The sequence below is a fragment of the Solanum pennellii genome, chromosome 11 (assembly GCF_001406875.1).
Source record: "Solanum pennellii chromosome 11, SPENNV200".
NCBI lineage: Eukaryota > Viridiplantae > Streptophyta > Magnoliopsida > Solanales > Solanaceae > Solanum > Solanum pennellii.
The window spans coordinates 40,135,287-40,207,375 of record NC_028647.1 but is presented as its reverse complement, the minus strand read 5'-3'; positions in this window follow the sequence as shown (position 1 = coordinate 40,207,375).

Genomic DNA, 72,089 nt, shown 5'->3' with positions numbered 1-72,089 from the left:
CCCTCAAGCGTGTAAAATTTATCAAAAAAGTCTTGGGGGTCTTCATTCCCCTTACACCCAAAGAACATTGGAGGGTTCATCATTGTGAATTCCCTCAAGCGTGTAAAATTTATCAAAAAAGTCTTGGGGGTCTTCATTCCCCTTACACCCAAAGAACATTGGAGGGTTCATCATTGTGAATTCCCTCAAGCGTGTAAAATTTATCAAAAAAGTCTTGGGGGTCTTCATTCCCCTTACACCCAAAGAACATTGGAGGGTTCATCATTGTGAATTCCCTCAAGCGTGTAAAATTTATCAAAAAAGTCTTGGGGGTCTTCATTCCCCTTACACCCAAAGAACATTGGAGGGTTCATCATTGTGAATTCCCTCAAGCGTGTAAAATTTATCAAAAAAGTCTTGGGGGTCTTCATTCCCCTTACACCCAAAGAACATTGGAGGGTTCATCATTGTGAATTCCCTCAAGCGTGTAAAATTTATCAAAAAAGTCTTGGGGGTCTTCATTCCCCTTACACCCAAAGAACATTGGAGGGTTCATCATTGTGAATTCCCTCAAGCGTGTAAAATTTATCAAAAAAGTCTTGGGGGTCTTCATTCCCCTTACACCCAAAGAACATTGGAGGGTTCATCATTGTGAATTCCCTCAAGCGTGTAAAATTTATCAAAAAAGTCTTGGGGGTCTTCATTCCCCTTACACCCAAAGAACATTGGAGGGTTCATCATTGTGAATTCCCTCAAGCGTGTAAAATTTATCAAAAAAGTCTTGGGGGTCTTCATTCCCCTTACACCCAAAGAACATTGGAGGGTTCATCATTGTGAATTCCCTCAAGCGTGTAAAATTTATCAAAAAAGTCTTGGGGGTCTTCATTCCCCTTACACCCAAAGAACATTGGAGGGTTCATCATTGTGAATTCCCTCAAGCGTGTAAAATTTATCAAAAAAGTCTTGGGGGTCTTCATTCCCCTTACACCCAAAGAACATTGGAGGGTTCATCATTGTGAATTCCCTCAAGCGTGTAAAATTTATCAAAAAAGTCTTGGGGGTCTTCATTCCCCTTACACCCAAAGAACATTGGAGGGTTCATCATTGTGAATTCCCTCAAGCGTGTAAAATTTATCAAAAAAGTCTTGGGGGTCTTCATTCCCCTTACACCCAAAGAACATTGGAGGGTTCATCATTGTGAATTCCCTCAAGCGTGTAAAATTTATCAAAAAAGTCTTGGGGGTCTTCATTCCCCTTACACCCAAAGAACATTGGAGGGTTCATCATTGTGAATTCCCTCAAGCGTGTAAAATTTATCAAAAAAGTCTTGGGGGTCTTCATTCCCCTTACACCCAAAGAACATTGGAGGGTTCATCATTGTGAATTCCCTCAAGCGTGTAAAATTTATCAAAAAAGTCTTGGGGGTCTTCATTCCCCTTACACCCAAAGAACATTGGAGGGTTCATCATTGTGAATTCCCTCAAGCGTGTAAAATTTATCAAAAAAGTCTTGGGGGTCTTCATTCCCCTTACACCCAAAGAACATTGGAGGGTTCATCATTGTGAATTCCCTCAAGCGTGTAAAATTTATCAAAAAAGTCTTGGGGGTCTTCATTCCCCTTACACCCAAAGAACATTGGAGGGTTCATCATTGTGAATTCCCTCAAGCGTGTAAAATTTATCAAAAAAGTCTTGGGGGTCTTCATTCCCCTTACACCCAAAGAACATTGGAGGGTTCATCATTGTGAATTCCCTCAAGCGTGTAAAATTTATCAAAAAAGTCTTGGGGGTCTTCATTCACCTTACACCCAAAGAACATTGGAGTGTTCATCATTGTGAATTCCCTCAAGCGAGGAGCCATGGTACTAGAATTTTGGTTCATACGGGGTCCAACTTCCCCATTTTCTTGATCTATCATAGATTTAGCTTGAGTAGTTATGGCTTGAGCTTGAGTAGTCATGGCTTGAGCCAACTTGATAAAATTCGTCCTTATTTCTCCATCTGTCATATCCAGAGGATTGACCGGAGCTTGGTCACCTAGAGGAGCTTGTTCTTGAGGAGGAGCTGGGTTGTCTTGGGGAGGAACTCCCACTTTAGTTATATCTTTTTCAACTCTTCTTGAGGCTGCCCTTATAGTAGTCATAGCATATAACCACAAGAAAATAAATAGAAGAAAAGGACACATAGAGTTAAGACTCTTGAGGCACGACTTTAAGAATACCAAAGAGGTGAGAATTTCCTAAGTATCACATAGCATCTCATTCATAAGTGTGGAACGCTTCACAATTATGAACAAGACTCTACTTAGACGTGGTTTTGTGAGACATCATTCCTAATATTTTTTCAACTCTCATGCTCTTGTAACAAATTTGTCACGACAGGGAGCACCCCCTAAACGTAACCGACATCTCCGTCCCTGAAGAGGTCTTAGACTAGCCTTTAGCATACACATTTCATATCATAGGTAGAGAAATGCGGAAAAATTAAAACTTTACATATAAAGTTTACTTAGACTTCTCATTTAACAACATAGTCTATTATGCTCTCACACATAACCATATATTGGAGAATTACAAAATTTGGGACATAGCCCTTACACTATAACAATATGTCCCACATAGGACTTACAACAACGTACCAAAATATAAGAAATGAATCATTGTTAGATATAGTGAAATATTAAAGCTAGACTAGTGGCATCATCCTCGTACTTGAAGACTCACCAATAACTTGGGAACAAAATACAATTCTTCCTTGGTACTAGCCTTGAAGCTCTTCAATGGCCTGAACCTACATTATTGTAGAAATACATAGAATATGGGTTAGTACAAACCACATTTACTAAGTATGGAAACCTATGCAAGTAAATCCGTTGAAATCATGCACAAAGGGACATTTTGTTCAAAACCATGCTACATAAATTTGAAAGCCTTTATGTACACACAAAAGCATATAAAAGTCCATAACCATATAAACATTAAGGCATAGTCATACTCATGTAAATGAATAACATAGTAATATAGCAATAAGCAACATTTCATGTTTTAGAGTTCATATCATCAAAACATACAAGACCCTTACCTACAATCCCAAGGCAATTCAACTAGTGCAATGCTCATGTGAAGCCACAAAAGCCCCACATAAACTATGTCAACTAGTAAAAAAGACCCTAAGCAATGCCTTTATCTCATATAACATCATATCATGCATGGTCATTATCGTACATACCAAACTAGACCAATACCATGTTCACCAAATGAAACCAACATCATATAAGATCAACATCATAAAAATCCAACATTATGCATTTCATTCATAACATATGTACATAAGAACATCCTCCTAGGATTTTCCTCAAGGTCAACTTGTGCAATGCATAGGTAAAGTCTCATACCCTTACCTACACTAAGTAGAACCCCTTAAGTCACCCTAGTTAGTGTTCATTGTTATTACTTTCATTCATTCATTTTACTTTCAGGAACATTCTCCTTAACCGACAATAGACTATGTGAGCTAAACCTGGAATCTTGTGTCATGAAACCCTAAACCAAAACAATGTGCTCTACTTGCCAAGGTAGAACCAAATATGAACATAGTATTCTAGATGGATCCACTAGCTAGTCTTCCTATGGTGTCACATAGTTAAGGAACTAGAATATTAGTATTGGAAACCCTATTTATGCCCATTTGCATTGTAGTTTCAATCTCATGAGAACCATAGTGAACCTACCTTCCCTCATAGGGAAAGGACACCTCTTATATCCAGTTCACTCGGTGCTTAGCTAAAGTCCCTTTTTGAAATGTCTTTAAGTCATCCTTAACATTAGTTTACAATATAGGCCTTAGGGACTAAGTACTTGTATATCATTCTTATAACTCGTTAGGTATAGAAGAGAACTTCCTTTCATCATAATCAATAATTAGTGAGATCATCACATCATAACCATAATAATAAGGCATACAAGAGAATAACCTTCCACCTTGCATGATAAATACCCCCATTAAGATCTCACACTAGACATATTCATTACATTCCATCACATTCATCATGTAATTATCTTTATATTTTGATCAGATATTCATACTTCAATTGAACATCAACATCAAGGATAGACCATCATTACATCAATAAAGTGTTCACAACCTTTGAGAATCTTACCAATACCTTCCAAGAATATCCTTCACGACTTCACCACAATTCTACAATATTTATCCATCAATTCTACCATCTTCATCATATAATAATAAATTATACAAACTTATTCAATTACATCTTTCTTAATCACCAATCAACCTAATTCCTAACCTAGGGTTAGAAGGAAAGGGACAATCATTGATATTTTAGGGAATTTGGGTCAAACTCTATATTAATACAACAATCCACCATTTAACAATCATCATATATCAATGCTAATCAAAGCAATACAACATTAAACCAATTTAAAACATAACCCACGAAATTGGATGAAAACCATAATTTTAGACATTTTTGAAATCAAATCTTTGAAGAACCTCTTTGGGAAAGGAGTCCCAGGAGTAAATATCTTCAATACCTTGAGAATACTTCAAGAATAATAGCGGAAAACTGAATTCTTGAATCCCTTGGATGAAATTGTTCTTCTTCTACCATGGGGGTCTTTGGGGTAGTAAGAGAAAGTATAGAGAAGTGATAGCTAATTGGGTTTGGGAAATTTTGAGGTGTTAGGTTAGTTTAAAGACTTAGGGGAATTTTTTAGTCCTAATCTAACTAATTAAAACCGTCCCTAACCATTAATTAATTATTTAACAAATTAACTAATCACCCCTAACTAAACTAAAACTTGGCAAGAAGTGGGGTCTTAACGACAAGACCCCACTGACGAGTCGTCGATCCAACCATGGACCATCCTGGTCAGTCATGGTTTGGATCAGAGACTGGTTTCTGAAGCCTTTTGGTGATTTGTCTAAGTGTCAAAAAATGGTGCCAAACGATGGAGCGTCATTCAAACGCCGACTCTTCTTTTCCCTCGTGGTTGCAGACTGCCAATAGACAGTTTTGGAGGTCAAATGTTGGGTGCTCATCAAGTACCCTTAGGGTGGTCCTTGGGGAGTCGTACATGGATGTTTTGACCCTAAAAACACTCTAATATGTATTCTAAACCTTTTCACCAAATTTGTCTTTTATCTGATTTGTGAAACCCCTTGAAATGCAGCAAGTCACACTAGTTCATTTTCACAAATCTTCGGACTTTGTGGTCGTTTCTTGACGTTTTGATTCTAAAAGTTCCTAATTAATTTCATCAGCTTTGTTTAATCTTAGAAAAATGTTTTAAGGCATAATGCATCAAGTGAGGCTCTAGGCGAGATCATGGAACTTCCAGAGTGTTACATCACCATCTTCTATGACCCTTCAACTGTGTTGAGGATACGTGAGAGGAAGTCCTCAGACCTCTCACCTTCTGAATCGTTGGGATTCTGATACTCATGGGGAGGCACGTATTTCTCCTCATCTTTTTAATTCAGGTTACGGTCTCTATTTCACGATCTATATCTTTCCATCCTTCATCTCTACCCCAACCTTGATTTCCACCTTGTCTAAGGTATTTTGACTGATAACCACCGCCTTGGTTGGCTAGAAAGTTCACCTCCTTGTTATACAGAACTTCAAACTTCATTTCCCCGGACAAGTTCTCCAAACCTCCACAACATTGACACTATAGGCACCGATCCCCATAATGTTCTTTGATCGAATATCCAGTTGTGTCATAATCCTAGCCATGTTTTTGTCTCTCTCATTGTCATTTTCAATCTGCTCTTTTGATAGATGAAATATGACAGGAGAGTCCTAGTCCTCGCGAGTGTACCATGCCCTGTTGATGGTTTTCATGCCATCAAGAAGTTGAGCTGCTACTGCGTACGCTTATTGCATTAGGCCTTTTAGTGAGAGTTGGTTAATATCACCTTTGTTTACCGATTCTAAACTCTGGTAATAGTACTGAAGGAGCGCATTATCAGGACAATTTTGTGCAGAGTTTCTCAATTTAGGCTCTTAAAGCTTTGAATGTTATCCCTAATAGTCATTATCTTCGAGGGAGGGGAAAATCCCATATTGAATGTGGTAACCATCTCTTCCCATCAAGTGATTGAATTTCATGGTAATTTGGCTAACCATTTGCAAGCTTCCCCATCGAGGAAAATGGGAATAACAAGAGTCTAACTAACTCTTGAGAGATGTTTTTAAAAGAGAATGGACCATAAACATCTACAAAGTTTGGAAGATGCTCATGGGGATCCTCATGTGCCAATTCGGTGAAGAGTCCTTTTAATTGCTAGAGCTGCAACATGGTGCTCGTTATATGGAACATTGTATTCCCCTCAACTGGGGATAATAGAATGGCTCTAACACCTCCCACGATATGGGGCTCATTGACATTTGTCTCTTGGACATCGTTGAGGTTACCGATGTCATCTTTGTGGCCCACCTGGCTACTATTACATCCACTTACACTCATAGCTACTGCTTACAACACAAACACTTAAAACAAAAATAAAAATTAAGTAAACTACCACTAATAAGAATAAAAACCCTACTGAACTATATTCTCAAATGACACCACTCCCCAATAGAGAAGCCACTTTTTATGCTTATTGTGACCAACCACACTAACTTATGGAATGAGTGTCTACGATCGTTGATAGTTTGTTATCCCAACCAAGGGTTGCGGTCGTGTCCCAACGGAGCGGTTTTGACAAAATCTAGTTAAATTAGAATTTCATTTTAATTAATCGTAGCTAATGAAATTTGTGAATAAAAACATGTCATATGAAAGGGGCGACACAAAAGTGTCAAATATCAAACGGGAGTTTTGTCACAAGTAAAGTAAAAACGATAATAACGCAAAAGGGAATTAAGTATGGGAAAAGTTCTTGGGGTGTGACTGCAATACATGTTTGAGATAAATAGTTGGGTAGATGCTTTCGATAAAAAAATTTCAAGATAATAGTGACTAGGCTAAGCTTTACATGAAAATTAGTTCCAACTCACCAACTTACCTTATTTCAAAGGTGTTCCTCTCGGACACCCATTTACCGCATCAAGGCCAGCCTACGCCGTACCCCACACACTCTTGAGCTGAGTGTTAGTATATGGCACTAGGGCTCACCATCTCGGGCTAAACCTCATGTCGACCCACTCTTTTTGTCATTAGCCTAGCAGTCTTGGTTTCACGACCGACCTCTCGGGCAAGTCGAATACACCTGGGTGTATTTGTATTTGCAACTACAAACCTAATAAATTAAACCACAACCACTAGGTGAAATGTCACGACTCGCACTACACCCTAGAAGTTAGGGCATTCTTAGATCGTGGCATGGCGTACTTGACCTCTTGAAGGTCTTTTATAAGACCTTTTGTATCGTTCATCGCATATACATATATGAAAAGTAGTGCGGAATTATAAAAAATTTCACAAACATTTGAATAGTCTTTCAAAAACACCTTTGTATAAAATCCATAGGAAAAACTAAGTCTCATTTCATCAATCTTAGGCACAAGAGTACTTGGGACACGACCCATACAATAGAAATATAATACTACTAAGTCTATTACAATACTTCAATAAAAGGTATATAAAGTCCATTATGACCTCGAGTCAAATGAGGACATACTTCCACTTGCTTGAAAGATCCTATAATCCGAGCTCCACTCTCAAAAGCACCTTCACCTATGAATCAGTTTAGAGTTAGATAAAAGTACGTAATTAGTACAAACACATGTACTAAGTATGGCATAATGCATAAAATCATGAAAACGGACATTTATAGGAAATATGCATATTTTGATTAAAACATCATAGTATAAACATAATAACATTTAACACCTTAGAAATACATAAGATATCACTTAAGCAATTTATCACATTTTTGGAGAAACATTACAGTAACCCAAATCACTGTTACAGTGAATTCCTTCACTGTTACAGTGAAGTTATTCCACCTCACATTGAACACTATCTAGCATGTAATCTTCTCACTAAAAGCTATCCTAAGACATAATTAAGTAAGACAAAGAGAGACCGCTCCTACACCCTCTCTAGGCACACCGAAATAATCTTTAAGACCACCTATAATGAGACACACATACACTCACAATACACCAAACACATGAACTTGATATCCTCTTACTAAAGGTGGTTCTAAAGTTCACTTGAGCGAGTTGTGAAGTGACCGCTCATGCAATCCCTTCACACACACTTAAGAGATCATTTATATTACCTAGGATAAGATCATTCTCACTTAATACAATAACATACATATAATATGACATTCTCCTTCTAGAGATTATCAAAAGACTTACTCAAGTTAATAAAGAAGAGAATGTCTATACTTGACCTGTTCAAGATTACCTAAGTAATCCTTAAGACTACCTAAGTTTGGTTCATGTTTACATAGTGAACCAACTTTCCTAACAAGAGTCATTCTTAAGACTTATCTAGGTAAAATACGAAGTGACCATTCCTATGCCCCCTTGACACCTTAACTAGACAATCCTTAACTACTCTAGATAAGTACTTATTCATTTAACATGATTTCTAACATAAGTTTTTACATTCATTAGTTCATTTAAGAGACATTCATCACATAAAAACATTCAATTAATGGTCTTGGAGAAGACGTAGGTACTTTCACTAACATCTTCAAAGGCTATTGTGCAATGTCTAGATAGTTTCCCATACCACCACCTAAACTTCATAGAACTTTCTCAAATAGTATTAGGTATCCCATATGATGAGAATAGGCAATAACCGACATAGACCATGGTAGAAAATCATGGAATCCGGAGTTGTAACCTACTCTGATGGTGGGTGTTTGACTTGCCAATGGTAGAACTTGGACACATCCCATGTAGGCACATGGTTAATGAATATGAAGGGTTTCTTTGCACTCTAGCCTGATCCTTTAACTAGAACTACTTCCTTTACCATACTCACTCGGTGCTACCTTTTGTTCTTATAGAGTGATTCACATTAAAGAATCTCATGAAGAGGTTCCATATCTAGTTCACAACCCAATAACATTCACCCTACCAAAGAGGTCCCCTAGGGCTACCTCACAATAGCGACGAAGATAGCTTAATGACTTTCCTAAGGATGATATGATGTTGTTCCAGACAACTAACCTTAAGTCCATCATTCATAGAAGAAGGATACCATTACGACTTTTGTCTTCAAGGTTCATAACCTTACCACTAGGTTGAAGGTTCCATATAAAGGACCTTCTTAGCATCATTCAAGGTCTTATGTCATTCATACATACAAACTAAGACGCTTTAGCATCCTAACTCAAGACATCTCATATTCACAATCATACATGTATCAAGTAAGGGACACAAGTCTACCACACAAGACACAACATACTTCACATATAACATGTCACTTTAGAAGCACATAGACATAACCAACATCATCTTTAGGTCTCTGATACACTACTATAACATCGTAAATATAAAAATCATAGACTCATATATTCAAGTAGGAATAACCATGCATCAACTCTAAGACTACACACATAAACACATAGTCATAGTCTAACATGATTACTTAACAACATTAATAGAAGAACACATACTTTCAGATTAATCACATGTAGATATATACCATCTTAATTAACATAAATCACTACACAAATCATCATATAAATATCAAGTAGTTAAGTCCATAATCATCATAATACATAATGTAATGCCGACAAGACGTTATCATTTACAAATAAAGTACATATCACCACCACCATAAGTGGACCATACCAATAACAACATAATTCAAGAGCTACATTACATAAAATAAAGAGAATTAGGGAAGCGTACCACCAATCAATTCTCAACGCTTCAATCCATAGCTAAATCATCCAATTCAATACAAAAAGCCCTTACCCATGGCCATGATCAACAATTCAATACAAAAACCGTAATACTCAATGAACCTAGGTTAATTCAATATAGATTTATCAATATAAGAAAACATATAAATCAATTCAATACAATTCTTAAATCATTCAATATCCCATAGAAAACTACACTAAAATTCATAAACATTAAGACAATATCACTTAACCCATAAAGTAGTCAAAAACTAGGGTTCATGGATTTGATGGGTTCATAGGTTAATTGAGTTAAAATCATCTAATTACCATAAATATAATCAATTTATAATGATTCAAAACATTTAATGCAATAACCCATGGATGAATCATAAAATTGGACAAGTTCATCTTTTAGAAAACTTTAAAAATATCTTTGAATTTTGGGATTCTTGATGAATAGAGTTTCAAGGATCAAAAACCATACCTCAATGATGTTAATAAGAAAAATGATGAAGAATCACCACTCAAATATCCAATCCAAGCTCTTCCTTCAGTTTTGGCTTCAATGGAGTTCTAGAGAATTTCTTAGGGATTTTGGGTTTTGCTTTGAAAAAATGAATTCATCTTGGAATTTAGGACTTATAAGCCCAATTAAAATACCTAAAGTACCCCTAAGTAACTGCCCAAACTCTTATTTGATAGTTGGGTGAATTTACCAATTCACCCTTGCAACTTACATGAACTGCGAATTGCAGGCATAATCCACGCCTGGCCATCGATGGCCCATTCCTGTTGGTCCGTGGTTTGGGACTGAGGCTGGTACTTGGATGGACATCTTCCCCACGCCTAAGTCCTGACCAACTTCCACTAACAACGGGGCATCGACCAGCCTACTGGCCGTCGATTGCCTCAGTCGATTGGGGCTGGTCTTGACAGCTTTTGGTTCTAGGAAGGGTGTTTCCTCAAGGACCCTTGGTTGGTCCTTGGGGACTTTTACCCGGACGTTTACAACTCAATTATGTTTGTATACGATTTTAAGACCTCCCACATCAATTTCATCCAAAACAAACACGTAAATCTCAACAAAACATTACAAGACACACAAGGTCGTTTCAAGGCAAACCTTTCGAACGTCATGAACGTTCTTGGACGTTTGACCTCCAAACTTCATGAAACTTGACACACTGACTATAAAATCTATAATAACCCATATAAGGACCTCATAATCTCATGACACACATATAAAAATATCAAAACAGGTAAGGAACATATATGTGGCTTAGTCGTTGAACGTCTTAGTCGTCTCTTGACATTTCACTTCCAATTCACCTAATACTTTAGAAACTTCCTCATTAAAACATTATAAACCAATTTTGGACCTTATACTATCATGTAAAATATGTTAGGCTCTAGATTCACCTAAGTCATTTTCGAGGTATTACATGAAATCACCATTAAAATACATCTAACCTATCAGCAAGCAAGACCCAAGAATAATATCAATACATTTTTCTAAATTACACCCCAAGAATAGGGTTCTTAGACACACATCAAGCTATAAAAAATACACATAAATGATTATGAAATCAGATGTGTATAAATTAAATCTTAATATGAGCAAAGGAATAAGAATAGAGAAGACCCACTTCCAACTTGGGGAAGATGAAACCTTTCCTTCTTCAAGTCTCCCATAAAACCCTCTCCAAACATGAGAGAAAATACAAAAACTAAAGTTCAAAAAAGTGAAAATTAATAATAATGTTCTGGTCCTTTTCTATAAATAATACCTACAATTAGTATTTATATCTTTCATATTATGTGTTCTAGTGGACCATTCGGCGAGGTTAGTCGCTATCGCTGAATGACTCGATGATTCACCCTTCTTCTGGTTCATACCCTTTTGTGCTTTGCCTTCGGCATGTTGGTGTCCTGGATCATTTGGCACTATATCTCTACTTTGCGGAGTTGATCAGCGACACGCCGACTGCCCCTCTCATCTCTTTTTGATCCACTTCCTTCAGGGCTTCACTTACTGGAATAAAGGGAGGAGTGATTCCCTCCGATGATTTGCCAAGTGTGATTGTGAAGCTCAGTCTTTAGCTTTTGTGTTCTTTTCAGCCTTTTTGTTCTTTTTTGGGCGTAAGTGTCCATGCTTCCTTTAAAACTTCAAATACCTGAAACTTAAGATTTTTCAATCAAATAATGAGACAAAATAAGCATTTGAGATACTATTTCCATAAAAATAGAGCCCTAAATGAGTCCAATTTGTGGACTCATCATATATTCGTCGAGCTTGCTGAGATCGAGGGTAGTTGGGACAAACACTTGCCTTTGATAAAAGTTGCTTATAATAATACCTACTAATAGAGTATTGGAATGCCTTCCTATGAAGCCTTATACGGAAGAAAATGTTGGACCACTCTTGGTTGGAGTGAAGTTGGTGAAAAACTACTTATTGGTCCTGAAAATGTGCAATAAACAGAGGACAGGGTAACAATTATCAAATATTGTCTAAAGATTTATTCGGATAGGCAAAAGTCTTACGCTAATCTTAAAAAGTTTGATATTTAATATCAAGTTGGAGATAAAGTATTCTTAAAATTGTCTCCATGCAAAAGATTCTGAGATTTGGCCAAAAAGGAAAAATTAGTCCTTGATTTATTGAACCTTATGAGATACTTGAAAGGGTTGGACCAGTTGCATATAAATTGGTGTTTCCACCTGATTTAGACAATATTCACAATGTCTTCCATGTTTTTATGCTAAGATAATATCGTTCCAATCCATCTCATGTTATTAAAGTTTACTCTATTGAGGTTAATCCTAACCTGACGTATAATGAAGAATCCACCCTATTACAAGCTCAAGAAGTAAAGCAACTTAATAACAAGAGAATCCCCTCAGTAAAAGTACTTCAGAGAAAACACTCTCAGAAAGAAGCTACATGGGAGACAGAAGAAGACATGAGGACCCAGTATCCACACTTGTTCAAGGACTAGTGTAAGGTAAATTTTGAGACGAAAATTCCTTAAGGGAGAGAGATTTGTAACACCCTGAATTACTAACCAAGAGTCTCATGTTGAGTCAAAATTTCTTAATTACTACAATTTGTTTTAATCTCAATTGAAATGTTGTGATATTTGTAAACTTACTTAACGTAAATTGTGATCGTAATTTAAGGGATTGTATTAGGGTATTCATCTAAAATTATAATTATAATTATGTATAACTTGAAATGAAGGTGATAAATATACATATAGGTATATATCTATGCATTTTGGGAAGTATATTTTTATTTGGGCAGCCACCTTTAATTGACATACGTATGTGTGATAAGCCTCTCTTGAGACTATATTTTGACACCTCATGTAGTGAAATTCGTTTCACCTTATGTCTAAGAACCTTAGATATTTTTTAACCAAGTTTTCATCAAATTCACAAGAGAAAACTTGGTCCTTTTGGCAGGAATTCGAGACACACATTTCTCTTTAGCAAGTGCTGAAAAATATATTTCTATGTTGGGTAATGTTTGGTATTTTAATCATATCTTGTTCTATAGAACTTAGTTTACAGTGAATAAATATGACTCAAAAAGTTAATTTTTATATAAACAGTTCTTATGCATATGTCAATCTCTAGTTTAGCTATTTTGTATTCGATATATGGGATGCAACATAAGACAAGTTCTGTCCAAACTTAGAAATTAAAAATCGTGTATGGACAACTGTTACTGTTTTGAATATATCTTTTTGTACAAAATATTTTTTTGTGGTGATTCTTGTTTATTTGAACCTTACGATATGTACCTACATCGTTCATCAAGGTTATAAAGTCCAGTTTGTGGTTTTCCTTTTCAAATCTAACTTGCGACATGAGATATTAGGCTGGCCAAATCGCTATTCTGGGAGCGTAGTCGTATTTGTACAGGCTAAGCTTACTTGTGATTATAATCTTGTTTTGCTTCAACATTATTGATATCTTAGGAATTAAATAAGTTATTTAATTGTATTTTTAAGGTTTTATATATTCGTGAACAGGTTGAGGACCTTGATATGTTGGTTGGTCTATGGTTTTAACTCCCGAAGTTGTGTTGGACCTTTTCTATGGTAAAGCCCTGAGGTTTGTGTATAAACTTATATTTGTACTATTTTTATATATCTAAAAATTTATATTGGTACCTCGGTTACCTCTTGTCGCTTTGCATTGTCAGGTTGATATCCTTTATGACATTAAAGACACTTGTGTAACTCGCCCACTTCTACGTATTATTTGATCAGTTGGCACTCTTTTTGGGACCGAATCATTTTTGTGGATGTGACTTTGTCACTACTGGAATGCCTCTTGATTCGTATCATTTTCCATCTTGACTCTAGATTTTTAGTTCGTCTTATGAATTGAAATTGTCCATTTTATGTATGAACTGAAAAGTTATTTTTAATATGGTTCTTAGTCCTCTTGATTTTTGGGCTTTGACACTTCTTGACACAAGGCATCGTCCCTTCTTGATACATGCTCGTGCTTGGTGTGACGACATGATGTATATATTGGGGGGGCCTTGTTATTGAATCTCTTGGAAAATGGTGTTATGAGTGTTCAATCTTCAAATATTAAACTCTATACTCTTATTATTATGTTTACTTGATTTATTTATTACGTTTCAATTGTGCACTGCCCATTTTTTAGAAAGGTATCTTGACGAATCTGAGGACCCCGAACCTGTAGTTGTTACACCACTAAGACATATGCTTAACGATAGTTGTTTATGTCGTAGGGAATGTTCGAGAGGATACAAGAAGCTGGCTATTGGAGATGAAGATTTTGAGAGCCTTAAGGAAGATCGCATTTGCATATAGGCATCTATATTTTGTATAAACCTTGGGACTTGTACATGATCTATATGTTTTATATTTACCTGAAATTTTGAGGGCTAATTTGATCATGTCACCATGGGTTGTAATATAAGTATGGCTATATGTTTTGATATTTTGGGGGTGTTTAGTCCCAAGTCTTGTAATATACTAAATTTACTATTTGTTCGAATGTTTGTGTGAAAAATTAGCTGACTAATTTTGGTACTCGACAGTTGGAAATGTTCTTTTTATATCGTAATAAGTGTGAGAATAAGATATCTATGAAAATTTCATGAGTTATTTGTTTAGATTATTATAGACGAATTCTTCCGCCACAAGTTGAGATTCTGCGTAACATCAGTTTGATATCAGATTAATGTGTAAATGGGCAGGCTTATCTTCCTTAACTTTTTTTTCTAAAACTAATTCCTCTACTAGATTATAACCGATATGCCTTCGTCAATCTATTTTAAATTTCGCATGTATAAATTAGATTTCTTTTTTAAGCTGTAGTATCCTTATGAAAGGGTCGCTAAAATAGAGTTGGGTATTAATTGCCTTGAGTTTCTTATCATAAATAGATTTTTCTTCTAGGAAAATATTTAGGATTGTCTAATTCTTTTCTTGTAGGAAAAGGTTTCAGTCTCTATAAATGTAGAATTTGTGGGAGACAAGTTTGATACGTTATCACTTGTTTGAACCTCCCTGTATTCTGAGAGATTAGTTGAAGTTAATTGTCTTTATATTTTGTACTGTCATGTTTATATAGTAGGATTGCTCATGTGTTATGTAAATGTAGGTCAATTGGCTGAACCATGTTAAATCTTTGTTTCTTTTGGTATATTTCTCACTTTTCTTCTTACTCGTTGTCTTAGAAGTTTGCTTTGCTAGCTTCTATATTACACCCGCTTATTGTCGATCCTAGCAATTGATATAAGAGATAGATTCAATGATGGAGTCAGGTCCAATGGTTCAATCATGATGCCAGGTATAGTGGTTCAATAATCTATGATTGAACTAGGTTAAATATTCAGTGTTCATCTTGGCGGGTAAAGTTCCACAACCTGTCACATATGGGGAGCACCCCCAAGACATAACCGGCATCGTCCTCCTCTTTGAGGACTAAGACTAGCCTCTTAGCTTACATAATTACATTCATAGGTTAAAATTTAGAAATTTTTAAAACTTTTTCATTAATTCTACATTGAGGTTTACACATACCTCTACAAACACATAATATATATATCAAGTATACATAGGCCCTTCGTATACGAAGGTTACATAGTCTTCTACTTTTATTGCCCATAGATATATAAAATATAACATAGTATTAATTGGATGTCTCATGTTATAAACTATCTAAACATGAGTGTGTCAATTGGGCATATCCCATTCATCAAAGTAATAAGGCCACATATAGGCTATACAATATTTAGTACCCAAATGAAATGGAAAGAACATAGGAGTCTTAAAACTAAAACAACTTCATTAGCTTGACATTGGCATTGCCCTCGAAAAGTGAGGACCTACCCAACTTGGATGAGTGAAAACTCCAAGTCTTCCTTCAAAGTCGTATCAAAAGCCCTTCAACGACCGAAACCTAAAATGTTGGGGAAAATAGGAAAAAATGGGGGTTTTACTCCACTTGTACTAAGTATGAGACCATATGCACACATATAATGAAATCATGCTAAGAGGGGACAATTCAATAATATATGCAATTTACTTTGAAAATCCTTATGCACATTTAAGAAGACCATGGCAGTCAACTATTCATTAAGTCAAAAGCATGTACATCACAGGACCACCAATACTAAGTCTAGTCAAGCCAACATTTATATCACATAATTAAACACATAGTCAAGGCAACTCTATAAATAATAGCAACAAGCATGGATAAGAGTTCATTACAACATATCCAAAGCCAGAGAATTACCCATGAACCCTCATTAAGTCACTAGTGCAATGACCAAGCAAAGCCCTATAACCTAACTCAATCAAGTAAACCTAACAAGAACCATGACCAATATACAACTTCACATAGCTTATCATTTAAGATTACATATCATCATACATTAGAAATAGAAACCAAACACATATTTATAAGTGAAACCAATCATAATGTAGTATCATCAATGTGCAAGGTCATTACATGCATATCATGTATCATTATAAAAATATGTATATATATAAGAACAACATTCTAAAGTTCCTTTCAAGGAAAAATAGTGCAAGGCATAGGTAGAGCCCCATACCTCTACCTAGGCTAAGTCGAACCTCTCACGTCACTTTAGTTGGTTTGTACTTCATTACTTCATTTTAAGTTTAGGGAACACTTGCCTTAACCGACATAGAACACAAGAGCTAAATGTGGAATCCGGTGTTGTAAAACCTTACACCGATGGAAGGTGGTCTACCGGCCAAAGTAAAACCAAACAAAAATGTAGATTTCTAGGTGGATCCACTAGCTAGTTTTCCTGTGGGAGAAACATAGTTCAAGAACTAAGAGATATGTAGGAACTCTCTACATGTCACTTGGCAATTAGAACCTCATAATTACAGGAATCCATAAGATGAATATTCTTCATAGGGGAGTCAACACCTCATGTGGAACTATTGGGTGAATCTTTCTCTATGGAAAGTCAACACCTCCCATTTTCAAGTTCACTCGGTTCTAAGATAAGACCCTTTTGAAATGTCTTTAATGTATTCATTAGTCATCATTGCTTAATATAGGTCATAGGGTCTATATCTTGTATAATAATCTTCATCATAGCTCAATAAGAATTGCATAACTATAGTCCTTTCATTATAATTCTTATAAGTGAGGTTAGCACATTTACATAATCACATCATGATAAGGTACATTGGTAAGTTATCAATCCTTATAACATTTACATCTTAGCCAATACCTCACAAAACCATAGTCAAGACATTTCAATTAAACATCATCCCAACCCTATCAATATTAATACAAAGTATACTTCAATGTAACATTATCACTTAATCATAATTAACCACAATTGAAGTAAAGAATAGGGATGACAAGATGTACCAAGTCTCCTTCATACTCCATCATCAAGGTCTTACAATTAATCCTTAACTCAACCCAATAAGGGTGTAATATCATCAGACAACAATAAGCAACATGATACAAGGCTAATGGATTCACTACATCACAATCCATCACTAGTTCATAGCTTAAGATAAGAGACTTAGGTCAAATTCATAATCTATTGCACAACCTCGATCAATTACTCAAGAACTAGCATTATAGGACTATAATTCCTATTTATATATTTATAATTAATACAATAACATCATAATAAAGTAATTCACAAACTTACCAAGTCAATTGAGTCATTACTATGCAATTCAATTCAAGATGACAATCTAGGGTTGGGGGGAAAAGGTCAGCTTCTACAAACTAGACTAATCCATTAAGAAATAACATAATTTAGTTATAATACTTGTTAATATACTCATAATATCCAAAATAAATCATAAACAAAGCAATTCATAACATCATTTTTGTATTGGATGAAAATTCACTTCCTACTTTTGAGATCAATTTGACGGAACCTTTTGAGGAAAGAAGTCTCAAAGGTGAAAGAAATATCATACCTTAGTATCTGATGAATATTTATGTAGAAACTTTGAGTTTTTCAGCCCTATAACCTCCTTGAATTTGATCTTCTATGGTGTTCTTCAACTTGGGATAGAGAAAGAAGAGAGAAGGAAGAGAAATTGGGTTTGGGAATTATGAGGGCTTAAGTTAGTTTAATTAGCTTAGGGTCTTTATATAGGTCATTAACTAAATTAGTAAGAACTACCTTAACACCTAAATAATTAACTAACCACCTAATTAATTAATTTTACTAAACTAAAAACGAGCAGCAAAAGACAGTCTTCACAGACAAGACCACGACAAACGGTCCTTTTGTCGAACGACGGCCAAGGGACCAACCGTCATGTTGGTCCATCGTTTTGGTCAGAGACTGTGTAAAACAGGCCTCCAATGAATTTGTCTAAGTATTCACTGATGGTGTCTATTGACGCCCTATCGATTGAAACATGATCCGTCGATTGTCACTCGTTTGTGGACACTGCCTTTTGGCAACTTCTTTCCAAAATGCAAGAGTCCTGCTCAAGGGCCCTTGGTTTGTCCTTGGGGAGTCGTACCCAGACATTTCGACTATTAAATAACTCTAACACATGTTAGACACCCTTCCACCAATTTTCATCATTTTCCGACTCCTAAAACTTAGTTAAATAGACTAAGCCACACTAGCAAGTCATTGAACTAGTTCCGGATGTCATGGACGTTTCTTGACGTTTTTATTTCTAGACTTCCTAAATGACTTATATTCATTAAAATTTACCTTGAAACAGTGTCTAAACCTTTTTATACTTATGATAGTCTCTAGAACACGTCTTATACTTTAGAAGTATTACATTATCCCTTCCTCCCCTTAGGAATATTCGTCCCCGAATGATACTAATATCTTTTGAAATGAAGGATTAGACTCAAGACTAGCAGCCCAACCAACAACAAGATATCAGAATATGAGTTACAAATCAAATCAATATTACTTCACCCATGACATTTACACATAGCAATTCAAATACTTCAGTTACCACATATAAGGCTCAACATCACATTACGAGGAATTTCCTTCTCACAACAACAAGAACTCAACATAACATATATGAGTCAATTATGCCAGAACTCAACTTACCATATGATCAATATCATTTCATAAAGACTCACCATATCACAATGCAAAACATAAGTCAAAACAAGCCAAATAGCAAAATTGACAATTTTCAAGTGAAATTGGCATATTTCACTGTAACTTCACTGTATTGACACCATAAAATGCACATTTTTGCAAAACTTCACCAAAATCAAAGCAACTTCAATTTTAGTCATTATTTTCATTATTAATAGGAATGACTAACCTTCATTAGGAAAGAGATGAGGATAACAGAACTTCATGATGGCCTCGGCCTGCCATGTTGCTCCCTCAACTAGGTGGTTTCTCCATAACACTTTTACAGAAGCCACCTCTTTGTTCCTCAACCCCTTAAACTCTAATTCCCTTCTCCTATGGTCGGCATAAGACTTTTGCCGGCTGTAGGCTGTTTTCAAGGGATTCCTTATAATATGAACCTTCTCCAAAGTCTTATAAATCAAATTTGGATCCAAAAGTGAAGACTCACCCACCAATCTCCACCAAAGCCAAATGATTATCCCAATTTCCTTTGAAATCAATGATACAAGCTCTTAGCATATCCTCAAGGGTTTTAATAGTACGCTCCGCTTAACCATCCGTTTAGGGATGAAAACCGGTCTTAACTTCACCTTGGTACCCAACCCTTCTTGGAGTAACCTCCAAAACCTAGATGTGAATTGTGCCAACCTATCCGATATGAATACCGTGGCAACAAACAGTCTCATCTATGAAGATGCTTGCATAATCCTTCGCCGAGTAAGTAGACTTGACGGGGATGAAGTGAGTAGATTTGGCCAACCTATCCACAACCACCCATATGGAGTCATATTGTTTCTGTGTCCGAGGCAAACCTACCACAAAATCCATATTTATGTATTCCCATTTCCAAGTAGGGACTTGGATTTCTTGAAGCAAACCACCTGGCTTTTGATGTTCGGCTTTTACTCGTTGGCAATTTGCACACTTAGCAACAAATTCCGATATGTCCTTTTCAAACCTTCCCACCAAAACACTTCCCTGAGGTCATGGTACATCTTTGTAGAACCCGAATAATGGAACAACGGGACCCATGAGCTTCCTCAAGAATTCGGTTCCTCAAACTATCTACATTGGGAACACACAACCTTCCTTGATTCCTCAAGACACCATCCCCCCCCACCCCAAGGAGAATGACTCATTAATCTTACCAAGAACTGATTCTTCCAACTCCATCAATGGTTGATAATGTTTTTTTTGGACTTCACCTCAACCACCAAAGATGATTCGGAGTTATGATGGACCATAAAACCACCATTTGGAGAATCTTCCAATCTAACACCCAATCTAGCCAACCTATGAACATCTTTCACTGGGTCTTTCTTGGATTTCTCAACATGAGACACACTAACCATGGTCATATGACTTAGAGCATCTGCAACCACGTTGGCATTGTCGGGGTGATAGAGAACGCTCATGTCGTAATCCTTCAACAATTCCAACCACCTTCTTTCTTATAGATTCAACTCCTTTTGAGTAAACATACATTATAGAATCTTGTGGTCGGTATACACATCCATATGAACACCATACAAGTAATGCCTTCATATTTTCAAGGCAAAAACCATGGCCGCTAACTCAAGATCATGAGTTGGATAGTTCCTCTCATGCACCTTAAGTTGTCTAGAAGGCTACTACTTTCCCATGTTGCATAAGCACACACCCTAAACCAACTCGGAATGCATCACAATACACAACAAAGCCCTTGGTACCCTTCGGTAAAGTCAACACTAGAATGGAAGTAAGCCTATCTTTCAAGATTTGGAAGCTTCATTCGCATCCCGCCGAACACTCAAATTTCTTACTCTTTTGGGTCAAAGTAATAAAGGGAGATTCAATAGACGAAAAACCATCCACAAATCTTCGATAATAACCCGCTAGACCCAAGAAACTCCTAATGTTGTTTTGAGTCAATGGTCTAAGCCAAATTTTCACCGCCTCGATTTTCCTTGGATCAACATCAACTCCATCACTAGAGATGATATGACCAAGAAACGCCACCGACCTCAACCTAAACTCACATTTGCTATACCTGGCAAATAAATAGTTCTCCTTAAGCACTTGTAACACCACCCTCAAATGGTCCATGTGATCACTCTCATTTCTCAAATATACCAAGTTGTCGTCAATGAAGACAATGACAAATGCATCTAGGTAACTGCAAAACACCCTATTCATGAGATACATAAAATTCATTGGACCATTAGTGAGACCAAAGGACATTACTAAGAACTCATAGTGACCATATCTAGTCCAAAATGATATTTTTGGTATATCCTCACCTCTCACTCTAAGTTGATGATACCCCCAATATCAAGTCAATCTTAGAAAAATAGCTTGCTCCTTGGAGTTGATTAAACAAGTTGTCAATCCGAGGGAAAGGATACTTGTTCTTAATAGTGACTTTATTGAGTTGGCGATAACAATGCACATTCTAAGGGACCCATCCTTCTTCTTCACAAACAAAACCGAATCACCCCATGGAGAAATACTAGGTCTAATGAAGTCTTTGTCTACTAAATCTTTGAGTTGAGACTTCAACTCTTTCAATTTGGTCGGAGCCATCCAATAAGGAGGAATTGAAATGGGATTTGTATTTGGTAAAAATTGGATACTGAAATCAATTTGCCATTCGGGAGGAATACTGGGAAGATCATTAGGAAAGACCTTCGAAAACTCCCTAACTATGGGGACCGACTATGGGAGGCATTTCAATGTCTAAATCTTGGACTCTTACTATATGGTATGAACACCCTTTAGAAATCATCTTACAAGCTTTCAAATAAGAAATGATACGACCTCTAGGAATAGAATTTCCCCCCTTCCACTCTAAAACGGGCTCATTTCGAAAAATTAAATTTAACCACACTTGTTAAAATAATCTATGGAGGCAAAGAAAGCATGCAACCAATAAATACCCAATATGACATCAAAATAAAACATATCAAGTTCTACTAGTTCAACATGAGTAACTCTATTGGGCAACATTATATGACAATTTCTATACACCCTTTTTGCAACAACCGACTCACCCACCGGGGTAGACACCATAAAGGGTTCATTTAAGATATCAGGAAAAATGTCAAATTTTTTTAGCTACTAGAGGAGTAAAAAAAGATAGTGTATCACCCCGATCAAGGAAAGCATATACATCAATAGAAAAGACTTTTGACATGCGGGTCACCACATCGGGGAAAGTCTCCTTCTCACCCCTAGAGAGGAAAGCATAAAAGTGATTCTTCTTTGGAGCATCATTAGAACCACTTGCTTGAGATTTACCACTACCCTTGTATTGACTCTTCATATTAGCGAAATCCCAAACCCTGTGGCCACTCTTGCCACAACCAAAACAATTGCCCGTCCAACTAAGCATTCTCCTAAGTGACCTTTTCCACACTTGGCACATGTAGGCTTCTTGTTTGGTGAAGTAGTATCCCTTCCCTTCTTAGGCTTAGTGTTAGTCACCCTATCATCACGAGCCTTAGGGAAATCGGAAGGAACTTGAATAGAAAACCTCATTTTGAACCTAAACTTGTCATGGATATCAAGCCTACCCTTTGAAGAAGCACCATCAAACGACCTTGTCCTGTTGGCATCTCTACTCTTCCTCTTAGCCTTTGGGTCTTCCACTTTTTGTACGTGAACCATGAGACGATAAATGTTCATATTTTCCTGTATAATAGCCGAATGACATTCCTCTTGCAAGTCATCTGACACTCCCATCAAAAAGTGGTTCATTTCATCCCTAGGATCGGAAACCAAAGAAGAAGCATACTTTGACTATTTAGTGAATTTTAAAGAGTATTCAAGTACACGCATACCTCCTAGACGAAGGTTAATGAACTCCACCACTTCTGATTCCCTCTTCTCCCTAGGAAATAATCTATCATGAAAAGCCTTCTTGAAGACCTCCCAAGTCACCGATCCACCTCTTAAAGGCCTATTGTCTCTCCATTGGACGTACCAAGTTTGGGCCACATCTTTGAGTTGGTAAGGGGGTAACTCGGCCTTCTCACTAGTAGTCAACCCCAGAGCATAGAGGATCTTGTACATTTCATCAATGAACTCTTGGGGTTCTTCTTCAACCTTTGACCCATAAAAAATAGGGGGATTAATCCTAGTAAAATCCCTCAAACGGGAGGCCATGGTACCAACATATTTGTTTCCTCAGGGTACAACCTCCCGATTATCTTGGATTGTCATGGCTTGAGCTTGAGTAGTGGCAGCTTGTGCTTGAGTAGTTATGGTTTGATACATTTGGAAAAGGGAAGCCCTTATGTCACAATCCGTCCAAGGAGGAGGATTGACCGGAGCTTGGTCATCATTAACATTTTCTTTAAGAGTAGGGACTTGACCACCACGGGGAGGAACTCGCGCATTAGAAATCTCTTTTTCTAGTCTTGATACCGCGTTCTTTAGATTATTCATTGCCTATAATCACACTAAAAGGATTAGATGCAAAAATCACATAGAGTACAAGACTCTAGCGGCAAGATATTGGACTTCCAAGAAAGTGAGATTTTCCTACGCATCACATAGTTTTCTATTCATAAGTGTGGAACACTTCACAATTAGGAGTAACAATCTACATAGACGTTGTTGAGAGAGACATCGACTCAAAGATATTCAACCTCATGCTTTGATACCAAGTTTGTCACATCCCGGGAGCACCCCCTAGACGTAACCGGCGGCGGCGTTCTCTTTGAGGACTAAGACTAGCCTCTTATCTTACATCATTACATTCACAAGTTAAAATGCCAAAACTTTTGAAACTTTTTCATTACTTCTACATTGAGGTTTATATAGACCTCTACATACACATAATATTTACATCAAGTAAACATAGACCCTTCGTATAGGAAGATTACATAGTCTTCTACTTTTATTGCACATAGATATATAAAATATAACATAGTCTTAATTGGATGTCTCATCTCATAAACCATCTAAACATGATTATATCAATTGGGCATATCCCATACATCAAAGTAATAAGTCCACATATAGGCTATACAATGTTTAGTACCTAAATGAAAAGGAAAGAACATAGGAGTCTTAAAAATAAAACAACTTCATTAGCTTGATATTGGCATTGCCCTAGGAAAGTGAGGACCTACCCAACTTGGATGAATGAGAATTCCAAGTCTTCCTTAAAAATCATCTCAAAATCCCTTCAACGACCGGAACCTAAAATGGGGAAAAAGGGATAAAATGGGGTTAGTACAACACTTGTACTAAGTATGAGACCATATGCACACATATCATGAAATCATGCTAAAAAGGGACAATTCAATAAAGTGCAACTGTAAGACCTCGATAATGACTTAGGTGAACTAGATCCTAACATGGATGTCATGATGGTATAAGGTCCTAATTATTTCTATACAGTGGTATTGAGGTAGTGTCTAAGAGTTTAGGTGCATTGGAAGTCAAACGTCAAGGGACGACTAAGACGTTCGATGACTAAGTCACCTATGTGCCTCACACGTGGTTTTATGTTTTTATGTGTGATTCATGAGATTTTAAGTTATTCTGATGTATATATGCGGTATTTCAAGTTTCGTGAAGTTTGGAGGTTAAATGTCCAAGAACATCCATGACGTTCGAAAGTGTTGCCTTGAAATGACCTTGTGTGTCTAAGCATGTTCGTTGAGTTTTACGTGTTTGTTTTGGGTGAAACTCATGTGATAGGTCCTAAAATCATATAAGGTCATGTTTGGGTTGGAAACGTCCGGGAAAAACATTCCCAAGGACCATCCAAGGGTCCTTGAGGAAGGACCCAAAAGTGATGCCCAAGACTGTCCAAGGCAGCCCCAATGACTGAGGCAATCGTAGGCTCGTGGGCCAGTCGACGCCCCACCGATGGGTGACATTGGTAGGTAGTTAGTCTGGGGAGTGAATAGAACCATTTTGAGCCTCTGAACCCAATGACGGAAGGACAGGACGGTCCGTTTGTGGACGAGCGGTCCGTCTACTGGCAACCATCGATGAGCACTGTCTTGCGTGCAGCTTCACTGTTAAGTGAGCCTAAAGTTCTTATTTCACCCCACTTACAAATAAGAGTATTATTGGTTCCTTAAGGGTATTTTGGGTATTTTAAGTGTGTATATAAGTCTTTAACACTTAGAAGATTTCATTTATCCAAATCAAAACCCCAAAATCTGTTAGAATTCTCTTGAGAACTCCATTGTAATCAAAACTCAAGGAAGGGCTTGGATTGACAAATAGAGTGGATATTATTCATCAAAGTGTATATTAGATTCACCAAGTTATGGATTTTGATCCTTTAAACTCTGTTCATCAAGGATCCCAACTCTCAAGAAGTTTTCTAAAGTTTTCAAAGTTGAATTGTCCAATTTCATGATTCTACCATGGGTTCTTGCATCAATTGTTTTTAAATTTTTATTATGGATTAAATTGTTGTTTTATTGATTATTTTTAACCTAAACTACCGATGAATCCATGAATGGGATGAACCCTAGTTTTTTACTAAGTTATGGGTTACTTGATATTGATCTAATGTTGATAAATTCTAATGTAGTTTTATGTAGGCTATTGATTAGTGTAATAATTGTAGTAAATTGATATCTAGGTTGTATTGGATTGATGAATATGTAGTAATTTGTCCTAGTTTCATGAATATTTTTACAATTATGTTGAATTGTTGGTTATGTCCATGGGTAAGGGCCTTGTGATATCAAATGTGAGGATGATGTGGTGGTAAGCTGCCCTATTTCCTTTATTTGGATGTTAATTAGAATTCAATTTTGTTGTGATTGGTATAATCCACTTATGGTGGCGTTGTTATGTTCTTTACTTGCAATTGATGTGGCCTTGTCGGCAATATACTTGAAGTAATGTGACTAATTGTATAGTTGATTATGTGAAGTATGATGATATCGATCTACATGTGAAGTCATATATGTGTTTTTCTATTCATGTCATCTTAGGTGATCATGTTAGACTATGACTTTGACCTTGTGTGTATAGTCTTAAGGTTTATACTTGGTTAATCCTAATTGAGTATATGAGTCTATGTTGGTCATATTGATTATGGTATGATAGTGTATAGGATGACTTGAAGATGATATGGTTATGCCTATGTGTTTCTAGAATGACATGTATTATGAGTTAAAGTGAAGTATGTGGTGTCTTGTCTTGGTTGACATGTGTCCCTTGGTTGATGTATGTATAAATGTGAATATGTGATGTCTTGACATAAGATGCTAAAGTCTCTTAGTCTTGAATGTATGAATGACATGTGACCTTAAATGAAGTTAAGAGAGTCTTTTATGTGAAACCTTGAACCTATTGGTAAGGTTAAGAATGTTGAAATCGTTAGCCGTAATGGTATCCTTCAAAGTAAGGAATGATAGACTTAAGGTTAATTTGCTGGAATGGCATCATATTAATCCTTAGGAAAGTCATCATGAGCTTTTTGTCGCCACCTCTTTGGTAGGGTAAATGTAATTAGGTTATGAACTAGATATGGAACCCCTTTATATGAACCTATATGTGAATTAATCTATGAGAACAAAGGCTAGCACCGAGAGAAGTATTTCTAGTTAAAGAATGAGACTAGATTACAAAGCATGCCCTTCAAATTCCTTAACCATGTGCCTACATGGGATGTGTCTAAGTTCTACCATTGAAAAGTAGAACACCCTCATCGGAGTAGGTTAGAACTTTATATTCCATGTCTTGCTATCATGGTCTATGTCGGTTATTGCCTATTCTCATCATATGCAATATAGCATTAGAAAGTTCTATGAAGTTTAGGTGGTGGTATGGGATGCTATCTAGACATTGCACAATATGATTTGAAGGTGTTACTTGGAATTCCTAGGTCTTGTCCAAGACCATTACTTGAATTTCCTTTATGTGATGTATGAGTCTCAATGAACTAATGAACTAATGACTTATGTTATGAAGTATGTAAATTTTAACGCCCAAAATGAACTAAGGTGAACTAACGCCTCGTGAGAGTTTCTTCAGTTAATTTTGTTTTAAAATACGTTACTTTAGTGTTCTTAGTCAGTGTGTTAAGTTTGGTTAAGTTTGTAGGTCATCGTCAAAAAACGTCCATGACGTTCGGAAGGTGTACCTTAGATAGCGCTTGCGTGTCTTGATATATTTAAGTGAGTTTCAAGTGTTCTTTTTAATTGAAACTGATGTGGGATTTTCCTAAGACCTAGATGACTTAGTTTAAGGGTTTAACGTTCGGGCACGACCCCACCTAGGACCCACAAGGGGCCCTAGGGAAAGGGCCCAAGACTTGGACCAAAACTGCCTTGGCAGTGTCAACCAACGAAGGCAATGACGGCCAGTGGTACAACCAAAGGCCCGTCGTCTTGCTTCGTCGGTTGGACCTGAAAGGTTGGTCAGTAGGGATCCATTTGTATCTATGTTTCAACCCACGAGACCCCACTAATGGTCCGTTGTTGCACAGACGGTCCGTTGGTTAGGTCTCGTCTATGAGGGGTCCAAAAACTGTAGGTTCCCTGTTAAGGCTTAGGGTGTTTGGTAAATTCACCCCAAGTCTTTTATGACCATAGGACGTTAGTTTTAGGTTTTATTAGGTATATTAAAGTTTTCTAAACCCTAAGACCTCATTTTATACCCCTCTCCTAAAACCCAAAAACCCCTCTCTCTTAGAAGACTCTCTCAAGTCACCATGGAAGCTAGAAGTCAAGAAGTGCTAGGAGGGCTATTGGTGGTCGTTTATTCATCAAAAATAATTTTTATTTCTTCAATGTTAGGTATGGTATCCATCCTTGAATTCTCTTTCATTCAAGGAGTCCCTTCAAATGAATTTTCAAAAGGGGTTTTCAACCCTAGTTTCTACTATCTTCAACTCTAAATATGGGTCTTGCATGAAAACGTTTCTAATGACTTAATAATGGTATTTCTAATGTTAGTTGATGATTTTAAGGTTAAAACTTCAATGAAATAATTTTAAATATTTTCATCAAATTTTGACTTAGGAAATGGGTTAAATGAGCATGAATTGGTAGTCTTCAAGTTTTGGTTTCTTATGGTTGTTATTGTTATTTAGCTACTGACCAAAGGGATTTATTATGATTGAATATTGAGTTAATTTTTGTAGGTTATTAAAGCTTGGGTTAAAGCTTAAGTTGGTTATGTTGTTTAGTTTAAATTTCGAAATGCTCTTGAGTGGTATGGTCCACCTTCTTGGTGGCAGTGTTTACTTGAATTGTATGAAAGTGAAGTTACTAGTTTATTGTGAATAAGGCTATTAAGGCTTGTTATGTGAAGTAAGATGATAAATATGTTATTCTTGTTAAATGTGCCTTATGAAGTGATAATGTGAAGTATCCTAGAGTGTATGCTTGAATGAAGTTATTCTTGTTAATTGTTTTATGAAGCTTGTTATGAGATGTATGTTAAGGATTAGGCATAAAGGAATTATATGATTATATGAAGTATGTAAAATGTGTGATGTGATGAATGAAGGTCTAAGCATGTATAGAAGTTAAATGTAAATGAAAGGAAGCTTATGTGCAAGGTGTGCTCACATGTACACACACACACACTTGAATGAATGAATGAAGCTAAGTTAAGTCCTACAGGGGAGTTTTGGGGTGAACACTCTTCGTGAGTTGAGATGAAGTGTTTAGTAGCGACCCCACTGCATCCCATGAGCTTACTAAGATAGGTTAGAGGATGAATGCCCTTCGTGATTTGAGATGTGGTGTTCACTAGTTATCCTTAACCTATAGTTTATAATGTTTGGAATCCATGGGAAGTTATGACTAGCACCGAGAAGATATGAAGAAGAGGTGTTCACACTTAGTGAGTTGAGATGTTGTATTCCAATGTACCTCTTGAGATGAGTACTTCTCGTTAGTAAAGAATGAGTTACTTAGAACCAATCTCGTTATCTTTTAACTATGCGCCCGCATAGGTGTAGCTATTGGGAAAGCCATACAAAAGCTAAGGGAATTACCTCATTCTAGGAAAGTGAGGATCCCTCATCCGATAGGGGTTAATATTTGGATTCCATGTCTATCTGTCATGGTCTATGTTGGTTAATCTAACACCCACAAAAGCAATGAAAATGCTAAGTCTTCTAAAGGAGTGTTCTACTTAGGGTAGGTAGTGGTATAGGACGTTATTTATCCATTGCACTAAGAAGGACCTTTTGAAAGGGGAATCTTGGGAGTCTTATTGGAATTAATTGAACTAAGTCTTCTTAAAGAATGTGCTACTTAGGGTAGGTGGTGGTATGGGACTCTATCTATCCATTGCACTAAGTAGGACCTTCTGAAAGGGAACAATTGGTGCCAAACCTTCTAAAAGAGTGTGCTACTTAGGGTAGGTGGTGGCATGGGACGACATCTACTCATTGAACTAAGTAGGCATTCCGAAAGGGAAGACTTTGGTGGTTTGTTAGGTATTCTTCTAGTGTCTTGTCATTGAGTGGGGCTTGTTCTCCCGAATTGAATAAGCCGAAAGGGGTAGTCTTGAGGATCTCTTTGGTGTGTATTGAAGGAGGCATATGCGTACTTCCTTCTTGTCTTACCTTGGTGAGTCTTAGGATAATCCGTAGTTAGGGAAACTCCTAAGGAAATGAGTTCACTTCCTCTTTACTTGGCTTTAGAACTTCACTCCTTAAAATAGGATGAATTCACTGTAATGTTTTTAGGAGTTAACTATAATTGTTAGATGAACTTATTGTAATATTTTGTAAGTTACTGTAAAGTGATCCTTTAAGTTTAAAATTATGGAAATTCTTCTCTAAGTGTTAAATGATGTTCTTTATGATGTTTTGCTTCTATATTCATTAATGTTTTACTTAAATGTCATGAAATGTTATGTTACTAAAATATTCCTTTTTGCATGTTTTTGCATTTGTCATACTTAGTACATTGTTTTGTACTAACCCCATACTTTTCCATACTATCTAAGTATAGGTTGGAAGGAAGGTTGAAGTCTAGAAGGCAAAGCTTGGGAAAGTTCCTGTCAAGACAAAGTGTGTCCTCATATATTAGAGGTCATAATTCTTATCTTCTTAGTTTCCTTCTATTATGACTTATTATGTATCTCTTTCAAATGAAAAGGGCTGTGTCCCTAACTTTATTATGTCATGTCTTAAGTTGGCTTGTGACGATGAGATTTTCTAAGTATTTATAAAAAATTACTTTTTATGTTAATTGTCTTGAAAAGTTTTAATTCTGACACTACTTTTCATGTTGTATGTAATGAACGATAGTTAAAGTGCTTGTACAAGACCCCAAAGGGTCATGTTGTAACACCTTGAAAATCCAAGACTCATGGTAAAGCCTAACATAGGTTTCATAAAGTCTAAACACTGTTTCTAAGTCCATTATTAATAAATATAGGTCATTTAGAAGGTTTAAGAACCAAAACGTCCAAAATGTCTGGGAAGTTGGTTCAAAGAGATGTTAGTGTGCCTTTGCCTTTTTTTTACTAACTTTTAGGAGTCGGAAATGGACAAAAATTGGTGGAAAGGTAGCTAATGGGTGTTTGAGTTGATTCATGGTTGAAACGTCTAGATACAACTCCCCAAGGACCAACCAAGGGCCCTTGAGGAGATTCCCTGCAGTTTGATGCATCACTGTCTGGCAGTGTGCTCGAGGAGGCGTTAGTGGGTCGACGGGGCGTCGAGGCAACCGTCATCCCACACTTATAAAAATTGGAGGAATACCTCTCCAATAAAGTATCTGACTTAGACGACAGAGTGTAGGACGGAGGGGGTTGTCCGTCGACTCAATGAAGGACTGTCGATCGACGTCTCGTCGATGAGGGTTGAGTATCACTGATGAATTTTAAATGATTTCATTTAATTAATTAAGTGTTTTGGGGATTAGTTAGGGATTAAAGGGAGACTAATTAAGTTAATTAAGACACTCGATAAATACCCTTAACCCTCATTAACCTAAAGACAACTCTCAAAAATAAACTCTCTTCCTTCTCTCTTATTTCTCTCTCTACATGAACTCACCATTGAAGGCTAGCAAGAACTAGGGTTTGGGGTCTTGAAAAAAGGGGGATTCTTCATCAAATTGTTGATAAACATTAAGGTATGGGTTCTATTCAACTTTGAGATTCTTTCCTCAAAGGGTTCCTTCAAAAAAGATTTCAAAAAGTTGAGTTTTCTTATGTGTTTTATACAATTACGAAATTGAAGTTATGGATTGAGTTTAATTATTAGGGTTATGTTGAGTAGATTAACATGTAATTCAACTTGTTTATGGTAATTGTTGATGATTTGGTCTAAATTGAAGAATATGATCCTCTATCCCTAACCCTAGGTAGATATGTTGACCTATGTTGTATGGTGATCATTCAATCGACTTGGTTGTTGATTAGATTACTATCCTATGGTACTATTATGGTTAAATTAAGATGAATTATAGACCTATCATGCTAATTCTTGAGATGTGATTTAGGTTATGAATTATAATGGGAAATTTGTCTATGTACCTTGTCTCAAGTTGTGATCTAAAGATGAATTATGTTATAGAGATGCAATTGGCCTTGTTATTCTATTGATTATAATTGTGTGATGATGTTACTCCCCAAGTTGGATTGATTTATGGGTTGATGGTAAGACTTTGATGATAGACTATGAGAAAGACTTGGTAAGTCTTAGAATCTCTATCTTTACTTCCAATTGTGATTAATTGTTGTTAAGCCATGATATTACATTGGAGTATGCCTTATACTAAGATTATAGGGTTGTATGATGTTGAATCAGAATGTCTTGACTATGTTGTGAGGTTGATTAAGGTGTATGTGTTACAAATATGGTGAAAACTATCAATGAGCCTTAATATGTTATGAAATGCTAGAGTGTTAACCTCACTTATATGAATTGTGATGAAAGGACTTATACTCATACAATTCTTATTGATCTATTGATGATGATTATTATACAAGGGTTAGACCCCATGGCCTAAATTAAGTTAAGATTGATAAATTAAAGGCTTAAATACATTTCAAAAGGGACTCTGCTTAGCACCGAGTGAACTAGATGGAGAAGTGTCCTTTCCCACATAGGGAAGGTAGGAATACTACATTACTCTTGAGATTGGAGACTATAATGCATAGCGCATAAAGAGGGCCCAACTAAATCTACTAGTTCTTGAACTATGTTACCCCCATAGGAATACTAGCTAGTGGATCCACGTAGTGGCTATGTTTTATGTTTTGGTACTACCTTGGCAATTAGTCCGCCTTCTTTTTGGTAGGGTTTTATGACACCGAATTCCACATTAGCTCATGTGGTCGATGTCGATTAAGGCAAGATGTTCCCAAAAAGGTAAAACGAATTAAAGGACTTGAACTCTAACTTGGATAACCTAAGAGTCTAGCTTAGTCTAGGTAGGGATATGAGACTCTACCTAGACATTGCACTAGTTAGTCTTGAGGAGAGTCTTAGGAGGAGGTTCTTATATGTTTATGTAAGATAATATATGATGTATATATATGATGACCATGTCATATTTTTGATACTATATGTTGATTAGTTCGTTTATGAATATGCTTTGGATTATAATGATAATATAAGATGAATTTCAAACCTAAATGCCATGATATGTAAAGTTGGACATTGGTCATGTTTTCTTGTTCAGGATACCTGATTGAGTAAGGTTACGGGGCTTTGCTTGGTCACTGCACCTGTTGACTTTATTAGGACTTGTGAGTAGTTGTCTTGCTTATTATGACATGTATAACTCATATTCATTCTTGTGATATTATTCCTTGATGTTACGGTTGTAGTAAATCATGATTCCAAATGTGTTGGGATAAGTATTACTTGTTTAGATAGTAAGCATGTTTGGTTGATTAATATGACTTTCTTGACTTTGCATTAAGCCTCTAAAAGGGGGTATAATGGCATGCTTTGAAAAAAGTCCCTTTTAGCATGTTTTGCTTGTGTATGTGCATAAGATCTAATACTTAGTACATGTGGAGTACTAACCCCGTTTTCTTCCCTTGTCCCAAACATTTTAGGTTCCGGTCGTTGAAGAGTTGGGAAGGCGATATTGTTGAAGACTTGGATTCTTCCTTTCATCCAAGTGGGGTATGTCTTCAACTTTCGAGGGCAATGCCATTTTCTAGATTTGGATTGCGTTATGAGCTTATTGGCTCTATAATTTCTTTCCTTGTTTTTTGAATATTGTACTTTCATATGACCTATACATGGTCTTGTTGAATATATGTAAGGGCTATGCCCATATTGTGATATCCTTTTAGATGGTATGAGACGAGACAATCGTTGAGACTATTTCTATATATATATAAATGTGTATATATATATATATGTGTGTGTGTGTGTGTGTGTGTGTGTGTGTGTGTGTGTGTGTGTGTGTGTGTGTCTGTGTGTGTGTGTGTGTATGTGTGTGTGCAATAAAAGTAGAAGGCTATGTAACCTTCCTATATTGACGGTCTATATTATGCTCGATATGAATATATATTATGTGTATGTAGAGGTCTATGTAAACCTCAAAGTAGAGAAAATAAAATTTTCAAATTTTTCCGCATTTTTCAACCTATGAATGTGATGATATGAAACTAAGAGGCTAGTCTTAATCCTTAAAAAGGATAATGACGCCGATTACGTCTAGGGGGTAAACCCGGATGTGACAAACTTGGTATCAGAGCATGAGTTGAATACCGTTGATTTATGTCTTTCTCTCTACCACATCTATGTAGGTTTGTTTTCATAATTGTGAAGCGCACCACACTTATGAGTAGGAACCTATATGATGCTTAGGAATCGCTCTCGTTCTTGGAAATCTTATATTGTGTCAATAGAGTATACTTATAGTGTACCTCGCATCTAATCATATTGTTGTGCTTATAGGAAACATGAACACTCAAAGGAATTCAGCTCGAAGACTCCAGGAGGAAGTTGCTAATGCGGGAGATCCTCCCCATGTTGAGCAAGTTCCTCCACTTGATGAAAATTCTAATGTTGATCAAGCCCCGGCTAACACTCCACCTATGATGGAGGCGGAGATGAGGTCTATTCTTGCTCAAATGGCCCAAGCCATGACTACTCAAGCACAAGCCGCAATGGTTTAATCCAAATCTATGAAAGCTCAAGCCAATTGGGATGTTGCTCCTCGTCCTCATCAACAAGTCAGTACTATGGCTTCCCGTTTAAGGGACTTCACTCTGATGAACCCTCCTACTTTCTATGGGTCTAAGGTTGAGGAATACCCCCAAGAATTCCTTGATGAGGTCTAAAAAGTGTTATATGCTATGGGGTGACTTCAAGTGAGAAGGCCGAGTGGGCCTCATATCAACTCAAGGATGTGGCTCAAACTTGGTATGTGCAATGGAGGGATAATAGGTCGTTAAGGGGTGGTCCGATGACTTGGGAGATCTTTAAGGCGGCTTTTCTAGATCGGTTCTTCCCTAGAGATATGAGGAAGGAGAAGGTGACGGAGTTCATCAATCTTCCCCAAGTAGGGAAGAGTGTTCATAATTACTCTTTGGAATTTGTTAAGTTGTCCAAATATTCTCCTTCATTAGTATCTGATCCTAGAGACCAAATGAGCCGTTTTGTGATGGGGGTGTCGGAGGACTTACAAGAAGAGTGCCTATCGGCCATGCTACATGACAACATGAAAATTTCTCATCTTATGGTCTATGCAAGAAGGGTTGAGGAGGCAAGAGCTAAGAGAAAAAGTAGAGATGCTAAGAGGGCTAGGTCATTCGATGGAGGCTCCTAAAGGAATAGGCTTGAGATACAAGATAAGCCTAAATTTAAGAAGCGGGGTTCAAATCAAGTCCCTGCCAAATTCCCAAGAGCTAGTGGTGATAGGGTTTCTAAACCTAAATTTAAGAAGAGAAAAGGTTCTAATTCACCGAAGGAGAATCAAACTTGTGGAAAGTATGGTAAAAAGCACTATGGTAAGTGCCTTAAGGGGACGGATAATTGCTTTAGTTGTGGCAAGAGTGGTCACAAAATGAGAGATTGTCCAAACTTGAAGTGTCATGACAAGGGTAGTGGCCACCATCAAGCAAGTGGTTATAGTGATGCTCCAAAGCAGAACTGCTTCTATGTTCTCCGCTCTATGGGTGATAAAGAGACCTCTCCCGACGTGGTGACCGGTATGTTAAAAATCTTTACTCTTGATGTGCATGCTTTACTTGATCCGGGTGCTACTTTTTCCTTTGTTACACCACTAGTTGCTAAAAAGTTTGATGTTTTACAAGATATTTTGCATGAGCCTTTTCTAGTGTCTACTCTGGTGGGAGAGTCGGTTGTTGCTAAAAGAGTTTATTGAAATTATCCTATTTCGTTGCATAATATAGTTCCTTATGTCGATCTAGTAGAACTCGATATGTTTGATTTTGATATTATATTGGGTACGGATTGGTCGCATACATTTTTTGCATCCATTGATTGTAGGACAAGAGTGGTGAGGTTTAACTTCCCAAATGAACCCATTGTTGAGTGGAAGGGGGGAAATTCTACTCCTAGAGGTCGCATCACATCTTGTCTAAAAGCATGTAAAATGATCTCAAAGGGTTGTCTCTTCACATAGTAAGAGTCCAAGATTTGGATTCCGAAATTCCTCCTATTGAGTCGGTCCCCATAGTGAAAGAATTTTCGCAGGTTTTTCCTAATGACCTTCCCGGTATTCTGCCGAACGGGAAATTGATTTGGTATCAATTTGCTACCAGAAACAAATCCCATTTCAATCTCTTCATATTGGATGGCTTTGGCCGAATTGAAAGAGTTGAAGGCTAAACTCAAGGATTGTCTTGACAAGGGCTTTATAAGTCCTAGTATACCTCCATGAGGTGCTCCGGTGTTATTTTTAAAAAAGAAGGATAGGTCTTTAAGAATGTGTATTGACTACCGCCAACTCAACAAGGTCACCATTAAGAATAAGTACCCTGTCCCTCGGATTGATGACTTATTTGACCAACTCCAAGGGACGAGTTACTTTTCAAAGATAGACTTGAGGTTGGGGTATCATCAACTCAGGTGAGAGGGGAGGATGTACCAAAGATGGCCTTTCGAACTAGGTATGGGAATTATGAGTTCTTGGTCATGTCTTTCAATCTCGCTGATGCTCCGGTGGAATTTATTGACCTAATGAATAATGTATTTCGAAATTACCTATATTCGTTTGTCATTGTCTTCATTGATGATATCTTGGTATACTCGAAGAATGAGGATGATCATATGGGTCATTTGAGGGTAGTGTTGTAAGCCCTGAAAGAACATCAATTGTATGACAAATATAGTAAGTGTGAGTTTTGGTTGAGATCAGTTACTTTTCTTGGGCAAATCACTTCTAGAGAGGGAGTTGAAGTAGACCCAAGGAAAACGGAAGCGGTGAAAAATTGGCCTTGACCATTGACTCTAACTGACATCAGCAGTTTCTTGGGTTTAGCAGGTTACTATCAGAGGTCCATGGATAGTTTTGCGTCCATTGCGTCTCCTTTGACTACTTTGACCCAAAAGAGTAAAAACTTTTAGTGGTCGAAGGCATGTGAGAAGAGCTTCCAAATGTTTAAAGATAGGCTTACTTCCGCTCCGGTGTTGACCTTATCTGAGGGTACAAAGGGTTTTGTGATGTATTGTGACGCATCTCGAGCGGGTTTAGGGTGTGTGCTTATGCAAAACGGGAAGGTGATAGCTTATGCCTCTAGGAAACTAAAGGTACATGAGATGAATTACCCCACCCATGACCTTGAATTAGCGGCCGTGGTGTTTGCTTTGAAATTTTGGAGGCATTATTTGAATGGGATTCATATGTATGTTTTTACCGATCATAAAAGTCTCCAATATGTGTTTACCCAAAAAGAGTTAAATGTCCGACAAAGAAGGTGGCTTGAGTTGTTGAAAGATTATGATATGAGTGTCCTTTATCACCCCGGCAAGGCTAATGTAGTTGCGGATGCCCTAAGTCGGATGACTATGGGTAGTGTATCCCATTTTGATAAAGCCAAAAAGGACCTAGCAAGGGAAGTGGATAGGTTGTCTAGGTTGGGGGTGATGTTGGAGAGAGATACGGATGGGGGTGTCATAGTTCATCATAAATCCGAGTCATCATTAGTGGTTGAGGAGAAGTTCAAACAACACATTTATTTAGCCTTGATGGAGTTGAAAGAATCGGTTCTTGGCAAGTTGAATGAATCATTCTCCCTAGGGGGGATGGTGTTTTCAAGTACCAAGGGAGATTGTGTTTTCCCGATATAGATAGGTTGAGGGTTCGGATCTTAGAAGAAGCACAGGGGTCTCGCTACTCAATTCATCCGGGGTCGACAAAAATGTATCATGACCTAAGGGAAATATATTGGTGGGAAGGTCTAAAAAGGGACATAGCGGAATTTGTCGCTAAGTGTCCGAAATGTCAACAAGTAAAGGTCGAACACCTAAAGTCGGGTGGCTTAATACAAGAGATCCAAATTCCAACTTGGATGTGGGAAGACATTAATATGGACTTTGTAGTAGGTTTACCCAGGACCCAAAACTCCTATGATTCCAAATGAGTGGTTGTGGATTGACTGACTAAATCCGCTCGCTTTATCCCCGTCAAGTGTTCTTATTCGGCGGAGGATTATGCGAGAATCTTTGTAGATGAGATTGTATGCCGCCATGGCATTCCGTTATCCATCTTATCAGATTGGGGCGCACAATTCACATCTAGATTTTGGAGGTCGTTCCAAAAAGGGTTAGGTACTACGGTGAAGTTGAGCACCGCTTTTCATCCCCAAACTGATGGTCAAGCGGAGCGTACGATACAAACACTTCAAGATTGCTTAGAGAATTCATTATTTATTTTAAAGGGAGTTGGGATAGGCATTTACCTTCAGTGGAGTTTTCCTACAACAACAGTTTTCATTCATCCATTTCCATGGCTCCTTATGAAGCCTTGTATGGTAGAAGGTGTAGGTATCCTGTTTTTTGGTTTGAAGTGGGTGAGCCATCACTTATTGGTCCTGAGTTGATTTATAAGACTTTGAAAAAGGTTCATATCATAAGGAACCGGTTACAAACGGCCTGTAGTCGGCAAAGGTCTTATGCCGATAATGGGAAAAGGGATTTTGAGTTCGAAGAAGGTGACAAGGTGTATTTAAAAATTTCACCAATTAAAGGGGTGGTTAGGTTTGGCAAGAAAGGGAAATTGAGTCCTCGTTATGTGGGTCCCTATGAAATCTTGCAAAGGGTTGGTAATGTTGCCTATGAATTGAAACTTCCTAGCGAATTGGCTTCGATTCATCTAGTTTTCCATGTTTCTATGTTGAAAAGGTTTATCGGTGACCCTGAGTCCGTTCTTCCTATTGAGGGTCTTGTTGTCAAGGACAACCTCTCTTATGAGGAAGTCCCGGTTCAAATTCTTGATAGGCAAGTCAAGAAGTTGAGGAATAAAGAAGTGGTATCCGTAAAAGTGTTATGGAAAAATCAATTAGTTGAGGGTGCTACATGGGAGGTCGAGGCCGATATGAAGTCCCGTTATCCTCATATTTTTGAGAATTAAGGTTAGCCATTCTTTTTAATTATATAATTACGACAAAGATTTGAGGTTTCTTGATTTTTGGGTGAAGTGTTACAAAAATGGCATTTTTGAAAACCTTACAGTAAGTTTTACAGTGAAGTCACTATAGTATTGCTATTAAAAATTTGAACTTTTACTTTTTGCTTGCTTTGAGTTATGTTGTGCATTTTGATATGGTGAGTCTTCATGAAATTATAGATAGCATGTTGTTAAGTTGAATTTTGTGCTAATTGACTCATGTGATGTTTGTTGAGCTCATAAGTGTTGTGAGAAGGAAATGCCTCATGATGAAGTGTTTTGAGCCTTTGGTGTTGTAATATGAGTTTTGATATTTGCTTTGTTGAAATGATATGACTTATGTTAAACGGATATTGTTTATTGATTGGGTTGCTAGTCTTGGGTCTATTCCTTCCTTCAAAAGAGTTTTAATGTCATTCGGAGACGAATGTTCCTAAGGGGGGGATAATGTAAAACCTTGAAAATCCAAGACTCATGGTAAATCCTAGCATAGGTGTCATAAAGTCTAAACACTGTTTCTAAGTCTATTTTAAATGAATATAGGCCATTTCGAAGGTTTAAGAACCAAAACGTCCGAGAAGTTGGTTCAAAGAGATGTTTGTGTGCCTTAGCCTTCTTTTTAATTACATTTAGGATTCAAAAATGTACGAAAATGGGTGGAAAGGTAGCTAATGGGTGTTTGAGTTGTTTCATGGTTGAAACATCTGATACGACTCCCCAAAGACCAATCAAGGGCCATTGAGAGGAACACCTGCAGTTTGATAGAGCACTGCCTGGCAGTGTGCATCGACAGAAAAAACGACGGTCCGTGCGTGGCTCGATAGGGCGTCGAGGCCACCGTAGTCCCACAATTAGAAAGATTCGTGAAGGCACTTGTTTACCTAGCTACTATTACACGCGACGAAAGGGGTTGACGAGGCGTCAGTGGCTCGATGAGGCATCGAGGCCACCGTCATCCCACACTTAGAGAAATTAAAGGAAGCCCTCGCCTGCAAAGTCTCTGACCGAGACGACTGAGTGTAGGATGGAGGGGGGTTGTCCGTCGACTCACCGACAGACCGTAGATCGGGGTCTCGTCGGTGAGGGTCGAGTTTCACTGATGAATTTTAAATGATTTCATTTAGTTAATTAGTTGGTTTAATGGTTAGTTAGGTATTAAAGGGAGACTTATTAAGTTGATTAATCCCCTCTATAAATACCCTTAACCCTCCTTAACCTAAAGACAACTCTCAAAAATAAACTCTCTTCCTTCTCTCTTATTTCTCTCTGTACATGAACTCACCATTGAAGGCTAGCAAGAACTAGGTTTGGGGGATGGAAAAAAGGGTGTATTCTTCATCAAATTGTAGAGAAACATTAAGGTATGGTTCTATTCACCTTTGAGATTCTTTCCTCAAAGAGTTCCTTCCAAATAGATTTCAAGAAGTTGAGTTTTCTTATAGGTTTCATTCAGTTACGAAATTGAAGTTATGGATTGAGTTTAATTCTTAGGGTTATATTGAGTATATTAACATGTAACTCAACTTATTTATGGTAATTGTTGATGGTTTGGTCTAAATTGAAGAACATGATCCTCCATCCCTAACCCTAGGTAAAGATGTTGACCTATGTTGTATGGTGATCATTCAATTGAGTTGGTTGTTGATTAGATTACTATCCTGTGGTACTATTATGGTTAAATTAAGATGAATTATAGACCTATCATGCTAGTTCTTGAGATGCGATTTAGGTTATGAATTATAATGGGAAATTTGTCTATGTACCTTATCTCAAGTTGTGATCTAAAGATGAATTGTGTTATAGAGATGCAATTGGCCTTGTTATTCTATTGGTTATCATTGTGTGATGATGTTACTCCCCAAGTTGGATTGAGTTATGGGTTGATGGTAAGACTTTGATGATAGACTATGAGAAAGACTTGGTAAGTCTTAGAATCTCTATCTTAACTTCCAGTTGTGATTAATTGTTGTTAAGCCATGATATTACATTGGAGTATGCCTTATACTATGATTATAGGGTGGTATGATGTTGAATTAAAATGACTTGACTATATAGAGAGGTTGATTAAGGTGTATGTGTTATAAAGATGGTGAAAAACTATCAATGAGCCTTAATATGTTATGAAATGCTAGAGTGTTCACTTCACTTATATGAATTGTGATGAAAGGACTTATACTCATACAATTCTTATTGATCTATTGATGATGATGATTATACAAGGGGTAGACCCCATGGCCTAAATTAAGTTATGATTGATAAATTAAAGGCTTAAATACATTTCAAAAGGGACTCTAGCTTAGCACCGAGTGAACTAGATGGAGAAGTGTCCTTTCCCACATAGGGAAGGTAGGAACACTACATTACTCTTGAGATTGGAGACTATAATGCATAGCGCATAAAGAGGGTCCCAACTAAATCTACTAGTTTTTGAACTATGTTGCCCCCATAGGAATACTAGCTAGTGGATCCACGTAGTTGCTATGTTTTATGTTTTGGTACTACCTTGGCAATTAGTCCGCCTTCTTTTTTGTAGGGTTTTATGACACCGGATTCCACACTAGCTCATGTGGTCGATGTCGGTTAAGGCAAGATGTTCAAAAAAAGGTAAAACGAATCAAAGGAGTTGAACTCTAACTTGGATAACCTAAGGGGTCTAGCTTAGTCTAGGTAGGGGTATGAGACTCTACCTAGACATTGCACTAGTTAGTCTTGAGGGGAGTCTTAGGAGGAGGTTCTTATATGTTTATGTAAGATAAAATATGATGTATATATATATATGATGACCATGTCATATTGTTTATACTATACATTGATTAGTTCGTTTATGAATATGCTTTGGATAATAATGATAATATAAGATGAATTTCAATCCTAAATGCCATGATATGTAAAGTTGGACATAGGTCATGTTTTCTTGTTGAGGATACTTGATTGAGTAAGGTTATGGGGCTTTGCTTGGTCACTGCACCTGTTGTCTTTATAAGGACTTATGAGTAGTTGTCTTGATTATTATGACATGTATAACTCGTATTCATTCTTGTGATATTATTCCTTGATGTTACGGTTGTAGTAAATCATGATTCCAAATGTGTTGGGATAAGTATTACTTGTTTAGATAGTAAGCATGTTTGGTTGATTAATATGACTTACTTGAATTTGCATTAAGCCTCTAAAAGGGGGTATAATGGCATGCTTTGAAAAAAATCCCTTTTAGCATGTTTTGCTTGTGTATGTGCATAAGATCTAATACTTAGTACATGTGGAGTACTAACCCCGTTTTCTTCCCTTGTCCCAAACATTTTAGGTTCCGGTCGTTGAAGAGTTGGGAAGGCGATATTATTGAAGGCTTGGATTCTTCCTTTCATCCAAGTGGGGTAGGTCATCAACATTCGAGGGCAATTCCATCTTCTAGCTTTGGATTTTGTTATGAGCTTATTGACTCTATCATTTCTTTCCTTGTTATTTGAATATTGTACTTTCATATTACCTATACATGGTCTTGTTGAATTTATGTAAGGGCTATGCCCATATTGTGATATCCGTTTAGATGGTATGAGATGACACAATCGTTGAGACTATATATATATATATATACATATATATATATATATATCTGTGTGTGTGTGTGTGTAATAAAAGTCGAAGACTATGTAACCTTTCTTTATAAAGGGGTATATGTATAATCGATATGAATATATATTGTGTGTATGTAGAGGTCTATGTAAACCTCCAAGTAGAGAAAATAAAAGTTTTAAAATTTTTCCGCATTTTTCAACCTATGAATGTGATGACATGAAACTAAGAGACTAGTCTTAATCCTTAAAAAGGATAACGACGCCGGTTACGTCTAGGGGGTAAACCCGAATGTGACACAAGTATGCCCGATCACAAAACGAGGGTTCTCCCTAACTTCTAGGGGGTACTTTCGGGTCATGACATACTTGGTATCAGAGCATAAGGTTATGGGAAATTGTTTAGGGTCTAAAAAGTCTCACGATCCACATATAGTAGTATCTTGGTCATTGGTGTGAGTGGCGATACATCCATGGACAATAGGCTATAGGACGATAAAGTTTCACTTTCTTCATTACTCTTGAATCGTGCCATAGAACTTAACTTCATAAGGCCTCTCTCTCTCGTGTGTTACTATTTTGAAAATTGTGATGTGATACTATTTATGGCTAGGTGTGATGTATGAGATTGGAAGTGTTGTGATAAGAAATGTTATGGTGGTGTAGTTCTAAGCATGGTAAGAATTATAACGATTTAATAAAGTGCCTTTGAGAGCAAATGAGTTATCTTTGTGATTATGTTCAAAGATGGTAGAAATGCTTTAAGATGTAAATTTGAGAAATGTTGAAAGAATGTGGAGATTTTGTAGGAGTTGAGGGCAACCATCTTGTGTGGTTAATGTTTGAATAGTTGTTCTTGTGATTTGGTTGAATTTCTTGTGTAGGTTTACACTAAGGAGGAAATGTGGTATGAGTACCTAGTAAGGGAGTTTTGTTCCATGAAAATTGAGTTAAGTTATGCCTAAGAGTTGAATGAGGTGGTGTTTAAGGGAGTTTGTTTAGGGTTGAATCCTAAGAGGGAAGTGTTAGGCTTAACTTGTAAGGTTGATGTTTAATCTTGATGTGCATGAGTTGAGGATAGTGTGAGTTGCTATCTTGTGAGAGTCAGACCTTGAAGATGGCTTCACCCTAAGTGGGGGAAACTGAGTTGAGTAGAATTGCATGTAATGTACTTAGTCCAAGAGAATCCTCAAGGATCAATAAGTGGGGAGTGGTAGTATGGGATGCTACTCTCACATTGCACTTAGTGAAACTTACCAAGTCTTTTTGGAGTAAGTTAGTGTGGTCTTGTCCCTCATAGTGTCATGCCATCTTGTTAAAGTTGCTTGAAAGGTGCATTATTAAAATCTTAAGTATGTGACACAGTGAAGTTTTGAGGTCACTATAAAGGAGTCCAAATTTTTGAGAAAATTGCATTTATCATGAATTATGGTTTCAGTGTGTTATGAGATGATTTTGTATGGTATTATACTTCATATGATCATACCATCTTGATGAATTGCTCAAAGAATAAAAATTGCAAATTTTAAGCATGCTTAACAGTGTGACAGTGAGATTCACTGTATGATTTTTGAATTTTGAGAAAATTTGTCTTGTCTTTGATTGAAGTTTAAATATGGGCAAAAGTGTTGCATATGATAATGTTTAATGTTGGAGAAGGTAGTTCTTCCATAAGTGAAGAATAAGAGAAGATTTTGAAATTTTGAAGTTTTGCAAAGAGTTGCTTATGTTGCTAGTGTTTGAAAGTGTGAAAATGTTCTTTTGCTAGTTGATGCTGGAACTTTGACTTTTTTGATCATGATTGTAATGTGTTACGTGATGCTAAGTGAGTCCTTGTTGCTCTTAAGTTTTTAGTGTCATTCGAGGACGAATGTTATTCTAAGTGGGGGAGAATGTAACGCCCCAAAACAAACTAAGGTAAACTAGAGTCTCGTGAGTGTTTATTGAGTTAATTTTGTTTTTAAATGAGTTATTTTAGATTTCTTAGGAAGTGTGTGAGGTTTGGTTAGTTTTGGAGGTCTATACGTCCATGACGTTTGGAAGGTGTGCCTTAGATAGCGCTTGCGTGTCTTGATGTGTTTGAGTGAGTTTTACGTGTTCTTTTTAATCAAAATTGATGTGGGATGTTCCTAAGACCTAGATGACTTAGTTTAGGGGTTTAACGTTCGGGCACGACCCCACCTAGGACCCACAAGGGGCCCTATAAAAAGGCCCAAGACATGGACAAAAACTGCCTTGGCAGTGTCAACTAACGAAGGCAACTACGGCCAGTGGTCCATCCAACGGCCTGTCGTCTTGCATCGTCGGTTGGACCTGAAAGGTTAGTTAGTCAGGCTCCATTTTTAGCTAAGGTTCACCCATGAGACCCCACCAACAGTCCGTTGATGCACAGATGGCCCGTTGGTTAGGACTCGTCTATGAGGGGTCCAAAAACTGTGAGTTCCCTGTTAAGGCTTGGGGTGTTTGGTAAATTCACTCCAAGTATTTTATGACCGTAGAACGTTAGTTTTAGGTTTTATTAGGTATATTAAAGTTTTATAAACCCTAAGACCTCATTTAAGACCCCTCTTTCTAAAACCCAAAAAACCCTCTCTCTTAGAAGACTCTCTTAAGTCACCATGGAAGCTAGAAGTCAAGAAGTGCTAGGAGGGTTGGTGGTGGTCGTTTATTCATCAAAAATCATTGTTATTTATTCAATGTGAGTTATTTTATCCATCCTTGAATTCTCTTCCATTCAAGGAGTCTCTTCAAATGAATTTTCAAAAGGGGCTTTCAACCCTAGTTTCTACTATCTTCAACTCTAAATATGGGTATTGCATGAAAACGTTTCTAATGACTTAATAATAGTATTTCTAATGTTAGTTGATGATTTTAAGTTTGAAACTTCAATGAAATCATTTTAAAGATTTTCATCAAATTTGGACTTAGGAAAAGAGTTAAATGAGCATGAATTGGTAGTCTTCAAGTTTTGCTTTCTTATGGTTGTTATTGTTGTTTAGCTACTGACCAAAGGGATTTATTATGATGGAATATTGAGTTAATTTCTTTAGGTTATTAAATCTTGGGTTAAATCTTAAGTTGGTTATGTTGTTTAGCTTAAATTTTGAAATGCTCTTGAGTGGCATGGTCAACCTTCTTGGTGGCGATGTTTACTTGAATTGTATGAATGTGAAGTTACTAGTTTATTGTGAATGAGGTTATTAAGGCTTTTTATGTGAAGTAAGATGATAAATATGTCATTCTTCTTAAATGTGACTTATGAAGTGATTATGTGAAGTAGCCTAGAGTGTATGCTTGAATGAAGTCATACTTGTTAATTGTTTTATAAAGCTTATTATCAGATGTATGTTAAGGATTAGGAATAAAGGACTTATATGATTGTATGAAGTATGTAAAATGTGAGATGTGATGAATGAAGGTCTAAGCATGTATAGAAGTTAAATGTAAATGAAAGGAAGCTTATGTGCAAAGTGTGATCACATGTACACACACTCACACTTGAATGAATGAATAAAGCTAAGTTAAGTCCTACAGGGGAGTTTTGGGGTGAACACTCTTCGTGATTTAAGATGAAGTGTTTAGTAGCAACCCCACTACATCCCATGAGCTTTCTAAGATAGGTTAGAGGATGAATGCCCTTCGTAAGTTGAGCTGTGATGTTCAGTAGTTATCCTTAACCTATAGTTTATAATGTTTAGAATCCGTGGGAAGTTATGCCTAGCATCGAGAGGATACGAAGAAGAGGTGGTTACACTTTGTGAGTTGAGATGTTGTATTCCAATGTACCTCTTGAGATGAGTACTCCTCGTTAGTAGAGAATGAGTTACTTAGTAGCAATCTCTTTATCCTTTAACTATGCGCCCACATAGGTGTAGCTATTGGGAAAGCCATGCAAAATCTAAGAGAATGACCTCATTCTAGGCAAGTGAGGATTCCTCATCCGATAGGGGTTAATATCGGGATTCCATCTCTAGCTCTCGTGGTCTATGTTGGTTAAGCTAACTCCCACAAAAGCAACGAATATGCTAAGTCTTCTAAAGGAGTGTTCTACGTAGGGTAGGTAGTGGTATGGGATGCTATTTATCCATTTCATTATGTAGGACCTTTCAAAAGGGGAGTCTTGGTGAGTCTTATGTGAATTGATTGAACTAAGTTTTCTAAAAGAACGTGCTACTTAGGGTAGGTGGTGGTATGGGACACTATCTATCCATTGCACTAAGTAGGACCTTCCGAAGGGAAGACTTGGTATCAAACCTTCTAAAAGAGTGTGCTACTTAGGGCAGGGGTTGGTATGGGACGACATCTTTTCATTGCACTAAGTAGGCATTTCGAAAAGGAAGACTTTGGTGGTTTGTTGGGTGTTTCTCTAGTGTCTTCTCATTGAGTGGGGGCTTGTTCTCCCGAGGTGAGTAAGCCGAAAGGGGTAGTCTTGAGGATCTCTTTGGTGTGTATTCAAGGAGGAATATGTGTACTTCCTTCATGTCTTAACTTGGTGAGTGTTAGGATAATCCGTAGTTAGGGAAACTCCTACGGAAATAAGGTCACTTCCTCTTTACTTGGCTTTGGAACTTCCCTCTTTAGAATAGGATGAATTCACTGTAATGTTCTTAGGAGTTCACTGTAATTGTTAAATGAGCTTACTGTAATATTTTGTAAGTTACTGTAAAGTGATCCTTTGAGTTTAAAATCATGCAAATTCTTCTCTATGTGTTCAATTATGTTCCTTATGATGTTTTGCTTCTATATTCATGAATGTTTTACTTAAATGGCATGAAATGTTATGTTACTAAAATTTCCCTTTTTGCATGTTTTTGCATACATCATACTTAGTACATTGTTTTGTACTAACCCAATACTTTTCTATACTATCTAAGTATAGGTTGGAGGCAAGGTTGAAGTCTAGAAGGCAAGGCTTGGGAAAGTTCCTCTCAAGACAAAGTGTGTCCTCATATATTCGAGGGCATAATTCCTATCTTCTTAGTTTCTTTATGTTAAGACTTATTATGTATCTCTTTCAAATGTAAAGGGTTGTGTCCCTAAGTTTATTATGTCGTGTCTTAAGTTGGCTTTGATGATGAGATTTTCTAAGTATTTATAAAGAATTCCTTATTATGTGAATTGTCTTGAAAAGTTTTAATTGCGCACTACTTTTCATGTCGTATGTAATGAACGATAGTTAAAGGGCTTGTACATGACCACAAAGGGTCAAGTACACCTGGTCACGAAACGAGGGTTCTCCCTAACTTCTAGGGGTACTTTCGGGTCGTGACATAAATGAATGAGTACCTAATCTAAACTGACTTAAGGATTCTTTAGCTAAAGTGTGAAGTAGGAATAAGGGATGATCTCTTCATGTCTTATCTTTGGAAGTCTTGAGATACTCTAGTTAGGGAAATTGTTTGATTATGTGGACATGATTTAAACTTAGGAAGTCTTAAGGATTATTTATGTTGTCTTGAAAAGGTCAATCATGGACCTTATCTTCTAGATTTTGATAGCCTTTGGTATGTAAATGTCATATTATCTTATGTTGATATGTTTGATGTCTTGTAATTGTGTATGCGTCTTATTATAAGTGTCTTTGAGGGTCATTTAGGTATGCTTAGGGAGGTTTTATGGACGGTCTCTATTTGTATTGCTTAAGTGGGTATTAGGATAGCTTTTAGTGAGAAGACTACATGCTTGAAAGTGCTAAAAGGAAGGAAGAGATACTTCACTGTAACAGTGAAGCAATTCACTATACAGTGAATATAGATCATTGTTAAGTTAGCTAAAAATTGGGTTAAATCATTTAAATGTTATCTTATGTGTTTCTAAGTTGTTAAATGTTGTTCTTATTATTATAATATTTTTTTTAAATGAAAAGATTCATATTTCTAATAAATGTCCATTTTCATGATTTTCATGCATTATGCCATACTTAGTACATGTGGTTGTACTAATCCATGCTTTTATTTATCTCTATAGTTGTTGGTAGGTGAGGAGCATTTGGGAAGGAAGACTTGGATTATAGCATCATTATAGTGAAGTCGAATTATGTCCTCATTTGATTTGAGGGCATAGATGTCTTTTATGTGTTCATTTGAAGTATTTTAATAGACTAAGTAATTCTATATTATTATTGACATATGGGCCATGTCCCAAGTATTCTCGTGTCTTAACTATGATGAGATTGAGACTTAGTATTTCCTATGACTATATAAAAAGATTTTTTAAAGACTATGATATGTTTTGTGAAAAGTTTTAATGCTGCACTGCTTTTCATTATGTATATGTGATGAATGATATGTAAGGGCTTGTACAAGACCTCCTAGAGGTCAAGCATGCCGGTTGCAATCCGAGATTGCCCCTAACTTCTAAGGTGTGGTTTCGGGATGTTACAACAATTTACTTTGAAAAGACTTATGCACATTTAAGAAAACCATTCCAAGTCAACACGATATATTCATTAAGTCAAAATCATGTACATCACAACACCAACAATACTAAGTCTAGTCAAGCCAACATGCATATCACATAATTGAACACATTGTCGAGGCAACTCTATAACCGAATTACAATAGCAACAAGCATACATAAGAGTTCATTACAACATATCCAAAGCAAGACAATTACCCATAAACCCTTATTAAGTCACTAGTGCAATGACCAAGCAAAGCCCCATAACCTTACTCAATCAAGTAAAACTAACAAGAACCATGGCCAATATCCAACTTCACATAGCTTATTATTTAAGAGTACATATCATCATAATTTAGAAATAGAGACCAAACACATATTTTTTAGTGAAACCAATCATAATGTAGCATCATCAATGTGCAAGGCCATTACATGTATATCATGTATTACTATAAACATATACATATATATAAGAACAACCTTCTAAAGTTTCCTTCAAGGCAATCTAGTGCAAGGAATAGGTAGAGTCTCATACCTTTACCTAGGCTAAGTCAAACCTCTCAAGTCACCCTAGTTGGTTTGTAATTCATTACTTCATTTTAAGTTTAGGGAACACTTGCCTAAACCGACATAGACCACAAGAGCTAAATATGGAACCCGGTGTTGTAAAAACTTACACCGATGGAAGGTGGTCTACCGGCCTAAGTAAAACCAAACATAAACATACCTTTCTAGGTGGATCCACTAGCTAGTCTTTCTATGGGGGAAACATGGTTCAAGAACTAAGAGATATGTATGAACTCTCTACCTTCCACTTGGCAATTGGAGCCTCATCTCATGGGAATCCATAAGATGAGTATCCCTCATAGGGGAGTCAACACCTCATATGGAACTATTGGGTGAATCTTCCTCTATGGAAAGTCAACACCTCTCATTGTCAAGTTCACTCGGTGCTAAGCTAAGTCCCTTTTGAAATGTCTTTAATGTCTTTTTTAATCATCATTGCTTAATGTAGATCATAGGGTATATCCCTTGTATAATCATCATTATCATAGCTCAATAAGAACTGCATGAGTATAGTCCTTTCATTACAATTCATATAAGTGAAGTTAGCTCATTTACATAATCACATCATGATAAGGCACATTGGTAAGTTGTCATCATCCTTATAACATTTACATCTTAACCAACACCTGACAAAACCAAAGTCAAGAAATTTCAATTCAACATCATACCAACCCTATCAATCTTAATACAAGGTATACTTCAATGTAACATCATCACTTAATCATAATTAACCACAATTGAAATAAAGAATAGGGATCACAAGACTTACCAAGTCTCCTTCATACTGCATCATCAAGGTCTTACCATCAACCCTTAAATGAAACCAATAAGGGTGTTATATCATCACACAACAATAAGCAACATGATAAGAAGGCTAATTTAATCAATGCATCACAATCCATCACTAGTTCATAGCTTAAGATAAGAGACTTGGGTCAAATTCATAATCTATTTCACAACCAAGATCAATTAATCAAGAACTATCATGATAGGACTATAATTCATCTTAATATATTCATAATTGATACAATAACATCATAATATAGTAATTCACACACTAACCAAGTCAATTGAGTCATTACTATGCAATTCAATTGAAGATGAAAACCTAGGGTTCGGGGGAAAAGGTCATCTTCTACAAACTAGAACAATACATCAAGAAATAACATAATTAAGTTATAATAAATCATAATATACTCATAATATCCAAAATAAATCATAAACAAATCAATTCATAACATCAATTTCGTATTGGATGAAAACCCACTTGAACTTCCTACTTTTGAAATCAATTTGATGGAACCATTTGAGGAAAGAAGTTTCAACGGTGAAAGAAACACCATACCTTAGTATTTGATGAAGATTGATGGATAAACTTTGAGTTTTGTAGCCCTAAAACCTCCTAATTTGACCTTCTATGGTGTTCTTCAACTTGAGAGAGAGAGAAAGAAGAGAGAAGGAAGAGAATTTGGATTTGGCAATTATGAGGGCTTAGGTTAGTTTAATTAGCTTAGGGTCTTTATATAGGTAATTAATTAACTTAATTAGACCACTCTTAACCCCTAACTAATTAACACACCTAATTAATTAATTTAACTAAACTAAAAATGAACAGTAAAAGACAGTCTTCACAGACGAGACCACGACAAACGGTCCGTTTGTCAAACGACAGCCAAGGGACCAACTGTCCTGTTGGTCCATCGTTTTGGTCAGATACTGTGCATAAAGGCCTCCCATGAATTTGGCTAAGTTTTCATCAACGGTTGTCATTGACGCCTCATCGATTGACACGCGATCCGTTGATTGGCACTCGTTTGTGCATACTGCCTTTTGGAAGCTTCTTGCCAAAATGCAAGGGTCCTCCTCAAGGGCCCTTTTTTGGTCCTTGGGGAGTCATGCCTGGACGTTTCTATTATGAAATAACTCTAACATATGTTAGACACCCTTCCACCAATTTTCATCATTTTCATTAAAATTGACCTCAAAGCAGTGTCTAAACCTTTTGAAACTTATAATAGGCTCTAGAACACGTCTTAGACTTTCAAAGTATTACACAAACTTTTTGAAAGTAATAAAGATTTTTATTGGAGAAATTATTTTTGAAATATTCTCTGTGTTGTGATATAGATTTGATGAGGAGATTATGGAGAGGAGAAGCAAATTTTTTAAGATTATTTGAAGAACGTGGATAAATTTATTTTGTCAGAAATTCAGGCCAAGGAAGAGATTTGTTGGGTATTAATTGCCTTGAGTTTCTTGTCATAACCTTTTAGGAAAATGTTTAGGATTGGCTAGTCCTTTTCTGGTTGGAAAAGGTGTAAGACTCTATAAATATAGGTTTGTTCCTTCTAACTTAATTAGCATTTGAAATGTAGTCCTAAGGGCTTTGAGAATTTTGGATGAGGGGAGGGGATTTGTGGGACACAAGTTTTATATGTTATCACTTGTGAACCTCCCATGTATTCTGACGAATCGGTAGTGGTTATTTCTCTCTATATTTTGTACCCTCATTTTTTATAGTGGATTGTTCATCTCCTTTAGAATGTAGGTCAGTTGACCGAACCACGTTAAATATTTATGTCTTTTGGTATATTTCTCTTTTGTCTTATTACTCGTGGTCTTTCGAGGTTTATTTTGATAGCTTCAGCATGACACCTAATTATTTTACGATCCTAACACTTCACTCAAAGTCAGAATCTTGCAACAATTATGTCATGTTGAATGACTGTTGCAAAATGTTTAGATGTTGCATATAGGAGTATACATATTGCATATCAACATTGATTGCTGCTAAATGTTTTAAGGTGGTGTCTTCAACTTTAATAATTTTTTTCTCATTTTATATCTTATTTGCATCGAAAAATCATTTTAAAAATATCATATCACATCGAATTGAAGTTTTAAAAAATTAAAGTGAATTGAATTAGTTTGGTTTGATGTTTGACTTACACTTTTCGGAAAAAAAAATTGAATCGAATCGAATTTTGATAAAATCGAACAAAAAAACTGAATGTCCACCCCTACTAACAATGGAGTGGAGTCTGCAATATGTATTATAAATGCATTATTCATGAACAAAACATGTGTATCTTATCAATAACTTTGATTTGTATCACCAATAAAAGGTGTTGTCTGAAATATGTATTAAAGCATATTTGTATTATAAATGTATGTGTTATCTAAATTATTTTGGTTGGTATAGCTTAGAATGAGATATGTCTATAGTATATATTATAAATGTATTGTTCATTATTTGATACAATTCTAATACAACTAAGATATAATTTTGAAAACTTCGTCTTCTTTGAGTTCGAACATAATATTTCTCCTAAAATCAATTCTAAACTTAATCAATCCCTATTAAAATTCAGATATAATTTCAAATGATATTTTCAATTATTTGCAAGAACAAATAATCCAAACTGGTCACAAATTTGTAAAACCCTAATAATGAATTCAAATCCTGAAGTGTTTTAATGGTCATTAATGGTGAATCCTTGTTGCTGTAATTTTAGAGATTTGAAATCCTTGTTTGTGCAGATGATCGTTATATTTTTTTCCTCTTGTTGTATTGGGTAAAAATCGTGAAACGTGATTGAAAATCTATTTGATGAAATTAAAATTTAAAGATAGTTCCTTGGAGGAAATTTAGAATAAGGAGAAAAGGAGGATGAGGAGGAGAATTCATGAATATGAGGAAAAATAATTATAGAGAAAGTGAGACAGACAAACAAACTAAATTCAATTTCAAAAAAAAATGTTATATTCAATTAGAAAAATGATATTATCATAGATGATAAATATTTTCTTAACATAGTATAGAGATAATTACATCAAACGACCATTCGATCAATTTGATTACCAAAAAGAGAGTCAAATTCTTTTCCACCTTCCCTTTTTCTTCTAATTCTTCTTTGTATGCTAAAATTGATGTACCGTAAAAGTGAATCATTTCAAACAAATTATATATCAAAAGACTCAAAACATCAAAAGGATTTCATATCTAAATTTTGAAACTATTTAGAGTTGACTTTGAATTGATCAAGATTGAATTTTTGATGTATATTCCATGTATAGTTAAGTTATATTCGGTTTTTTGAGTGTATATTCAGTGTATAACTCATGTATAGATCAACTATATTGTATAGTCAGTGTATACTTTAACTTTTGTATAACTTTAAAGTTCACTAATTACAAATTGCAACCTATAATAATTTTATGTAATTTTAAATTCATAATATGTCAAAAAAATAGGAATTATTCCTTTAATTACACATGAAAATTATATTTTTCAACTTGTACTTATCATATATCACTCTTTTTGGGACGAATAAAAAGGCCTCTCCTTTTTAAGTACCAAAGATATCCATAATATAAGATAATAGTGAGTCAGAGCCCGTTTGGTAGTTGGTTAGAGTTATGAATATATTGGTAACGAGTGAATATATGTAATATTTTATGCATGAATTAGTTACACCATCATTTATCCAGTATAAAATTGTTGACATCTTTTGAGAGGGCGCAACGTGACTAACTAAAAAAATCGTTATCAATTTTAAAAAGAATAAAATAATTTTAAAAGGATAAAAGGGGTAAAGGGAGTCGCCACCTAATTTTAGGAAAACTAGGAAACCAATAACTAATTAGTTTTTAAAAGAATATCTACGGAACCAGTTGGTTGTAGGTAAGGGGTTCAAGTTATTTCGTATAAAAGGGGTTAGACATCGTTCGAAATCCACAAATTTGATTCCCAACTAAGTTCATCTTTTCAAATTGAGAAGATAACAATAATATACAAGTATAATAAATATGCAATATACACAATAATAAAATAAAACAACAATACAAGAAACAGTAATTTCATTAAATTAGCTTCATTGGGAAGCAACTCCTTGTACATGTAAATATACTTAGTAAAAGTGTTAATAATTAATAAATATTAATAAATCAAATAAGAACTTAAAAATAAAATCCCACCTTATTAACATGGGATGCGTTGAAAATCCATGGTAATTTCTTCATCGGCCCATTTTAACGAACAAAATATGAACATAAACTAAATCTCTATTTTCAAAAATGAGAAGGCCTCCAAAATTGACGAAGAGATTTTCTCATTAGTCAATTTTAACAAATAAAGATATTTAATAAAGTACAAAATATCTAAAATTAACCTCAAACAAAATAAATGAATATAATAATAGTAATAATGATAATAGAAATAACGATAACAACACCAACAGTAACATTAATAACAAGACTACTAATAATAATAATGATACTTATTTGAAGCACTGCTCAAATAAGTATTGAAAGGAACTAAAGTCATAATTGAAAAGAATTAGTGGGATGTAGTGTATCCTTTGGAATGAGGAGAGAATAATGATTTTTACTTAGATTGCAAGGATAAAGAGGTATCCTAAAATAATTGTGAATTGAGTTCAGAGACATGTGGTTTCATTCATTTTGCTCTGGTCATGAATATGGTGTCACGTATTCATCATATTGGTTAAATAAAAATATTGAATAAAATATGAGAAAGTAGTGTACAAATACTCAGCTCGAGTGTGATGATAATTTTTTGGGGGTTTTGAGTGTGATAATGAGTAGGGTTAAATATTTAGCGAAAGATATAAAAAGGTCAATGAAGAGGCTATCAATGATAAGCTTAGATACGTGAATTTATGTTTAAAAAAAATTCAAGGTATAAACTAATGTTGATGTACAATGGAATTCTGTTACACGATTGGAATAAATTAAAGTTTTTCATTGTGATTTTAGTTTTATGGTAGTGTGTTTTGTCAAGGTATAAATTCGTAAGCTAAGAAATGATTGATCTCATTGAGTATGAAGCATTTGGAAGGACTTGTGCATTATTTGAGTGCTAAACTTGGTTACTTTTGATTGTTATACATAAGTGGAGATTTCACGTAATGTTTTGATTTAGAGGATAAGGTAAAAATACCATGAGTTGTTAGTCAAAGGATAATATTGGTAAGCGAGTCAATCAAAGGAACTAGAGTTGGTGTATTGAAGAGTTCAAGATAGTCAGAATTTTGTGTAACACGAAGAATTTAAGAGAAGTGAAGGAATAAGACCTCTCATATAGACTCTTGGTTCGAAGTTGAAGGATGTACGAATTTTTATATATGAGATCTAATATGACTATGGATTTGAATTTGATTTGGTATAGACTTACCAAGAATTTATCAGAAACTTTTATGAATTAAGAATTTTTGATTTGGGTGTAAAACAGTGAGGAGTATAAGATTATGTGTTCTTATGTGGAGCTAAATTGTTCAAATTATGATAAGTAACTTATTAATGTTCAATGGTGTGGACCAAATTTTTTACATAATTAATGAGGATTTGAGAGGATCACAACTTTGTTGATGGGACGATACTGATTGTTATGATGTATTACATAGGCATTTGATAATGAGTAGAGGTTATGAGCTTATGGTATTCGAATTATTGGAGTGAACATGAATTTCTTGAGTGTTGGTATTCAAATTATTGGAGTGACCATGAATTTCTTAAGTTTTGAATACTAGTGGAAATTCGATATTTGAAAAGTACGTGAATTGACATTGTGTGTGATTCAATATTGTTATCTCGATGGAAAAGTATTTTTAGAATTGAAATTAGTGATATAAGTCTTGAGCAACTCATATCTGTCATGTAATGTTTAAATGAAACGAGAGAGAGCCATATATTAAAATTTTTAGAGGCTACAATGTGTTTTCAAAGAAGACATTAATACTAGTGACAGTTCAAGAGTAAGGTAAATAATTGGTGTAGTTATGATATTTGTTGGTATGAAGAGGTTTAGCTTCAATGGAATACGGTGAGAAGTATGTGGGGTTTGATGAATCGAGTATTTGTAATGTTGTGATGGTGATCAGACTTGATTGATAGTGGGTGGCTGAAAATCGCGAGATGGAGTCCGATAAATGAAATTTTATTTACATAGTCCCTATGGAAGGAGTATATGATGTTATTCGACCTTGATTCTGTATATTATTATGTGACCAACTATTTCATTCTTCACATGGTTTAGAGTATGATTCACTTTCTACGTTTGTGTGTATTTTTGCTTCTATGGCTGAATTCCTAGTGGTGGATCGTGTGTACCAATCCTGTGATTTTTCTCCCGATATGAGGGCATCCTTGGTTAGACTTGTTCATTTGAGTTATGGAAGATTTGGTGAGTTAAAGGATACTAGTGATTTTTACATGCACTACCTTGCTTATGAGAACTTATAGAAGAGCTTCCGTGGATTGTTACAGTTATCCGATATTGTTGTAAAAGGTTTTGCATCCTAGAGTGTACAATTGGGTGTTTACCTGATCTTATTATTTTTTTGAGTTAGATACGTTTTGATTCTCATTTGATGAGTACCCAATGTCTAAAGATAAGATTTTTGTAACTTAAACTCGTGAAAAAATTGTGTTGTGAAAAGAAAATCTTGATAAGATCTGTGATGGTGAGCATTATGAATGCGTGGTAGTTGATTGAAGTTTACTTCTGGTTGTAGCTAGTATCGATTCAGATTATTATCTTGGTGATGTGAGAAAAGATTCGTCATGATGGTTGTGTTATGGTCCAATGGGTTTCAATTAGATTGAGTTCATGAGTTAGTTTAAGGCTTGATAATCACTCTTGATTTATAGATCTTACAAAGTTTGATTAGAAAGTTCAGTTTTTAGTAGTTGATCTTGATGGAATGGTCTAAGATGAGCTGACTTGGAGAGATGAATACGACTAGTGGTGTAATTTAAGGTTTTGATAACGTCAGTCAGTCTTCCTTCTTCTTCCTTATGTTCGAGGACGAACATGATTTTTAGTGGTGGATATTGTAATGACTCGAAAAATCATTTTTTTGAAATTCCTAAAAATTAGAGTTTCACTCCTCTTATTAATTGTTCGGAGTATTTTTTTGGTTAGTCATTGAAATTGGTTTGAAATTATTATTTCATTAATGAATTTATATTAAATAATCTTATTTATTTTGTTTATGGTCAATGGGCAATGCCATAATTTATTTAATACCCGTACTACTTTACCCATATACAAAAATAAATTAGTAGGTTAATCAATTATAAACAATTTACTTAAGAAGCAAGAAGAGTGCAGCGAAAAAATATTTATGCGGCACACAACGAAGAATGGTCACCGCTTACAAGAAAAGTACGAACTTCTCAGGTAAACACAAATCTTAAACCAAGCTTTAATGTCTTTATACTGATATATTTATATATTAGTGTAATAAGATGCAACTTACTTATTCAATCAATTAAATTCAATTGTTTCTAAAATTTATTAAGACGGCAATGAAATTTGGATCACATCAATTAATGGAGAGTATTATTTTATAAATAAAATATATGACGAATAATTGTAGAAAGTTAATGTGCGGCAAGTTGAGTGTTGAAAATCTTTTTGGGTTTAAATTCTTTTTAGATCTTTCTGCTGATTATTATTATTAAAATAATGGCTTGAAAAAAAAACATTTGATCTATTTTAAAGTTTTGATATATGTTTTGGTGTTTTGGGATGAAAAGGAAAAAAAAAATTAGAATTGGCTACCAGTAATTAGGATAATAATTAGACAATCATTGTGAGGTAATCATTAGGGTTTGGGATGATATCGAATGGATTATAGGTTTAAGATTAATGCAGAACAAGCCTGTTCACATTATAATTCTCGATGGTGTGACTTGACTTTTTGTTTCCGTTGTTTCCATAACTATCACATTATAATTTAATTTTTTTATGTATTGAGATAGATAATTAATATTAGGAGCTTGTTATAAATTTGAGTGAGTTTGAGGGTTTAGACTAGACATATAGTAATATAAGTATTGTTAGTTGTAAAACCTTCTTGTGGTTATTTAATGTAAATAGATTGCTTTAGGTTGGAAGTACAACGAAAAGGGAAGGCTCATTTCCCCGAGTGATTGTTCGACTATTTGAGGCAAGTGCATTTCTAAACCCTTGTTAAGCGTATGAAATTCATGTATTTCTTTGTGTGGTGTTGAGAATGACTTGGAAAGTTGTTGCTTATTTGTTGGTGTTGTATTCCTGGTTGTAAATTGTGCTTTGTTATCAAAATGGTTATCTCCTCATTTTCATTTGAGCATGTCATTTGCATTGTATCTTAGACATGGTTGTGGTAAGAGGATATACCATTTCGAGGGTCGTATCACGCGCCGCGATGGATATTATATTTCGAGGGACGTATCGCGCGCCGCGAAGGTTACTATTATCGAGGGTCGTGTCGTGCGCCGCGACAGATGCATGGACAGATATGTCCCCCATGGGTCCCGGACTGAGAGACAGCGGGTGTGTATCGTTAAGAAAGACATGCATCACTATATTTGACATTGCATCTCATGGCATTGCACATTTTATTATTGATGAACTTGAACACGTATTTTGCTGATCTTGTGAGTGTTTTTCTGTGAAGCTTGTGACTGTTGAATATTGAGTTTTTATCGAGAATGTGTAAACTGATAGAGTGTGGTTATTGAGTTGTGTGTTTGGTAAATTGTAAACTGTTAGGCTGTAGCGTGGAGGTTTAGATAGGGTGTAAGGAGTACCCGTATTTTGTTCACTTAACTTGTGTTTAGAGGTTTGCTTGTTGGGTACCTCGTGGTTTTGTACTCACCCCTTGCTTCTACAAATTTTTGTAGGTTACGAGCCCGGATTTTTGTGATACCTTCCATTCTTTTCCTTTTCGAGGCATCTTGTGGAGGATTGTGAGGTAGCTGCTTGTCATCTCAGCGAACTTTCCTACTCCAGTTTATGACTTAGTTTTTACTTGAAAGACAACTTCATTTTAGACTTCTATTTTATTTCAATTCTAATATTTACATTAGAGGTTTGTGCACGTGACAACCTGATTTTGGGGATTGAATTAATATGACTTAGTTTCATAATAGAAGTTGTTGTTGGATTGTCATTTACTTCCGCACTTTATTAGATATTGGGTTTTAGGCTGACTTGTCTTGGTGGGATAAGACGAGTGCCATCACACCCATTTTTGGGTCGTGACAAGTAATAACGATAACAACACCAACAGTAACATTAATAACAAGACTACTAATAATAATAATGCTGCAACTAACTATTTTATCTTTTTTTTTAAGAAAATTAAATAAACTTATGTAAGCAAAGGTAAAACAACAATATAAATGACTTAAACAATCAATTAATAAAATAAGTAAAGAAATAAAATAAAGAATAAACAACTATTAACACAAAAGTAACTATAATGAATTCAACTGAAGAAAAAGTATCCAAATTACTTAAAAAGTACTATAGTCATTAAAAAATTAACTCAAAACAAACCCATAATTAGTAAGAAACAGAGCAAGAATAATGAAATTGAAGAACTAAGGTCATTAATTCAACAACAACGATATAAAGCCAAGTAAAATAAAGTTATAAGAGAAAAAATGTCATAAAAAGAGAACGGAAGTTGTAGGGAAGATCTGGTTCACCATTATTGAGATTAACTTTGGCGTATCTAGTCTGAAACAACGATGGATGGTTTTGGTATTAGGCCAATTCGCCGGAGATCGCTCTTTGCCGAGTAGTAGGTGTTTCTGCAACTCGGAGCTACCGGTGACCTGCAAAATGAAACAAAAATCGTGATTGGGGAGAGGAGAAGGGGTCTGGTACGAGCTGATAGTCGAAGAAGTGTTGTTTCGTCATGGCGCCTGCTGGAAAATGGAGAAGGGGGAACAATCATGGAGCTTAGTGGCGGATGGTTTTGGAGCGAGATTTGGTGGAGGAGAGTGGTGGAGAGCTCGTGGTGTTGTTTCTAAAGCCATAGTGGTGGTTTGGGTTGTTTCTGGTGGTGTTTTCTGGTTGTGTTTGTTGGAAAACGGAGGGAACAGGGGGTTGAGGGCTGGTTGTTTGCTGGAGAAAAAAATAAAATGGTTGTTTGATGGCCATGGTTGCTGGCCCAAAACAGAAAGGGAAAATGGGGATCTTTGGGTGGTGGTCTAACCGAATTTTGGCGGAACTCCAGCAACTTGTCGAAAAAATAATGAAAAATCAAAAAATATAAAAATATGTATATTGTACCCCTAAAATCTTATCTATCGTCTTTTAATCTAATGAGAAAGTTATTCTTTAAATAAAGAATTGAAAACCACACTAATACTACAATATCATTATCTTAAAATTGTGGCTCAAATCTTCGGTTAATAAAATATGTGTACGTAATTTTATCCATACCATAGTAAATTTCTGGACTTTCGATTGACCGAATGAAATTTCATCGATTTCATTAGTCTCGAAATGTGAAATCTGGTATGGGAGAATCATCGGTTTTAAATTTTGAGTCATTTTGAGCACTACAGGTCCTAAGTTGTGGAATTGTGGAATTTTATCATTTATATTGACTTTGGTCAATATTCGAGGGTTTGGATGCTCGAATCAAAATTTTGAAAGTTCTGTTGGATTTGAGGATGATTTTAGGCTTGGGTTAGGTCTTAGTTAATTTTTTAGAGGTCCCGAACTGGTTTTACCCTTTTTAGGCGTGAGTTAGTCTCTTGTGGTTCTCACATATGTCAAGTCAAAGAGATCTCATATTTGTGTTCTAACGGTTCCAATGAGTTTGGAACATCGGCTATAATTGATTTACATATGTGGTTTCTGTGCACAAGTTTCTAAACGAATTTCGAGGGTCCTTTCGATATTCTTTTTTGGATAATATTATTTTGGTTTTGCAGTGTTCGCTTGAGAAGAACATATTCGCTTTAGTGATGGTCCTTTAAGAGAAGCCAAGTTCGCAAAACTGATTGGCTATTTGGGTAGGGATGCTTAAAAAGAACCTTGTTCGCAAAAGTGAGACCCCCAACTTTTGTGGGATTTGCTTAAGCAAGGACCTAATTTAGGCACACCTGAGAGGGTTTTGCTGTCATTTTGGGGTTTAAGCCCTATTTCACTATTTTTTTTGTTTTGGAAACTTTGGGAGGCGATTTGGACCAAGTTCTCGAGTAAAACACTTCGGGTAATGTTTCTAAACTCTAAATCTTTGATTACCCATTATTAGTATTGAATGTATGAGTTTAAATCAATATTTTGGGATGATAAATTGGGGGTTTCTCATGAACTTGAGTTTTTAAATGAGTTTATGAACTAATTTTAACTCCATGTTTTAAACTATTTTCTCTAATGATTTCCTAAATCCTTGAATATTACTTTCAAGTATTATTTTCTAGATTTAAACCTTAATTTTAGAATTGAATTTGTGTTGATTGACCTACCTTTCCAGAGGATTGATATAGATACTGTTGTTTCCAAAAAATTATTTTGTATACTTGCTTGTGCATAGATTTTATAACTTTGGAGGTGATTCGAAAGAGGAAAACTCAACTATTAAAGAGATTGTTAATTTATTTAAATTAAGTGGCTTCCTAAACCTTGTAATATAGTTGAATTCATATGTTTCCTTTCTTGTTTCTGTGTTGAGAGTAACGGAATGAAGTGAAGGGTTAAATTGTTCACTTGTTTTTGCTAAATGAACAGAAAAGGGGTTGAAATGAAAAAGATTATGTGTTGAACATGATGTGTTTTGCCTCAATGTAAATCTTATTGATTGATTGATGATATGCTTGAAAACATGATTGTGGACTTGAATTGTGTAATTGTTATTTCTTCTATGTGGTGTGATATAGCTTGCGTGCATTGATCGTTGAACATCGTGAAGAGGCATGTAATGATTATAAGGCCAAGGTCTTTGTCAGCAAATGTTATTATGCCAAGGTCTTTACCGGTAATAGTGTTATTTGGCCGAGGTCATTTTTGACAATGGTTATAAAGCCGATGGGAAATAGTTTCGGCTTGAGATTGATGTACTTGTCGCGTGTGTTTGAACTAGTATTTGATCTGTTATTTGTTGAATTCTGGTTATTGAGCTGTGAATATTGGGTCGTTGATCCGTGTATGGTAGAATTACTAGGTTGACTTGGTCTCTGTACAGGTTTTACTTTGAAGAGGTTCGATTGGAAAGTCAGAGGTATCCGTTTTCAAGCTAGTTGTTTTGCTTAATAAATTTCTTGCTAGGTACCGTGTTATTGGTACTCACCCCTTGCTTCTACATTTGTATAGGTTTTGAGCCTGGATCCATGTGATCTCTTTCTCTTTCTTCGATCTCAAAGCTTGTCAAGGACTTGAAGAGGTAGATGTTTGTCGTTTGGCGGGTCCTCTTTCCCTTTTCTTACACTTTGTTCTATTTGATTATAAGAAGATTGAGACTTATATTTATATCTGAATTCCATACTTATGTATTTAGTGTCTTTTACACATGATAATCACATCTTCAGAGTTTTTATAGAAGAATAAGTTTTTCACTTTATCTTGTTCTTATTTTTACTGTTTTCCGCATTTCTTTCTTTTCGATCGTAATGAGACTGACTTGTCTTGGTGAAAATAGACAAGTGTCATCATGTTCATTTTTACCTCCTGACAAATCTCTAGTTAGTTAAGAAGTATATTTATATTCATGTATTTTTTTCACTATGTATTTATTTTTTTCTTCAGAATCTTATATCCTTTGTTAGTCCATATTCATTCCAATATGTTTATTGTTTGTATTTGTATTCATTCTAGTTTTTATTATATATTTTGTAGAATGATATATAAAATACAAAAATAATATGATGAAAATGTGAGAATGAAATATGAAACGGAAAAGGAATTAGTGTATACTTGTTGCAATCATTCTTAAATAAAATGCATAACTAGTTGGCATACATTTAAATTAATAAAAATTAGGAATATATAAAAGATTCATAAACTATGCAACATGAGATTTTTAATGAATATGAAACATACTAATTTGAAGTTGATAAAGGATACAAAATTGTGAATAAAAACTATAAAAACAAAAGGAACGAATAGGAAGTTGTTCTTCTTATAAATAAAATACTTAACTAGTTGGCATACCTTTGAAATGCATAGAAATTAGAAATAAATAAAAGATTCATTAACTATGCAACATGAGATTTTGAATGAATACAAACATTAATAGCATACATACTGGTTTGAATACTAACAAAGAAAGGATACAAAATTCTGAAGAAAAAAATATAAAGACGAAACAAACTAATCAAATTGTTTTCCTCAATTTGGTCTTCAACAAGTTTTTCAAAATCTTCACCGCCTAAAATAAAAATTATTAATAGTGTCTCTACCCTGGCTAACATTGCTATCTTGAACTTAAATGCGATGTAGAATCATGAACAAACTTAGATGTTCTCTCTTGAGTCATTTTAGCCGAGAGCCTATATTTTTAAATAATCCTTGAGTAATATATACATTGAAAGAAGGAAGATAGTCAAAAAGTTGATGATTATATGAGATACCTCTTGTAGTTCTTTTTAAATCAAAAATTGGAGTGCATTTTTTGTGTTTTCCCCTTATCTAAAACTGTAACTGAAAATGGAGAGATTAAAAAACATAAGAACGCACAAAAATCTAAATAACTTCATATGAAAATATAGAAAAATTGAAACAAAATCCCTAAAAATATGAAGAAATCCTAAAGGATGTATGTCGAACTTATGCTTACCATAATCATTGGATTGTATGATTGTGGAATTATGATGTACATCTCTATGAAGTTTTTTCCAATTTCCAAAAGAAAAAAAATCATGCAATATATTAGAAATAAAAGTGGGAGAAAGAAATTTCAGAAGAAGCATCGAGGGAATGGTGTGATGGGATTTTGCCATTTTTAAAAAATGAAGAAGTGCCTAAAATGTCACTCAACTATTTGAATTGATACAAAACTATCCTTCATCCATATTTGGGCCCCCAAATACCCCTAACGTTAATCTTTTATCTCAAAAATACCCTTATGTTTAACACATCATAGTTATTAGGTGGATGAAGGTAATATCGTACCAAATCTCATAGTTTAAGAGCATTTGAGGTCATTTTCCGTAAAAATTATATAAACTTATTTAATATATAAGCTCATATGATTGACTTTATTTTGAATTCATAGTAAATTAAAAATTAAAAAAAATGTAAAGGATCTACTCTCTACACTCGCGCCCCCTCCCACCCCACCCCACCCCCTCAACTTCTTATTTCTTTTATTTTTATTTTGTATTTGGATTTTGTCCACCATTTAATTTTTTTTTCAATTCATGAACAATAAGAAGAAAAAAAAAAGGAGGAAAATAACGATACATTCATATATAAATAATTAGTTCAATAAAAAGATAACTTAATTAAGTAAATATGTAGGAATATTACATTTTTCTTTTGTGTTTACCCAAAATTCAAAATAAGAGAAAAAAAATAATATTTTCTCTTATCCCCGCCCTCATCCCACTATAACAATACTACAATTAAAAGAATATAAACATGTGAGTTCATTTCAAGTTTGAGTCTCGGATATCCTAATTAAGAATAAGAGATTAAAAAGGAATAAAAGAAAAAATGAACAAGACATTTGGATAATTGAACAAGAATTCTATATTAATGAAAATAATATTTTTTTCATGGACAATCAATCGGGGCAAGTATTGATTTTAGTTGGATCCTCATTTATGAGTTGGAATATGTTACAATAAATTGGATGTTGATTTAAAATAGGTCAATAGAAAGATATCATGAAATTAATTATTTTTCAATATATTTTCAAGTGTATCGGGTCAAAATATGAACCATATGTTGTTTTATAAGAAAAATAGAAATAATTTTTCTTTATTATTTGTTTGTGAAGGGTTTAAATTTGGACTAATCATGTTAAGAAATATAATAAAAAAATTAATAACTTTACTTTAGGAGAACTATTAAAAATAAGGACAACAATGAGCCAATGTATTAACATCAAGGGTAGTTTTGAGTCAAAAATTGGACGTCAGGAGTATTTTAAGGGTGAAAGGTGGATGAAGGATAATTTTGTATCAATTGAAATACTTGAGGGCATTTTAAAACCTTTTCTGTTTAAAAAAAATCACGCAACTTGAGAGAGAGAGAGAGGCGGGAGAAAGAAGGTTTGGAAGAATTATGGAGGAATTGGAATGATAGAATTGAATGAGAGAGAATATGGGTAATTAATTTGTCCCCAAAACGTGGGATTCATTAGAGATAATTTAGAAATTAGATTAAAATACACTTAATTTTCTATATAATTAAAATATCCTCTTTTTAATACTCCATTCGTTTAAAAAAAGATGACTTAGTTTGACTTGGAAGGAAGTTTAAGAAGAGATAGAAGACTTTTTAATCTTGTAGTTCTAAATTAAGTTATGTCAAATGTATTAAAATGACCTTTAATCTTGTGGTCTTACCACGTGGAAAGTTAAAGTTAAAGTGTTGCCAAAAAAAAGAAAGGGATTATTCTTTTGAAACAGACTAAAAAATAAACAGGGTTATTCTTTTTAAAACAAAGGGAGTAATATTTTTAGAGTATGACTATTTTCAATAAATTAGGTATCTTGACTAGGTAGCAAATTTTTATTACTCCCTCTATTTAAAAAAGTATAACATTATTTCCTTTTTAGTCTGTTTTAAAAAGATTAACCTCTTTTTTTTGTAACATTGTAATTTCAGTTTTCCACATGGCATGTTAAAGGCCACAAGATTAAAGGGCAATTTTGTATATTTTACCTAACTTTAATTTAGGACCACAATATTCAAAAGTCTTTTTTTTAATTCTTAAATTTCGTGTCAAATCAAACTAGGTCATTCTTTGTGAAACGAAGGAAATACAAAATAAACTCATATCTGGTTCATTATACTAACTCCTATTTAATCGTCCACTGTTCATACTCACATCAAATTACAATACTTAAAAGGATTATTTATATGAATCAATCTATGGGTTTAAGGCTTAAAATTTAATTTCAAAGGTTGATTGTTGTTGACATACTCGTGAAATGATCGTTTGTGTTTTGAAATTTCAAAATAGCTACTCATTTCAAAAGCATGTCGGTGAGAAATTTCCTAACTATGAAAAATTGCTTAGATATGGCAATTGAAACTTGAAATGGCTATTACAATGTTGATTTTGAATGGATAATTTGGTTAAAATTAGGGATTTGAAATCATTAGTCTGGAAGGCAAAGGTGCTATGTTTGTTTCATAACGATGGAGGTATAAATGGCCGGATAAAATAGTAAAGTGAAAGATAAAACTAGCTTTTATATGAAAGTCGATGATTTTCCCTTAAAAAAGATGATTTGCCAGAGGCGAAAAAAAGATAGCAAATTTATAGCAAGATAACAAAAAGTTCCAACTAATAAGAAGTCTAATGAACATAAAAATGGATCAGTGCCCGATATTACTTATTTTTTGAGATTTTGATATAAATTCTATCCACATATTGTTAGATCAGCAAATCATGCTTTACTTGATTATATTTTATTGGATCTATTTCCTATCTACCTACCAAATATTGAGTAAGTGATATGAAAATTAATAAATGAATAACTTGTTCCTTTATTTAGCTAACAAACGATCCCAAATTGCTTAACCTTGAGAAATAATGTCATTCTGTTAGCTTATCTTCAAGAATTTTTTTTTATAATGGAAAAAGAGTCTGATATATTCCTCCTTTTTGTCATTTAGAGTTGATATATCTCTCGTTATGAAAATGACTTAAATATACTCATATTTATATACAACTGGCTCACATATACCACTTTTCTCTAAGGAAAATGAAAAAAATAGTTTTTGTTTAATTTTTTATTATTTTTTTGAAAAAATATAAATTCCATATGAGTATTTAATCCTCTTCAAACATATAAAAAAAAATTTCTTTTGTTTCAATGACTAATTCAGATTTATTATTTTGATGGCAAATTTATTTATGTTTCACTAATATTCTTGTAAAACTTATTATAGATGATCAAATTTTTTTCTTCAAATATAAAAATTAAATTACAATGTAGATAAAAAAAAAGGGCAAATCACATGAATGTACCATATTAAAATTCTTTTTTACCTTTTATTTCAATATAATTTTTCTAACTAAATATAATAATTTTTAAGAATTAAGAAATTGTACAGTTACTCTTCCTTCGCTCTTTCTCTGCCCACATTCTCTTCCTCCTCTTTTTTTTTCTGTGTCAATCTCTCTTCCTCGTCTCTTTTTTTATTCTTTTTTTTAAAAAAAAAATAATCATTTTTAAATTAGTTTTTTCCATATTTCACTATTTTTATTCAAAAACACGACAAGTAAAGGAATAGAAAAAATAAAAAATTGTATAATATGATGTTCTCAAATAGGAATTTTAAAATTATAGTAACAGGAGTCATCATCGGTGGTCATTATAAAGATTCAATTTTACGAATTTGTGATTAGTTTGGATAGATTATTCCTACAAATAAGTGAAATGTCGTTTGTAGTTTATATCCCAAGGTTTGGTTAAGTTTAATTGATTTTGGTTAAGTTTATAACTTATTCACGAATAATACAAGTTTTGTTCAATCTATAGATGTCTTTCGTTAGTCACGTTTTTCATTTCTTATTATTTTTCTCTTCCATCAACTTTAATATTGTTTAATACACTTTTTATGCAAACTTAATTCATTTTGTAGTTTATTATTTGTTATTGTTAGATTACTTGTTTAATTGATTATTGATATACGTTTAATTAACTCTATAGATCATTGTCTTATGTTTCATTGGTTACAAGTTTTATCTATGCTTAATTCAACTTTAATTTAATATTTGTGTATGGACTTTTAAGACAAGTTAATTCATTTTGCATTCTATTGGTTGATTTGTTAAGATTGAATTATATCTTTAATTCATTATTGTTGCAAGTTTTATTTAATTTACAAATCCGATAATGTTCTTTCGTTTGCTACATTTTACATTCACGTTTAATTTGTTTCTCATTCAACTTTGATATGTGTGCAACATCTTTTATTCAAGTTTAATTCATTTGACAATTTACTAAGTTTCTTCATTTGTTACAATTAGACTACTTGTCTAATCAATTGGTTATCTTAGTGATAAAAACAAAGATAATCTATAAGATACATATGATATAAGTTTTATTCAGGGATAATATGAGTTTAATTCAATTTATAAATCATTGTCTTGTCTTTTGTTAGTTACGTTCTTCATTCATTCTAAATGCTCTTCTAATTCAACTTTAATATTGTGTAATACAATTTTAAAGCAATTTAATTTATTTTGCAACTTCTTGATTTATTTATTACTAGTGAATTTGATCGCGCTACGCGTGATTTTAAATTTTTTATATAAATTGTATTTATATATTTCTAATAATATTTACGCACAAATTATACTTCTATTTCAATTATTTCTTTAAAAGATCTTTAATTTATATATTATTTATTATTTATAATCACTTAAAAGTTTTTAATCTTCTATAGGTACTCGTGTAATAAACTTATAAGTGAAAGAAAAAAATAATTATTTTTCTTAATAGAAAGTAGAGAAAGAAAAGAATTTCAAGAAATTTTGTATATATTTTGAGCATATATAAATTTATTTTAAAAAAAAAAATGAAGAACCACAAATACATATACAAATATACTTATCAAAATAAATAAATAAATAAGAACGACAAAGTATATTGTCTATATCGATTTTCCGAACATTGAGACTAAATGAATCATAAGAAATTTAAAGAAAAACATCATTATACTATTTTTTTTAAAAAATAAACCAACAAATAATATAAATTATCTTACAAAATTTTTAAAAGTATTGAATTTGACAATCTCTATATGTATTTGGAGCTTGTTATTTTAGGGTGTTAGCCTCTTCATCCTCTCTCTTATAATTGATTTATCATATGCTTGTATTCCATTTAATGTAGTATATATTGTTACTTATGTTTGATTGAACATTGTTTGGTACAATAAAAAAAGTTGCAAAATCTGTATGAATTATTTCAGCTTCACTGCAACGATATATTTGTAATAAAAAAGTTAAGTTGTGTCTCTATTGTTAAATCAAAGATACATAAAAATAGCTCTCAAAATTACAGTGTCAATTAAGAAGTAGAAAAATGTTTATGATTTTATAGAGTATATACACTTCCGATCCCATTTTATTTTGTTTCTTATATTTTGTTTGAGAGTTAATTTATATGAACTTTCACCCTTATTATATTTAGTATGTGTTTTTTTTAATCATATTAATGTGAGAAACATTGAATCTCATAGTATTTTTCGTACATATTTCAAAATATTTAAATTTTAATTCTAAAATAGTGCATTAATCTAATTCAATTGAGCGTTGAGAATAGTTAAATTAACCATAAAAAGGTAAAATATGATAAGTAAAATGAACGAAAGCAGTAATTACTTTAGAATTTAACATTGAGGTAGATGTTATAGGTCGAATATATGAGACTCATTGATGTAGATTATAACACATGATATCAAAATTTATCAAATATTGAGTAAGAAATATTTTAATAAAGAGATTTCAAAGTAGTTCTCAACCAAAAGAATACATCAATTATTTAGTAATTGAAATATATTATGAGACTCCTTGATTTATCAAAATATCAAGATTTGAATGTTGAGTAAGAACTAATAAAGAAATTATAAAATAGTTCTCAATCAAAACAATACATACCTTAATTTGGCCGTAAGAATGAATTCATTAAGTTTTATCAAAATAGAATATTTAATATCACATGAATTTCTCAAGATAAAGTATGAAAGATGCAAATTAAAAATAAAATACTGTAAATCTGCAAAGTAAAAATTGATATTATTCCTTTGAGTTATAACACGTAATCTTACCCCAATTTAGTATAAAATAATATTAAAAAAATATAAAGAATATATTTAAACAAACTTAATATACATATCACACAAATTTTTTCTTGACTTTTTGTGTGTGTTTAAAATTAGACATTTTAACCTTTAGGCATAAACACAACGACTTGCAAAAGTGAAGCTTCACAATCACAAAAAAATAAATAAGGAATATAAAAGAACATAAAGAAACACATACATAAGACATTAAATATATTAATTGTTCAATTTAATTGGATTATAATTATTGTTCAATATTCACCCATGAAAAAATGAGCAAAACGGATGTAAAATGTAAAATCTAAAATGTATCAATTATTTAGTTTAAATAATAATGACTTTTGATCTTTCTAAATTAATGTAAGTGATGTATAATTTGTTGGTTTTTAAATAAATTATATAAATTTAAAAAATTAAGAAAATGTCAAAAATTTAAAAAATAAATAAATGTCATTCTTGACTTTAGAAGCATGCCACATCACCTCTCCTACGATAACATTATAAGAAGAAAGCTGAAAAACAGAAAATCAAATAACACATTTGTAGTTTACTTTTTTGTACATATAATTTAATAGAAAAAAAGATTTATATTTAAAATTTGTGATGAACTTTAAATAACATACTACTTACAAAAAATAACAAAAAATCTTAAGCACTTCAACTAATATATATAAAATTAGGGAAGCAACATTAAACTTATTACTCATCATGTGGAGGATAAAAACATTTCTTTAGTCTCGAATCTTGATTATTTTGCGCTCCTCTAACATGCTCCTTTAAATATATACCTGCAAAATAAGAAGTTCGACTCCATATGTTGGAACCAATCAGTACATGTAAAAATTGAAAATGAAAATTTCAAAAAAAACCATTCAAACAAAAATATTTAACCATAATATCCTAAATCATTGAAATGATAGCAATTTTTGTCATATGTAATAACAAACTACTTACAAAAAATTAAAAAAAAAATCTTAAGCACTTCAACTAATATATATAAAATTAGGGAAACAACATTAAACTTGTTACTCATCATGTGGAGGATAAAAGCATTTCTTTTTTTAGTCTCGAATCTTGATTATTTTGCGCTCCTCTAACATGCTCCTTTGAACATATACCTGCAAAATAAGAATTTCGACTCCATATTTTGGAACCAATTAGTACATATAAAAACTGAAAATGAAAATTTGAAAAACAAACATTCAAAAAAAATATTTAAACATAATATCCTAAATCATTGAGATGATAGCAATTTTTGTCATATGTAACATGTATTTTGGATACTTATATAGTGATAGATGAAGTCATGAGAATTAAATACAAAGGAAGATAAAAAATCATTTTATTTTGTAGAATAGCCCTTTAGGGGGAGTTATTAGAGGATTAATGATAGTCTTTTGAGTTTCATAAACTTATTTTTTTTAATGAGAAATAAAGAAGAGTTAATGAGGGAGGTATAATTAAAAAATATAGTTTTAAAGTGATTTTTAACCTAGCATAAAATAAAGAATAAATTTTTAAAAATTTTAAAAAAAGATAAATACGAATGGTGGCCATTGAGATTGAGATTTGCCACATCACCTAATCTTTTGTTTAGCTTTATTATATATTTAATTTTTTTTATTTTTATAAAATAATAAAAATAGAAGGTATAAATTATAATAACAATAAAAACTAAAAAAATTATAATAATATAAACTTAAAAATAATATGTAGAAAACGGTCATTAGGAAAAAGATATTATAAAAATAATTTTTTACGTTTGAGGCAATATAATAGCCTTTTGAAATTCCTTGATTT